This window comes from Quercus suber, unplaced genomic scaffold (assembly GCF_002906115.3).
Source record: "Quercus suber isolate HL8 unplaced genomic scaffold, Cork oak 2.0 scaffold_438, whole genome shotgun sequence".
Classification (NCBI taxonomy): Eukaryota; Viridiplantae; Streptophyta; class Magnoliopsida; order Fagales; family Fagaceae; genus Quercus; species Quercus suber.
In genome coordinates this window covers 535,673-607,761 of record NW_027069889.1, presented here as the reverse complement: position 1 = coordinate 607,761, position 72,089 = coordinate 535,673, and the positions used below count along the sequence as shown (strand labels likewise).

General features: G+C 37.7%; 2 protein-coding genes, 1 non-coding gene and 2 pseudogenes across 3 annotated transcripts; 3 read left to right on the top strand and 2 right to left on the bottom strand.

Moving 5' to 3' along the window:
- Window positions 1-20,461: 20,461 nt before the first annotated feature.
- LOC136062672 (uncharacterized) lies at window positions 20,462-21,595 on the top strand. The gene has a single exon (XM_065762013.1). The coding sequence runs from the start codon at window positions 20,462-20,464 to the stop codon at window positions 21,593-21,595; it is 1,134 nt and encodes a 377-aa protein (XP_065618085.1).
- A 14,629-nt stretch (window positions 21,596-36,224) lies between these two features.
- On the bottom strand, window positions 36,225-36,331 carry LOC111998320 (small nucleolar RNA R71). The gene has a single exon (XR_002881447.1). It is a non-coding gene; the product is annotated as a small nucleolar RNA R71 (small nucleolar RNA).
- A 628-nt stretch (window positions 36,332-36,959) lies between these two features.
- On the top strand, window positions 36,960-39,893 carry LOC136062671 (uncharacterized; annotated as a pseudogene).
- Window positions 39,894-50,092: 10,199 nt separating this feature from the next.
- LOC112017787 (protein LPA3) lies at window positions 50,093-63,083 on the top strand. The gene is given in 15 exon segments (XM_065762012.1): window positions 50,093-50,334; window positions 54,219-54,249; window positions 56,174-56,266; window positions 56,349-56,411; window positions 56,870-56,917; window positions 56,920-56,980; window positions 57,446-57,540; window positions 58,466-58,524; window positions 58,602-58,710; window positions 58,994-59,054; window positions 60,583-60,628; window positions 60,630-60,663; window positions 60,757-60,784; window positions 60,787-60,836; window positions 62,659-63,083. Coding segments are annotated over 15 exon segments (1,080 nt in total). The 3' UTR covers window positions 62,719-63,083.
- A 5,158-nt stretch (window positions 63,084-68,241) lies between these two features.
- Window positions 68,242-72,089, bottom strand: part of LOC112000182 (putative cyclic nucleotide-gated ion channel 7) — an 8,787-nt pseudogene continuing 4,939 nt past the window's right edge.

Here is a 72,089-nt window from a genome sequence, read left to right as displayed (position 1 = left end):
TGCATGGGCCAGCGCCCTAGACCTATTGGGCCTTGGGACCTGGCCAGGCTGCCTAATACGTCACCCCGCCCTCATTTGACTTGCGACCTCGACCCGGACACCTCTAGGCCCATTTTGGGACCAGGAGTTGAAAATAAGGCCGCGCAAGCATGAATACCCCAAGCAAACCCCTCCCGTTCATCTCTAACCTAGTCGGGAGCGATATTGCTCAGAGACACCCTGTGCTCGGGTGCCCGGTAGTGCCCTTGAGAGCATCGTCGCCAAACTGGCTTCTAGAGGTAGGAATCAGTTCCAATGCCACTACCACCTTTTTGACGGAATATCCACTTTGAGATGATGGAATTGGACCCTTATTCGCACTAGTAAGAGGTAGTAATCATAACACCTCCACTGACCTTAGCCTATAAATAGGAGAAGAGAATGAAGAAGAGGGGTTTTCAATTATATAGAGAGAGAGCACTGAGAAAAAGAAGAGCTATCAATCTAAGAGAGAAAGGGAGTAACTCTGTGAGGTAAAGAGAAAAGTTTGAGAAGACAGGAGTGTATTTGGGTCACTGCGCATAGGACCACCCCTGGTAGGAAATCCAAAGCCCACAATACAAATAGATTGTGAGCCCAAGTAGTGGTTGAGCCCAATAACCATATTTTGGGTACGCATAATTGATGCCATTTGTGGGAATCTCCTATGAAACTGTGGTTCTTTCAGGACGTGCATAAGAAAATGTCTAGGGGTCAATCAGGGAGTTATGCTGAAAGTGAGTCTAGGAGGTATTCACAGGGATTTACATGGCAGGAAAGAAGGTAGAAAAGAGGTGAAGATAGGGAGTATGAGGAGGAAGGGCAGTCTAGCCTCGGAGAAAGGTTGTTTCAAACGTACTGGACAATGTTCGGTGCTTCGGGGCGTAATCGTTTTGACAGAAGGAATGAAGAGCTTGAGCAAAGGGATGAGGAACTTGAGTGCCTATGAAGGTTGGTCAGGGATTTGGAGTTAGAAGCGAGAGGTAGGCATTGAGGAACGGGCCATGAGGAGAGGGGAGAAGGATCGGCCAGCGTGGGAGGTCACTATGGAGAAGGGTCCCATCAATCTGGATCTCATAAACACTAGGATTGTTCACGGGAATATGTAGACCGGGACTCGATTTCCCTAGAGGAGCGATAACCCCAAAATGCTGCCATGGACGCAATGAGTCGTGCATTACACCGAGTTGCCCGATCACTATTCTCAAGGAACATCAAAGGGGCCCTTATGCCGAGCAGATTTACACGACCACTATTCAATTCATATGATGGAAAGATGGACCCGATAGAACATGTAAGCCATTATATTCAAATGATGTCTTTGCACTCTTATAATGATGCACTGATGTGTAAGGTATTTCCTTCGAGTCTTGGTCCCATTGCTTTGAGGTGGTTCAATGGGTTGAGGAAAGGTTCAATCCACAGCTTTTTTAAATTGATTCAAGAATTTGGCGTTCGGTTCATGACCTATAGTCAAGTTCCACAGCTTGTGCATGCCTTGCTATCAATGAAAATGGGGGCCTAGGAAACCCTCCGTAGCTATGCTAACCGGTATTGGGAATTGTACAACAAGATTGGTGAAGGCAACGAGAAAATCACGGCGAGTACCTTTTGGATGGGATTGCCCGAGGATTCCGAGTTGTGAGACTAATTGACAAGGAGACCTCTCAAGGATATGAGGTAGTTAATGAGGCATATTGAAGAATATAAACGGTTAGAGGATGACCGGTTGTAGAGCAAAGGTAAGGCCCCGGTCATAAATTATCCTCGGCAAAATGGTTTTTAGGCAAGACCTTAGAAAGATTTGAGGGTCAAGGAGCCGAGAGCGCAAATGAGGGAGGTGAATGTGACATTCAAAGAGCCGGTGCATAGGATCGTAGATCGGATTAAGAATGAGCCATACTTTCGGTGGCCAAACAAGATGGGGGGAGACCCGTCCAAGAGAAATCAGAACCTGTATTGTACTTACCATAAAGATAAGGGGCATACCATGGAACAATGCAAGGTGTTAAAAGATCATCTAGAGTAATTGGTGAAAGTGGGATACTTGAAAGAATTCGTGGTCAATCCTAGGCATAAGAAAGCCGGGTAGGGTGCCCAGCCTCGTGGGAATCCTCTTCCATCCCCACTAGGAGTGATAGAAGTCATCCACGTAGCTTCAACAGGCACTCAAGTGTCCAACATAAGAGAGGTGCAGGCCGTGGTACCGGCGGAAAGTTGCACGGGTGATCAACCCTCCGAGAAGAAGTTAAGGTATACTCGGAAGCCCATCGCCTTTAATGACGATGATCTGGAGGGCACGATTCAACCACACGATGATGCCTTGGTGGTTACAGCCCAGATAAATGGTTTCGTAGTAAAGAGGGTAATGATAGATCAGGGGAGTGGAGCTAAGGTGATGTATCTTGACCTATATAGGGGGCTTGGCTTAAAGAAGGAAGATCTATCCAAGTACAATACGTCGTTGATGGGGTTTGATGGCCGGATTGTGATCCCAAAAGGGCAGATCTCGCTTCCTGTGAATATGGAAGGCAAGGAGGTAATGGTAACGTTCATAGTGGTCGCTTTGTTTTCTCCTTACACGGCGATCCTAGGAAGGCTATGGATTCATACAATAAGGGTAGTACTGTCCACCTTGCATGTGAAGATCAAATTCCGCACAGAGTGGGGTATTGCCATAGTGAGGGGAAGTCAGCAAGTGGCCAGACAATACTTGGATGTCGCAGTTGGCCAGGGAATAAAATAGAAGGAGTCAACTGAGGAGACTCCCTCGTAGCAATTATAAAAACCCCAAGTGGGAGCAGGGGCTAGTTGTGTGGTGGACTTGGTAAGAGTAAGGATATTGCCAAATGATGATAGGAGTTTTCTGATAGGAGCAAGTGTGGAGAATAAAGAGAGGGTAGAAATGCTGTTGTTTCTTGTGCAGAATGTGGACGTGTTCGCTTGAAGCCTGTATGAGGTGCTCGGGGTAGATCCCGAATTCATAGTTCACAAGCTCAACGTGGACCCTTTATACCCCCCCAAGAAGCAGAAGCCGAGGAGATCGGTTAGGGAGTAGGTTGAAGTTATGAAGCAAGAGGTTAAGAGACTAAAGGAAGCCAGGGCAATAAAGGAGATATTTTTTCAGGAGTGGCTTGCGAATACCGTGGTGGTAAAAAAGAAAAATGGTAAATGGAGGGTTTGTGTTGACTTCATCAACCTAAACCGAGCGTGTCTGAAGGACCCGTTTCCTATGCTGAAGATTGATCAGCTGGTAGATGCCACTTATGGATACCCGAGGATGAGCTTTCTGGATGCTTTTCAGGGTTATCATCAGATCGGCTTGGCTGCCAAGGATTAGGAGAAAATGACATTTATTTCACTTGACGCTAACTATCGTTATATTGTGATGCCATTTGGGTTGAAGAATGCTGGGGCCACATATTAAAGGATGATTACGAGAATGTTCCGGGATAAGATCGGGTGGACAGTCAAGGTGTACATTGATGATATGGTGGTAAAAAGCAAACAGAAGGCATAACATATTGAACATCTTAAGGGGGTATTCGAAGTACTTCGGCAACATTAGTTGCGCCTCAATGTGGACAAGTGTGCCTTTGGAGTGGGGGTTGGCAAGTTCCTAGGATACTTGACCACGAACTGAGGAATAGAAGTCAACCCCGACTAGATTGAAGCCGTGAAGTGCCTCAAGCCGCCGAGTAATCCGAAGGAAGTCCAAGTGTTGACCGGTATGTTAGCTGCCCTTATCTAATTCATTTCCAAGTTTGCCGTTCGCTGTCGTCCATTTTACCAACTCTTGAAGAAGTGGAGGGGATTCCAGTGGAATGAGGAGTGTGAAAAGGGCTTTTCAAGACTTGAAGGAATATTTTATGTAGGCACCTATGTTAATGGCCCCAGAGCTTGGGGAGGATTTATTCATGTACTCTCAGTGTTGGAACATGCTGTGAGTGCCGTGCTTCTAAGGGATTGAGAAGTGCAACAACCCGTGTATTATATAAGCAAGACCCTGGTTGACGTCGAGATAAGATACTTGCCCCTAGAGAAGTTGGTGTTAGCACTAGTGCACGCTATGAGGAAGCTCCCTCATAATTTTTAAGCTCACACTATCTATGTGTTGACCAAATATCCCTTACAGTCACTATTGAAGAGATCCGATTTCACGGGCCAAATAGCCAAATGGGGAATTCGGCTTGGCTTCTTTGATATCAGGTACCGGCCAAGGAGTTCGATGAAAGGCCAAATTCTTGCTGATTTTGTTGCAGATTTTTCCCCGAGAAAAGAGATGGAGGTAACTTGTCATGTAGATTGTTGCCCGTGGAAGGTATTCGTGGACGACGCTTTTAGTGCAATGGGGGCAGGGGCTGAGATTCTTATCATCACTCTAGAAGGGACAAGGTTGGAACATTCTTTCCGATTGGGATTTAGGGCCTCCAACAACGAAGCTGAGTATGAAGCCTTGCTCGCTGGATTGAGAGTTATTTTGGATATAGGTGTGCAGGAAGTTGAGGTCTACTCAGATTCCTGGTTGGTGGTTAGCCAAGTGCAGGGTAGTTTCGAAGCTCGAGATTCTTGAATGAAGGAATACTTACGAGTGGTAAGGCAGGTTATGAGTTAGTTTCTTGAGGCAAGAATGGTCTAAATGGCTCGGGGGCAGAATAGACACGTAGATTCTTTGGCCACATTGGCGTCGTCAATGATAGAAGAGGTACCTCGGATAATCAAAGTGGAGCTCGTAGCAGAACCAAGTATCAATATAGGAGTAATTGTTTTGCTGGTGGCAACGATTGAACCATGTTGGATGGTTCCGATCATCGACCTTTTAGTCGAGAATTGCATGCCTGCCGATGAGCAGAAAGCAGAGAAAGTACGCTGGACAGTTGCTCGGTATTGGTTATCAGCCAATCGTAGGCTATATCAAAGATCTTTTGATGGGCCCTACCTGTAATATTTACACCCCAGCAAGGTTGAAGGACTCTTGGTCGAGCCACATAAAGGAGTGTGCGGCAGTTATGTAGGGGGACGTTCATTAGCCCACCAAGCAATGACTCAAGAATTTGGGTGGCCCCGAATGCAAAAGGATGCTAACGAGTATGCACAGAAATGTGAGTAGTGTTAGAAGCACGCCCCTATGATCCACCAACCGGCAGGGAGCTTGAACCCCATTAGTAGCCTTTGGCCTTTAGCGCAGTGGGGGCTAGATATCGTTGGTCCATTCCCTCGGGCAACAGGAAATCGAAGGTTTGTTGTAGTAGTTGTGGATTACTTCACCAAATGGGCAAAGGCAGAGGCATTGGCGAACATCCAGGATGTGGACATTAAGAAGTTTGTATGGAGGAACATAGTGACAAGGTTTGGGGTACCAGAGTCCCTAGTATTAGACAACGGGTTGCAGTTTGACAGCAAAGCTTTCCGCGAGTTTTGTGGCAGTCTTAGCATCACAAATCGGTATTCTACCCCAGTATATCCTCAAAGCAACGGTCAAGCCAAGGCTACCAACAAGGCTATTATGAGCGAGTTGAAGAGGAGATTAGAAGGTGCTAAGGGTAGGTGGGCAGAAGAGTTGCCTAGTATTCTGTGGGCATATCGAACAAACCTAAGAAGGTCCATGGGAGAAACCCCGTTCTTCTTAACATATGGAGCAGAAGCAATCATACCAGCAGAAATAAACTTGTGTAGTGCCCGGGTTTCAGGATTTAACCCTACCAAGAATTCAAAGTCGATGCTGAAACAGTTGAACTTGTTGGAAGAATGCCAGGAATTGGCGACTATATGGCTGGTTGAATATCAGCAAAAACTTGCCCAGAGATACAATAGGGATGTGAGGAAAAGGGAGTTTGGAGCGGGAGATCTGGTACTTCGGAAGGTAGTAGGGAATACACGAGACATCAACGCAGGGAAGTTAGCACCAACATAGGAGGGACCATATAGAGTTACTGCCATTGCATGCACATGGACGTATTATTTGGAGGATTTAGATGAAAGATCTCTTCCCCAGCCATGGAATGCCCACAATTTGAAGAAATTTTACCACTAATTATCTATACGTGGGGGTACAGATTGAATGTAATGTTATATGTGCATATTGTTAATTAATACGAAAATGATGTTTATCCATGTAGGTGAATACGTGCTTATAATTCCATCGTTATTAACCCATTAGCTCTGGTAAATATACGCAAAGAGAATTTAGGCAAATTATTCCAAGAATAGAAACCTATTCCTGGTTCGATCTTCATCACCGGACAGGTGGAAACCTAATCTTAAGTTTTATTGAAGTACAGACACTTGTTCTCGGTTCGATTTTTATCACCGGACAGGTGGAAACCTAATCTCAAGTTTTATCTAAGGACAGAAACCTGTTCCAAGTTCGATCTTCATCACCGGACAGGTGGAAACCTAATCTCAAGTTTTATTTAAGGATAGAAACCTGTTCCCGGTTCGATCTTCATCACCGGACAGGTGGAAACCTAATCTCAAAGTTTATCTAAGAATAGAGACTTGTTACCAGATCGATCTTCATCACCGGACAGGTGAAAACCTAATCTCCAATTTTTATCTGAGGTCAAAAACCTGTCCCTGGTTCGATTTTCATCACCGGGTAGGTGGGATCCAAATTTCAAAATTTACTCTAAAGACAAACCTATCCTCAGTTCGATTTACATCACTGGACATATGGAAACTTAACCTCAAATCTTACCTTAGGAGAGAACCCCGTCCCCGGTTCAATCTTCATCATTGGAAAGGTAAAATCCTTATACTAAATTTCCCTAATGAAAAGTACAATACTCGGCTAATTTTGTACTTGGTAGGGCTCAATCACCTAGCATTCATTTCCATTAAATCAGGCAACATATGTCAAATACAGTTTTTATTGCCAATGAGCCAGATCCTTCCAGTAAACACAAAAACATGTGAGTAAAATAACCACAACAAAACATGGTGGAAAGAATGACTTGGTAATAACGAAGTAACCATTCATATCCGAGTATCTAATCAAATAAAGCAAACCATTATTTTGTCACCACAACTTGGTGACTATAAGAAAATAAAACTTAGAAAAATAAGAGGTAAATTATTGTTTTGTCACCATAACCTGGTGACTGTAGGTAAACCAGGCAAAAGTAAGGAACAAATAAAAGAACAATAAGTGACTCCGGGTATTAAGCTACAGGGTCAGTATGTTAGTGCAAGGCTGCGTCCTCGGATGGCTGCTTTATCACATCATCGGTTGGTTGAGTTAATGAAGGTGGATGAAGTTCAATGTTCCCGTCAGGCTGATCACCAGCACGAAGGTTGCTGGTGACTTCCAGGTCAACTAACTCTACATGGGAGTCAATTGCCCTCACTAACTCCCTCATGTTAGGAGTCTCTTCCTCGTCAATAGCGCCAGAAGGATTCTGTACAACGGGAGAGGGATCCGGGAAGGGGATCTGGTTGGGATTCCTTAATGGAGAGTCCTCAGGGACCCCCAAAGCTTGCAGGGTGGCCAACCACCCCTCCTCGAACCTGAGCTTCCGAGCTTCATGAACGACTGGCTCCATAGAGTTTTCCATGTCAGCAAAGCCTTTATTGTACCATTTGTTCTCATAAGCCTCCAAAGCTGCCTTCAGGTCGGCTAACTCTTCGGTTTGAGCAAGGTTCAGGCTCTCGGCCTCCACTAGTTAAAGCTCGGTCCCGCCCAACTTCATCTCCAGCTCTGTGGACCTCTTCTCCGACAACGCCCTAGCTTTCTCGGACGCAACAACCTTCTTTTCCTTTGTGGTAGCCTTCACTTTCTCCTTCGCGGTAGCTGTGGCGACATCCTTGAGAGCCCTCTCTCGTTCAGCGTCCTCGAAAAGCTTCTTCAGCCTCCCATCGAGAACGTGGGTCAGCTGCAGGGCCTGATAGAGCAATGATAATAAGTATGAAAGCAAAAGGAATGCGTATGCATTGAAACAAATAGGAAACAAAAGGATGAGAAATTACCGCTATGGTGTGCCACTGCAACCGCCTAGCCACAAACTCCTTGGTTGCGTCTGAGAAAACATGAACGTCCTTGGGCAATAAAAGGCCCTACACCAGACTTTGGGCAACCCGCCACCCTTCAGCCTGAGACTATGTCCTTACACTGGCGGATGCAGGTAAGGGTTTGTCCCCGAGCTTGAAGGTGGGTTGCTAGCTCACTTCTGACCGAGAGGAGGACGCCACATTTGTCCCAACCTGGGTAGGCGGCTCCCAGATAATGATTCCTCCAAACACTTGAAGGGGAGTTCTTGTGGGCGCATCCCCTAAGCCTGCGAGAGGTTGATCGGCCGTACATTGTCTCTTCCTAGAGCGACTGGGGGAAGGAGGAGGGGGAGTCGGGTCTCTAACCCTACGTTCTTGCTGTTGTGAGGTTGGCCGAGCACCGGGCATAAAGCGGCCAATGGTCGTTGTCTACCTAGTCACCATCTCGTCACCAAGGTCAGATTATGCTCCCAAGGAGTTGACTGATCCGGCCACTGCTGGCTCGACTACTTAAACGGGGGCTTTAGGTTCAACGCGTACGTGGACCCTACGGCTTTAGGACACAAGTTTAGTCGAGGCGTCCCTTACTGGTGCAAGTTCGTCCGAGGCTGTGTATCGTGGGCTGAGATCACGGGCCTCGCCTACGGTTAGTTGTGGGGGGAGGAAGTTGGCATGCCGAATGTCAATATACGATAACAATGGGCTATCCACTAATAAAGCCGGCCTAAACGGCTGCATCAAAATAACACAAAAGCTAGTTAACACCTTTTTGAGCAAGTCAATCACAAGCAAAACACAAGTAAAGAGTAAAGGATGTTCGGTACTGACCAACATCATGTTCCGAGAGTGGGCAAGGGAGCTCACCGGTAAGCCAGTTGCCCTCACCCGAACATATTCCCCTGTGGAATTTCAGTTAGAATCGGGAAGGCATGATATAAGCCTTACTTGTAGATACCTAGCTTTTAAATAGTAGTTAGACCTAATATTTCTACACAAACTGTATATGAAGTTTATGTCATAGTGGTCCAATTGTAACCCGTATATCTAGTTTAATCTACTGACGTAGCTAACTACCCAGTAAAAATTAGGAGGAAGTTGATTAGGACACAAGCTGTAAAACCTAAGGGTACTAAGTAAAAGAGGGTCCACGGGGAGCCTAACTCCTCCCTCTAAGATTGCCATTAAAGGAAAAAATGCAGTATTGGACCCAGAGCGACGATGTAGAGCGATATCGCCCTCATGGCAATATGCCACATACACATCTCCTAGGATGTTGAAAGCTTCCCTAAAGTTGGCTAAAGATGCCTGGGAGGACAGAATGTGAGAAAATCCCATTCTAATAATCTAAAATGAGGAAAAGAAATTGAAGAAAAGGAAAAAGAAGAGAGATAGAAACGAAAACTTACTAGAACTCTAGGAGGAAGTGCTCATGGATGAAAGATCTGAACACAGGAAGAGTATGCTCGACAGAGAGAAAATTTTAAGGAGTAAGAAAGCAAAAAGTGATTTGAGAACGCAAGTGGGACTATTTATAGGGATGGAAGCATTTAATGAAGGAGAAGGCGAGAAAATCTTTCTGGATCCTTATTGAACCCTCACACTTGTGGATTTAGTTCACGAACTGTCAGGTTATGATGACTGTCAAATGTGACAGCCTGGTGTGGTGCTCCAATTAAGAAAGCATTGATGGCTGTCTCGTTCGTTCAGTAGCCAACAGTTGGGCTTCCCGAGGAATCACAAGCGTCACTCAGATTGTCCTTAATTTGCTCCTAGTAGCTGGGCACAAATCAAAGGGGGGCTATTGTATGGGCCAGGGCCCCAGACCTATTGGACCTTGGGACCTGGCTAGGTGACCTAATACATCACCCCGCCCTCATTGGACCTACGACCTCGACTTGGACACCACAGGGCCCATTCTAGGCTTAGGAGCTGAAAATAAGGCCGCACAAGTACGAATACCCCAAGCAAAACCCTCCCGATCATCTCTATCCTGGTCGGGAGCTATATTGCTCGGAGATGCCCGGTAGTGCCCTTGAGAGCATCATTGCCGAGCTGGCTTCTAGAGGTGGGAATCAGTTCCAATGCCACTACCACCTTTCCGACAGAACATCCACTTTGAGATGATGGAATTTGACCCTCATTCGCACTAGTAAGAGGTAGCAATCATAACGCCTCCACTAACCTTAGCCTATAAATAGGAGAAGAGAATGAAGAAGAGGGGTTGGCAATTCTAGAGAGAGAGAGCACTGAGAAAAAGAAGAGCTATCAATCTAAGATAGAAAGGGAGTAACTTTGTGAGGTAAAGAGAAAATTTTGAGAAGATAGGAGTGTATTTGGGTCACCGAGCATAGGACCACCCTGGTAGGAAATCCAAAGCCCATAATACAAATAAATTGTGAGCCTAAGTAGAGGTTGAGCCCAATAACCATATTTTGGGTACGCACAACCTTTTATATTTTATTATTGTGATCAATCTAATTAATTATTTCAAGACTTCTAATTTTTTTTTTATAATTTAAAAAATTGATTTTAAATTGATTTTAAATCCTTACTCCATAGCAAAGAACAATCCACAATTTACCACTCTCATTTTGGTGTATGGCGTTGTCTAAGTGTACATATGTCTTGCGACAGTGTTTTTTTTTTTTTTTTTTTTTTTTTTTTTTAAATAAATAAAATGTCAGTACTAAGTTACTAACTACTACCTAAACTTGGGAGTTGGGACTGTATTTTCAAGAACGAAATTTAAGCACATCTGAAATTGCTTCACATCCAATGGTATCAGCCTTGCTAAAAAGGATTAATAGCCATGACAAGTCTAGAATTTATTTTTCTCCTAATGTAAGTGATGAGTCGAAGGAGGAAATAAGTGAAAGATTGGGTATAAGGGAGACCAATAACATAGGTAAATACCTTGGGTTTCCTCTTAAACACCGAGGGTTTCCTAGAAATCCATACAAGTTTATTGTAGAAAGGGTTATGAGCAAACTTGCTGGTTGGAAAGTGAAATTTCTTTCCTTTGCAGGCCGGGCTGTTTTAATTAAATCAGTCATGTCAGCCATCCCAAATCATATTATGCAAGGGGCTGTCCTACGAATTCATGTATGTGAGAAATTGGATAAGATCAGCCGAGAATTTTTATGGGGGTCAACAAATGAGAAAAAGAATGCACATGGTGGGTTGGAGTAAGATTGTAAAATCTAAAAAAGAAGGAGGATTGGGAATACAAGAAGCAAGAGCTAAGAACATAGCCTTGTTATCCAAATTGAATTGGAGGATGTATCATGAAAAAGATGCTTTGTGGGCGAAGGTCATCCTGAATAAATATTGCTCCCATTCAAGAATTAGATCGAGAGATCTTGAAAAACTCCCATCGTCTCCTAATTGGAAAGCCATTAGCTTGGGTTTCCCTATCTTCCAAAAAGGGATTTCTTAGGGGATTGGGAATGGATCCAGGGTAAAGGTGTGGAGGGACAATTGGGTTAATGGTGATTCTCTTAGGAGTATGATTGAAGGGCCTCTTAGGCAAGGAGAAGAAAACTTGACAGTTGCGGATTTGTGTTGTGGCCAAAATTGGAAATAGGAGCTGACTTCCTTTGATCTCCCTCAGCCCATTAAAGAAAGAATTAAAGCTATTCCAATTCAATTACATGGAAGTGGGAGAGATACAGTGTTGTGGAAATTCTCAAAGAATGGAAAGTTCACTGTTAGTTTAGCTTACCGATTGGCAAATCAAGGGGAGGAACCTGCTATGCCATTCCATGGACAATGGATCTGGAAATTAGATATTTTGCTGAGAATTACATGTTTCCTTTGGCTGTGTTTGCATGGTAGTGTTCCAGTGAAGGAAGTTCTTGCAGAAAGAGGCATAAACTGTGACAAGGTATGTCCTTTGTGTATAGTTTAGGATGAAACTATAGTCCATCTCCTCAGTGAATGTGCATTTGCCCATAATTTATGAAGGAATTTGGAGGTTCCTCCGTCTCTTGTTAATTCCTTTACTAATAATGTTGAAGTTTGGCTTAAACATAATTGTTTGAGTGAAGTAAGGCATAAACAAAATCAATTCCTTGGTGCTTTCTTTTTCTATTTGCTGTTTGGAATTTGTGGAAAAACAGGAATAAAGTTGTGTTTGAAAACTCTATTCCAAACACCATGCTTGATAAGGTGTGTCTCGGCCAAGCTAAGGACTATTTTTACTGTGTAAGTAAAGCCAAGCAAGTTACATCAAGGACTATTATTCCTATTAAATGGTACAAGCCTAATTCGGGTTGGTACAAGCTTAACACGGATGGAGCTTTGCTTGGGAACCCAGGTAGAGCTGGTGGTGGAGGACTAATTAGGAATAATGACGGGGTGTGGATTAGGGGGTACTCGAGATCTATTGGGTACACCACAAGTGTTATGGCTGAATTGTGGGCTTTGAGGGATGGGTTGTCTCTTACCATTCAGCTGGGAATTAGAAATTTAGAAGTGGAACTTGATGCCAAGGTAACTGTGGAGATGTTAAATAATGTTGATAGCTCTAATAAAAAATTTTCTCCATTGCTTCTTGACTGCAAATCACTCATGGAAAGCCTCTCACAGGTTCGGGTAGCTCATGTGTTTAGAGAGGCGAATAGGTGTGCTGACTATTTGGCCAAGAATGGGTGCTATATGAGGGAGGATTTTGTTATTTTTGATGTTTCCCCCCTTAATGAATTAGATAACTTGTACTTGATAGTAATGGTTTGTATTGTTATAGGCGGGTAGCCTCTACTTTGGCCTCTATGGCCAAGTTTGTAGCTTCAGTTCTTTTGTTGTTTAATATAATATAAAGGCCTTTAACCAAAAAAAAAAGAAAAAAAAAGAACGAAATTTAAAAATAAATGTAGGAAAAACATATATGAATTTTTTTTCTCTATGTGCTTGGGGCTTGGGAGTTACGACTTACCAGTACTTCAACTAAGATGTTCAGTAAAACATAAACAAGTTGTTAATGGAAAATTACTGAAATTTGTCCTAATCAATTAAGTACATATAGTTTAATGTTATAGTTATTGAACACAACCACACACGCCCCCCCCCCCCCCACAAAAGACACACACACACACACACAAAATGTAAGACAAACATTTGTAAACGTAAAAGCTTTAGTACACTAGACAAGAATTGAGATTGCATTGAATCCGTCTTGTCTAGTGTCATCACTTTTAACGGGTATCTTTAAATCCTCTTGTACTGTGCCATTATCTTAGTGGCACAGTTCACTAGAGCATCAGACTTAAACCAAACTCAAGCCCAGTCCAACAAACACCACAAATATATATATATATATGGAAATGCGATTACAAAAAACTATTAGAAGTAAAATTCTATGATCATACAAAATACCACAATTTTTTTTAAACTATCCGTGTGACAAATTATGAGTGGTAAAAAAAAAGTTATGGGCCTATATAAAAGTGATATATATGCAACTAATCACAGTTTGTCAGTGTAGGACAGTTGTGGCAAAAATTGTGAAGTTTACAAAAAAAAAAAAAAAAAAAAAAGCTAATAAAGTCTAGTAAGTTTAGTAGTAGTATTATGTATAGACATCTTAAATGCTTTGTCCCATGATAAAACAAAGGGCAGTCCCTACTTAATCCACTCTGACACTGAAAAAAAAAATGGAGAGATTCAACACATTTAAACCAAAACTAATACCACTTTTGTTAAAAATAAAAAACTTGTGTCTTGTACTTGAAATTCAGCATGTTTATTCACAGCATTTTGAAATTTTATCCCCTTTTTTTTTTGTTCATGGAATTTCAATTGTTTGTGGCTCTTATATTTTATACACAACAATAAAGTCGCAGTCTCACTATTTTCACAACAAATCCATCACAAAGTTAAGTAACAAATTGATACTAGTAGATAAAAAAATACGTCAATGGTACGTCGAGATGACAAATGGTTTAAACTTTGATTTTCTACTATGAACCCAAATTTAAACCATTTATATAATAGAGAAGAAAAAGGCCAAATTCTACATATGTTTTGAAAGCAATTAAAGTAGTGTATATACAACTTTACATGATTATCAAAATTGTCTTTAAATCTTGCCCCCACTTAAGTGAAATCTTGACTTCGCCACTACTTGCATTGATCCACCACTTGTTTGTTTACAACCATCCTTAAGAAACCATTTTCTAACTTTCGTTCTTAAGAAGCTGTGTTGAGAAACTGCCTAGATTATTATAAAAAAGAGAAAATTTAATCCAAATTAAATTTTCTAGTTTTCATATGTGGGCGTGTATATATATATATATATATTATTGTCTTTCTAGTTTTCATATGTTGGTAGTAGATAGTTCTGCTCCGTCGAGTTTCACCTCCGTGCAAAGTGCCTCACTGACCAAACCCTCGATGTTACCAGCAAAGACCTTTACAGCTCCGACCACACCGTCGTTCCTGTTGAGTTCTCCGATCCCAATGACCCTGGCGAGCAAAGGTACCCTTTTTAGCCCCAAAAATGCGAACTTTGTTTGTTTCTCTTTGAGTTTTTCAGGGTTTAGAGATTTAATGAAGACCCATTTGGTTGTTTAGTTGATTGGGTTTGAAATTTGTTTGTTTCGGATTTAGAGACTTGTGAAAATGGTTTTGGAATAAAGCCCCATTTGGTTGTTTAGTTGATGGGCCATATCCAAAAACTTAAAAAAAATAAACTGTACAAACAAGCATTTACAACCAAAACTCAAGTCACAGATTGTGTGTGTATGAGAGAGAGAGAGAGAGAGAGAGAGCATTGGCTTATATAAGAACACCACCTTAAATCTTCCAGGAGGCGTCCATGGCCAGTCTGTGAGAATTCCTGGTTTAGTAACTATAGAAAACTATCAAATACAAATACAAATACAAATACAAATACAAATACAAATATAGAACTTTCTCTTGCTGATGCATATATGTGCAATCAATCTTATGGTAGGTCTGTAACGTCTGTTATATATATACACTACTTTCATCGTGATACACTTAGGCTCACAGTTACTTGTCCAAGTCAGTACGGATATGATGCATGCCACGTAGACAACCGGACCTCTATACATATTAAAATACGTAGTGACCTGTACATGTGGATACTTATTCTGTACTGTTGAGTTTTGACTGTCCAATTAATCCAACTCAACAGAACCGTCCTTTCACCTCGATCTTTGATCTTCGAAGTTTGATCTTTTGATATTGATCAGCAACCACCGTTTACACGGTTCCCACTCCCTACCACCCTCGCTCATCCTCATTTATTCCTTATTTAAACGTGTGTGCATCATAAAGTGTCATCTCACGTGATTTTCACTTTCAAAATGTCTATTACTATAGCAATTTTTACAATTTTTGTAATAATTCATTCACGCAAGGAGTTGTGTAGTCATTTATTGGTGGTGAACAAAAAACTATGGGTCTACATAAATTCACAACTCGTTATGTATGAGGCACTAGACTTATTGTTCCACTTTGGGTTAGGCTTGGGTCTAGTGTCCACATGTTACCATCTGATTGTGTCCAGTACACAAGATACACTAGACCTAAACCAAGTCTTTCCACTCTAAAGGTCAATTTTCAAGTATATGGAAACATAATTACTTCAAGCAAATTAGTTGGAGGTTTGTGCCTCCATTTTGAGATAAACTACTCCATTCCATATTGGAAACTAGTTTAATAACACTCATATCAGTGGGTTTATAATATAAAATGTATAAAATTTACACATTTTTGCTTAAAAATGATCCACATTAGTGAGTGTATAATTAAGTAAATTTACAAATATGTTAAAGTACTGACAATATTCATTTTGTAATTATTTTTTAATATTTTTTTTATTTATGTATCCCAACGATAAAAGAATAGAATGGATGATAATTGTTGTATGTGAAAAAAAATTTAAAATCAAGAAAATTGATATATAATGAAATGTAATGTAAATAGATTATCTGATGTGGGGTGTTTTGAAAAATAGGTATGAAAAAAAAAAAAAAATTCTTATACTAAAATAGATCAGAATTTGGGCACAAGTTAATGCGAACTTAGATAATTTTGTCATTGAGATATATATTGTCTTTATTCTTAATGTGGACATTAAACATTAAAATAATAAAATGTTATTTACTATTTGATAAATAAATTTATATTCTACATATAATTTTAAAATTAGAAAATACTTGAAATTCTAACAAAAATTATGGTGAGATAGTTATTAATCTTTGACTATTTTGATATTTTGTAAGTAATGACAAGTATAACATTAATACGTAATCCAATAGTTGATTTGTCAAAATACTTATTTAATAAAAAAATTATGTAGTATTATAATAACACAAATAGGTACTTCATTTGTAACTTAAAAGTAACCCATAATATATATATATATATATATTACTTGTGTATTTTAATAAATTCATCATTAGATTAAATTTTACCCTTTTTTGTGTACCCCAAATTTGTTCAAAATATAAAATTAAAGGCTAAAATTATTTGAATAAGGAAAAATTAAAGGGGAAATGAGGAACAATAGAGTAGGGAAATGGGTGACTACTAGGTGGGTGGGTGTTGGTGTTGTTGACCGTGAGTATGCAGATCTATTAATTGTGTTGTGGGGTATTGGTGTAGAGTTTGGAAGTGTTTCTTCTTCTACTCCATGTGCATAATAAAGAAATTAAGGTAGGTGATAAGAGTGTAACATGAGTTGTTGTTGTCAATGTAAAAAGTCAAAACAATAATATTAGTGAAAGGAACAACGATTAATTTTTTTGTGGTACATACTACATATCATGGTCCATGGTTTTGAATCACAACGGTTGAGGGGCATATATTGTTGAATAGTTGTGGCAGGTGGTACTTTTGTAGTGGTGTATTCAATATTCGTTAGTTTGATGTGGTATTACATGTATCCGTCCTTTCACATGGGGTAGACCCTACATTTGTAGGACCCACTCCATGTGAAAGGCTAAATACATGATAAATTTTATTTCTCGGTTTAAAGCTGAGGTGGCTATGTGTTAAGTTAATGGGTATGGGGTTTTTGTGAGGTTGGGTTGTGTACTTGAGTTGTGGATGGTGCTTCAATAGGTGTTTTGAGGAATCTATTTTTTTTTTTATGTAACAATTGCAGCATCCCCTAATATACTAAATTTTATGTCCAAGTGAATGTTTATAGGCAAGCATGGACATATTTGTATGAACAAATATATTAATTTCAAGAGTCACAATCTTACTCAAATACCATTTTACTATTTATTCTTTATAAAAACAGTCCTACCTATGTGAGGCAAAATCATCCACTAAGCGGATTTATTGTGTGCATGAAGCACTGTGTTATGTTGTTATTGCCAATCACAACTATATGCTAACAATTAGTATATGCATTAGATGCGTATAGTGTCTCTCTCACAATGTGTGAATCCCACATATCTCAGATGTAGATAGATATTATATACAACGATTACAAAGTAGGTAAGGAGTTATGGAAGCTCCGGCTTTTGCAGATGTGAAAATGGCATCATTGTGCCTAGCTTGCAAGTGCACGTGAGTACTAACTATAAAAAAAAAATGGTTCCTACTCAAGAATTTTACAGTTCAAATCTTTTTATGTAACATACTTATCTAACCTTAACCAGTAATATAAAATATTATTTTATTTGTATATTTTTAATAATAAATAAATGGTTAAAATTACTTAAGAATGATTAAAAAAATATATAGTAAAATATATAATCCAATTTTATTTATATTTTTTAATAATAAATAAACAGTTAAGAATATATAAGAATGCATGATTAAAAAAAATTATACTGTAAAATATGTAATCTGAATTTTAAAACATCAGCTAGACTAAAATTCAGTTCCAAAACAGTATTGTTTTCATACTTAACCACAAAAGTGCAACGAAAATTAGAAGGACTAAATTGCCTACATTTAAAAAAAAAAAGTGATATTTCAAATTGACCAAATTAAAAACTAAAGGCTCAAATTGATAAATTTTAAACTTTAAGGGCCAAATTACAGTAGTTTATCCATTGAATCAAAGACAAATCATGAAATCATTCAAACTTAACTGAAAAAACAGTAAAAGAGCAAAATTTTTAATATATTTCCTTAGATTCATTAATTAAATTCAACTACATGATTGTATTAACTAATATAACAAAAATAATGTTGTTTTTTTCCATAATAATTACGTTCAATTATAATTGGCAGATCGTAAGGTATAACACTTAAAAAACTATACCTACATTTTATTGATAATAGTTTATTTTTTGAATAAATGGTAAATTATGCTGTATGACGTAAAATCAATTTAATTGCGGTTAAATTATGACTCAATACATAGTTTGTGGGCACTGAAGCAAATAAAATTATGGTTGCCATTCCACCACAGAAGTCAGGCACGTCAGCGATCATCTATGGAATTTTAATTAGGGATGGGTACAATTAGGTATTGTAACAAATTATTGGGTCAAAGAGTTAAAGAATTGTACATTTTTTCTCAGTTGTACCCAAAAAAAAAAAAAAAAAAATTTGGCAGCCAGTTTTAAATATTTGTAAGTTGATAAAGGATACTGCTGCCATTATATAGTTAGGGACCATGGCTTCCTATTGTCTCCATATATGTGGCTCTGCAGCTACAAATCTAGCCCAAATCACCTTTAACTAAAGGAAAACTTACAAGGGAAAAAGGAAAAGGAAATTAAGAGTGTGTTTGGTTGGAGTGGAAATTGAGAGGATGGAAAAAGGGAGAGAAAATGGACAAATGGTATGAGAGGTCTTTGGTAGAGGGAGGAAAATATGAGAGGTTTTGATAAAAGACACTGTCAAAATCAATTTATAAAATTCATTTTTTTTTGTAAAAGCCTTCTAAGAATAATGGAATAATGATTCTTAATTTGTGTTTTTCCCTTTGAGTTATGTTAAAAACACTTTCAAGTGTGATTATATATATGTAGGGTTTTCCAAGAAAGACTGTTAGTTCTAAGCAAGGTGAGACTTCTCATGATTTTCATCTTGCTAAAATATGTAACATGCAATTTAATGTAGAAGATGCATGCATATGATGTGCGCCCACTTAGTTATTAAGTTCAATAATTAGAATGTCCTTAAAACACGATTGGAAACCATCCATACGATTAGAAGGTATTGGGTACCTAACATCATTTCAATCTCATACGTACCTCAACTCCAAACTCAGGTCTAGGTATTTTAGACCTCTACACATAGGAGGAAAAGTGATTTTTTTCCCCCTGAAAGTAAGAGCCAACTTCTCTCTTCATCCTAACCCTAGAGTTACCAGAATATTTTTTGTTAAGTTCTAAGAATTTAGGATTTAAATGTATTAGAGCTTCAATGTGCAATGTTGGCAAATCATGATCAAAACTTAGAGTCTAGAATTAGGCTGCTCAAAGTGTGTTTATGTGTAAAGTTGGAATCGAGTGTACTGCAAGATTTATTATGTAAATCTGTAAGGCTTGATCGATCGAAAATTAGACTCGATTGATTGAAACTCGTGCAGATTGTTTTTCTGCAGAATTTTCCAACTCAGCCCAAGCTCGTATGACGTGTAGGGTTTTATGTTTTGCCTTAAATATAAAAGGAAAAACCCTAGCCATGTTTTAAAGTTGTTGTTTATGCTGTGTGTATAAATCTCTTGTGAGATCTAGAGGTGTTTGCCTTCATACATACTTAGGATTTCCAATCTCAGGATTGATGTCAAGAGCTTGGTGATCGCTTTAGTTGCTGCATAAAAAGCTTAAAGAAAACAAAAGTGGAAGTACTTGTGGTTGCTGTGAATCCAAGAAAGAAGTAGTTCATGGACTCGGAGTTGTCACATGGTCATGGTAGGAAGTTTCTTACCTGAGGTAGCAATAGGATGTTAGTGGTCTAAGTCGCTATTGTGTAAACTTCAATTCTTTTATAGTGGATTTGTTTTACCTTGAGGATAGCTAGGTTAAATCCTCCTCAGGTTTTTTACAGGTTTGGTTTTCCTGGGTTATCATATCGTTGTGTTATTTATTTTCCACACTATTTCAATGATATGATTTATCTGTGTTAACCTAGATCTGAATAATTTACCTAAGTTAACCATTTGGCTAAATAACTAGGTTAATCTGTTTATGTTTTAAGGGGTCTAAAATGTACAAATGGTATCAGAGCAGGTTAGCTCTAGTGTTTAGATCTTTTGATTTAAGAGTTGATCCTTGACTCCTGTTGTAATAGAACACGATCACTCTCTTGTGATCCCATCTCACTTTGATGTGAACAATTATGCCTACTAGAAAGTAAGGATGAAAGCATTCTTGAAATCTATTGGTGAGAGAGTTTGGAATTCCATTGAATACGGATGAGAGAAGCCCACTACTCTAGTGAGTGAGTGGCAAACTTCTCAGAAAGAAGTTGCCGCTTTTAATAGCAAAGCCATGAATGCTATTTTCAATGCATTTCTATGGAGGAATTCAAGAGAAACTCTAATGTTAGGGTTGCTCATACTGCTTGGAATATTCTCCAAACTGTGCATGAAGGCACAAAAACAGTTAAGATTAACAAACTACAGCAGTTAACTTCTAGATTTGAAAGCATTAGAATGTCTGATGATGAATGTTTTGATGAATTATATGCTAAATTGAATGATATTGTTAAATCTGCTTATAATTTGGGTGAAATCTATGATCAACCTAAAATTATTAAGAAGATACTTAGATATTTGACTGAGGACTTTATACCTAAAGTGACTGTCATCATTGAAAGTAAGGATGTGGACTCCATCCTTGTTGATGAACTTGTAGGATCTCTTCAGTCCTATGAGTTGGACCTACCTAAGACAAGCAAATCCAAATCAATGGCTCTTAAGTCTGTTGATGATGTTGATGTGAATGGATTTAATGACGATCTCTCTACTACAAAGATTGCTTACCTTGCCAAGAACTTTAGAAATTTTCTTAGGAATAATAACAGAAGGGCAAGAGGTAAAAAAAATATTGAACCTAGAAATTTTAGGAGAAATGAACCCACTAAGGTGAACAATAATGAAAAACCTAAAGAGAAAGTAGGTCAAACCTCTAATAATTCTGTGGGTCAACAATGTTTTGGTTGTCAAAGATATGGTCATGTGAAATTAAAATGTCCTACATTCTTGAGATCAAAGGGTAAGGCTATGACTGTAACTCTTAGTGATGATGAAGTTTCTGACAATGGGTCTGGTAGTGATGAGGATGAAAACTTCATTACTTTCACAGCTACTGTTGTAGTTGATGAAAATGTTGTTGTTGATGAGAACCTTTCTGATGGGGAACTCTCTGAGAATGCTAATTTGCAAGAAGCCTATAATAAGCTTTTTAAGGTTGCTGCAAAGGATGCTATGAATGTTGATTTAGGCTTACAGAAAATTGCTTCTCTTGAACTTGATAAGAAGAATTTGCTCTTAAAATTGTTTGATGCTAATGAATTGCTTGATAAGGTGAAGACTGAGAACCTGTTGTTGCTTGATAAAGTTAAGAATTTAGAACTTGAATTATCTATTGCTAGAGAACAAACAAATAGATCTGCTAGTTCTAAACTTGAACACATGTTGAGTATTTAGAAGTCTTCCTTAGACAAAACTGGTCTAGGTTTTGAAGAAAGTATCTTTGTGACTAAGAATCATTCCACAAACTTTGTTTTTTCTTCTAAGCCTTCCGTGAGTGAGATTGTTAAACTAGCAGAAGTTACTCCTCCTAGGAAGATTAGGGTTGATCTTCAAGAGTCTAAATCTAAGACTCCTAACCCTTCTAAGGACAAGTTGCATGATAGACTTGCATGGGTTTGTAACTTTTGTGGAAAATCTAGGCACATTCGTCCAAACTGTTTCAAGTTGCAAGCTGTTCAGCGAGTAAATAAGCCAAAAGTACCTGTGTCTCAAGCATATGATCCCATAGTACTTATTGTTGAATTGGTAAAGGTTTTAAACCTTTATTCCAATCCTGGAGTTGCTTAACATTCTAATATGAATAATAACTCCAATACTAGAGTTACATCTAAAAAGTTTTGGATGCAAAAGGCTCAATCTAATTGAGTCTTTTTGACATGGTCCTTGTGCTTCATCTCTCTATTCTTTGTGACCATTCCTCTTTGTTTTGTTTTGTTTTTGTTTTTGTTTTTGTTTTTTTTTTGTTTTTTTTTTTTGTTTTTTTTTTCTAGGATTTGTATTGCATAACATTCATGCATTTCATGCTAGGTTGTTTTTGTTATTCTTTTAAAAAATTTTTTTGTTTTTTTTTTCTAGGATTTGTATTGCATAACATTCATGCATTTCATGCTAGGTTGTTTTTGTTATTCTTTTAAAAAAAAAAAAAAAAAAAATTGAAGGAGAAGGGAAGAAAAATGTGTTTTGCATTAATTTTTCTTGGATTTGAAATCAAGGTTGGCTATATTATCTTTACATAACATTTTTATGTACTTTTTTTAGCTTGGATGAACTTATTTTATTGCACTTTACTAGTTTGAGCTTTGTAGTGCATGTTGTGTGGGAGTTGTTTATAGTTTTTGATCACATGATCTTGATCTTGAAGTCACATGCCTTTGATTATTGGACTTGAACTTAATGAGAAAGACATAAATAACCATCACACCACTGTTTACTAGCTAATCATGAACACTTTAGTGCATATCATAAGATTTTGTGCTCGAGAAAGTGTAGCACATGCACAGAAAGAACATAAGATGTAGCCTCGAATTAAATGCTAAAATTGGTGTGTACATTATCTTGGCTATTTTAATAAGTTTCAATCAAATAAAATTAGTGTGTACATTATGAGGCAAATCAAGAAACTTACATGATTGCAAGCTATTATTCAAGGAGATGTGGGAGTTATATGATGTAACTCTTTAGGTAATAGTCTCTTTCAAATTATGTGATGAATTTTGTAGAAATTGTGATTGATTACTATTCACATATCATCTCATATGTATCTCAAGCTTTTGCTAGTTGCACACACTACACAAGTTGCTCTTTGCTAAACTTAGTACATGTTATTGTGTGTGATCTTGTTGTGGCCATCCAAGATTAAAAATTCTTTGATTTTGATGCAAAATATGTTTAAAGTTTGAGATTTAAGGATATATTGTTTGAAAATCTTGTTTTTGGGAGATTAGGGTTAAATACTTGTGTTTTTGAAAAACTTTTAATCTCATACTTATGCATTTCATTCATGAAATATTGTGCTTTGAGGAGTTTCTGCATAAAATCGCTCTGTTTTTCAAAATTTAATTTTTTTCCGGATTTTCGATCGATCGAACCTGTTGCTCGACCGATCGAACCTATTGCTTGACCGATCGAAATTGCGATCAAAATTTGGTTTGAATCTGCATGGCTCAATCGATACTCAATTGCTGTTGGATCGATCAAATCTATTTTTCGATCAATCGAAAATCGTTTAGAGAGTTTTTTAAAACATGAGTTTTTCATGTGTTCTTCATTATTCAAAAATTTTCAAAAGCTCTTTCTCTCTCTCTCTTCGACCGATCTAGATTCAAATTACAAATTTTTTGTTGATTTCCCTCAATTTCTCTTAAAGGTTTTTGTCATCTAGCACCGGTATGACTCTTTTACCCTTTCTTTTTTGATTTAATTTCATTTTTCATACATTTAAGGGCAAATTTCGAACCTATGGGATTTTGGGTTTTTGGTGTTTTCATTGGTTTCGTTCAAAATTGGTCAATAGGTTTTTGTTGTGGGATGATATTAACATGATATTTGTGGTTCAATTTGATCAATTTGATGAATTGGGAAAAATTGAAATTTCTGGGGCTTGAAACTACTCGATTTGGAGATTTTGTTCAATTAAGCATAATTTGATGAAATTGGCTTGTGTTATTGCTTCATTTTATCATTATATATTGTTATCTAACTTGTGTAATGATAAATTGGTCAATTTTTAGGATTTTTGAAAGTGGGTTTTCAAAATTTGGGGTTTTTGATATAAACTCTATGTTCAAGCCAATTTTGTGATTTTTAAAGTATAATTGCACTATTCTCATTGCATTAAAGCATGCATCAGTTGTTAATATTGTTCATGCATCATATAGATTGTTATTTTCTATATTGTTTTCGCTCTAACTGTGTCTGATGTAGCGTGCCCTTGGTGGTTTTTTTTTTTGTCTCTTTTTTGTCTATCCTTTCTGATCTTTAGCATCATGATTAGGAAGACTAGAGCCCATAGGACATCTACCTTTTCTTCTACTCCATCCTTTGATAGTGAGATGTTCTGTAGTGAGAAAAACCAAGCGACGTATGAGAAATTGAACATTCTTAGAAATGTGTGGGCTAAGAGAAAGGTAGTTTTAGATGAGCTTGACTCGGAGATTAGGAGAAACTTTAAGCGTAGGGACTGGTTGCCTTTGCTAGATGTAGACCATCTTGCTCCAGCTACCTTGATCAGAGAGTTCTACTTGAACCTCTCTGTCTACCCAAATAATTCCAATACTCAGTTCGTGAAGAGTTGGATAACGGGTGAAGAGTATGTCATTACTCCTACGGTAGTGACCTCTGCTCTTGGAGTGCCTAAGGTCTAGCATCCCGTCTATCCTTATGATGAGTCTCCTCTACTTGATGACATTATATCATATCTTACTAGATCTTCTATCCAGTGGGGTTCTGATCCTCAGATCACCTCTCACGAGTTGACCGAGATTCATTATCTATTGTTCCAGATTTCTTGCCATTCTATCTGACCCATCTCTTATTTGCACACTATTCCTATCAAGAGATGTGCATTTTTGTATGCTATTGTCACAGATGCTCCTATGAGTTTTCCTCATCTTTTCATTTGATCTTTGGTTAAAGTTCATAGGAGTAGTTCTTCTGCTCATGCTTTGTTTTTCTCAGTTTTTATTCATTGGATTTTGTTGCATCTAGGTTTAGATGAGTTTCCTGCTTCTGAGCCTGTACATATTATAGCTCCCATAGGTGCCACCTTCCTTAGGTAGAGGGTTGCTCAGATGCGAGCTAGCTCTAAATGCCCTAGAGTTGATCCATTTTCGGGTATTGCACCCTCCTCCGCCTCCTCATCCTCCTCCTCCTTCAAGTGATCCGGTTGCTGATGCATTTGTTGATTCGACTGCTGCTGTTGCTCCTCCACCTTCTACTTTGGATGATTCTAGCATTTGTCGTATGTTGGACACTGTCATGACTGTTCAGGCAGCTCATGGTCAGCTTTTGGTGGACGTTCTCACAGAGCTTCAGGCTTTGCATGCAAAGTTGGCGAGTTTTAGATAGTTACCTCTGCCACCTCCTTTTGATGACGAGTCTTGATTGTCTTTTGGCAATTCGTCACAAAAAGGGGGAATACATATGGATGCAGATAGGGGGAGATTTTTTTTTTTTTTTTTGTTTGGTTTTGGAGCTTTGGATCTTTAGATTGTATCTAGGTGCTTCATGTTGTACTTTTTTTTTTTTTTGGCTCATGATGTATTTATTTTGATGTCACTATTTTTTTATGAGTTGTATATGATAGGGGGAGACATTATTGTTTTATTTCTGTTTCTTGTTTCACATTATGCTACATTGATTATTGATTTATATTTATGAGGTTATTCATGATATATGTCTTTTATTTTGTGTTATGTGAAATCAATAATTTATTCTGTTTTACTTGTATTTTCCACACATGCGTTTATGTGTTTGTTAAGTGTTACAGGAATATACAGGTTGATTCAGTCGTGTTGCTGTCTACACTTGCAACTGATAGATAGTAGTTAGGTTGAATTATTTTTGTTGGACAATTTTTATTGTAATGGGCTGTCTTTGTAACTTTAAGCATTTTCTTTTATTACGTGTTTTTTCATGGATTGCCAAAGGGAGAGTTTGTTAGGTTCTAAGGATTTATGATCTAAATGTATTAGAATTTCAATGTGTAATGTTGGCAAACCATGATCAAAACTTAGAGTTTAGAATTAGGCTGTTCAAAGTGTGTTTATGTGTAAAGTTGGAATCGAGAATATTGTAAGATTTATTATGTAAATCTGTAAGGCTCGATTAATCGAAAATTAGACTCAATCGATCGAAACTCGTGTAGATTGTTTTTCTACAGAATTTTCCAACTCAGTCCAAGCCCGTATAATGTGTAGGGTTTTATGTTTTGCCTTAAGTATAAAAGGAAAAACCCTAGCCACGTTTTGAAGTTGTTGTTTATGTTGTGTGTATGAATTTCTTGTGAGATCTAGAGGTGTTTGTCTTCATACATACTTAGGGTTTCCAATCTCAAGATTGATGTCGAGAGCTTGGTGATCGCTTTAGTTGCTGCATAAAGAGTTTAAAGAAAACACAAGTGGGAGTACTTGTGGTTGCTGTGAATCCAAGAAAGAAGTAGTCCATGGACTCGGAGCTGTCACGTGGTCGTGGTAGTAAGTTTCCTACTCAAGATAGCAATAAGATGTTAGTGGTCTAAGTTGCTATTGTGTAAACTTCAATTCTTTCATAGTGGATCTGTTTTACCTTGAGAATAGCTTGGTTAAATCTTCCCCAAGTTTTTTACCGATTTCGTTTTCCTAGATTATCATATCGTTGTGTTATTTATTTCTGATGTGCATGAAATATATACAATAAAGTACTCACATATCTACATATTTAGCTTTATTTTTATATTATTTTGTTATTGACTATATAATATCTTTGTGTTGCAGGTAACAAGGGCTTTACATGCAAAGTGGGGCTAGGCCAATTAAATTCAAGTCCAATTGAAGCAAGAACTCAAAGGAAATTTGCACAAAATCCAAGTCCAATTCAGATTAGGATTCCAGCCTGCACATCAGTTAGTATTTTTGGCATAATTTTCGGTTCAGATATCCAGTCGAGATGATTCAAGTTGGGCTGGAAAGTTAACTTAAAGGGCTACAACTTTGTAGTTACCAAAAGTCCAAATTCTGAATTTAAATGGGCCAAAATCGTCGGTTAAATAAAGCCTAAAAATCTGGGATTTTCTCCAAACAGGAATTCAACTTGTAATAGGATTCCTTGACCTATTTAAAGGCTCTTTAGGGTAAAAAGGAGAGAAACCTGAGAGGAAAAGGAGGTGCTGCGTAGAAGAATTTGCTTTTGGGGGTCTTTCAAAAGAGGAGTATCTGAGGACAAAGGCGAGAGTTTCATGTTGATCAACCAATTCGGATGAAAGATATAAGTTTTATTTGTTTTCTTTTCAATTTTATTATGAACTAAATTTTATTTTTTAGAGCATTGATGTAGTCTAGCAATGAACACACAATTTATTTTCTGAGTTATTTTATTTTTAATATTTCCATGATTCAGTGTTTAATTCTTATTCTTAATGCTTACTATTTTTTACAAATTATAGTTTGATCAATTGAATTACAATGAGACCGAGAGCTGATTTGTTATTTTAGTTCTAGAATTAAACACCATTAGTTGAGTGAAAGTAGAGATGCTTTACCGCGACTAGTGTGATTTTTCAGAAAATTCAAAGTACGTAATGAGTCTCCAATTAATTAAATTCACATAGAGATATAGAATTGTTAGTTGAAGATATTTTTGATATTATTTGAGAGAAGATATTGAATACTTAAGGAATTTTTAATCATCAACGGGAGATTATTAGAATTTAATAATTAGGAAGGATAAATTGTATTGGATTTGTTAGGTGAAATCAACTGCTCTAGATCCATTCTTATCATATTTTTACACTGTTAGAGTTTTATGCTTTGTTAATTCTTTTTATTCATAGATTTATTTTTATTAAATAGTTTAATTTAATTTAGATAGTAGAACATTCTATTTGTTTTCGAATTTCCAAATAGTAATTAATTTAGTGAATTTCGATATTCAATAACATAGTTAATCCTTGTGGGTTCGACATTCATTTTCTAAAAACACTTTACCACTTGTTACGATTCTGTGTGCTTGCAGATTATTTTACGCGAACAAGTTTTTGGCGCCGTTGCCGGGAATTAACTATTTGTTATTGATATTGATACTAGCTAAATATTTACTACTTTGGATTTTATTTTATTTATTCAAAAAAAAAAATTTAATTAGGTGCATCTGAGTTTGTTTTCTTTCTTTTCAGGAATTAAAAGTGCATGCTCCGATCTAAACTATCAGAGCATACACTTTTTGATCTTGAAATTGAAAGAACCTTACGTCAGCTTAAGAAAGAAAAGAAGAAAGAGGCCAACACATCTCTATCTAAGATGGCCGATCAAGAGCAAAAGGCGTTAAGAGATTATGCTATGCCCTAGGTAAATGGAGCTACATCGAGCATAAGGAGGCCAGCCATACAAGCCAATAATTTTGAGATCAAGCTGGCCATCATTCAGATGATACAGCAGACTATTTAGTTTGGTGGGCTGTCACAAGAGGATCCTAATGTCCACATTGCAAATTTCTTGGAAATTTGTGATACTTTTAAACATAACGGAGTGACAGATGATGCGATTCGACTAAGGCTTTTTCCCTTCTCATTTAGGGATTGATAGGCCACAAACTGAATGACCCCTTGTGATTAAACCAATTAATTAATTAGCCAAGTTATTAATTAATCAATTTATCATGCAATTGCGTGGAAGCACAAACAAATCACCAAATAACTAAATATGCAGTGGAAATTAAATGACACGGTGATTTGTTTACGAATGGGGAAAAACCTCGCGGTAAAAACTCCACTGGGTGATTTTCAGGTCACTACTCCCGAAACTCTACTATTATCAAATCAAGCGATTACAAGTAAAGGAATCCCAAGTTCCTTACCAACCTACAGTTGAACCCTTACCCCAATACCCAATTGGACTTGATCTGTAGTGAAAATTTCCACCTTTGATGCACGGCTCCCAAGTACGTGACTAACCAATGCGCGGATCCCAGTACTCTACTTCAAAACACCAACTAAGAAGGAGAGGTTGGCTACAAAGTTCTTCAGTTCATCCTATACGATGAAGATCAGGAAAATGTTTGGTCACAAAACCCTTTGGTGCAAGTACACAGTAACTTCTTCAGAGAAGATGAACTTGGTCAAGAATTTTGTCTTTGATCACAATTTGCTTGAACAGAGATTGCTCAATGCTTTTGCAACTTGTGTACTATTTGACGACTCTTAAAACAATCCTCTTATATGTTTAGGGTTTGGAGAAAAGAAGGCCCAAAAGCATATTCACGGATCCCAAGGAAATCAGATCAGAAAATCTGAGTTTATAAATCTCGACAGATAGCAGGTGTCGAGATAGCTATCGAGTAGGTGTCGAGCTTTAATGAATTTGCACTTTAGCTTGCTTTTTCTTGGACAGACTTGATGACTTCAACACTTGACCTTGAAACCTTATTTCTTGAAGTCTTAAAAACACCTAGAACTACCCAATTATAAGTAGGGTGCATTTTGTCAAAGGATTTAGCTAATTTACATAAATAAGTGACATATGTTCTTAACAAGTGAAAACACATATGTCCTAACAATCTCCCCCTTTGGCAATCCATGACAAATCACAACAACCAAATGAACATATGAGAGAAGTTATAAATCACTCAACTCATATTCACTTGTTGAATACAATAAAATCTATCCTAACGCAAACTCTTGAAAAATTTTGCAAGAAGAGAGTTTATGGCAAGTAGACTTTGACAACTTGTATTTCTGAAACATTTTAAACAAAACTCATCAAGGCATCTTGTGTAAAATAGAAATAATAGATTGCATACAAGTATAAAGAACATATGTGTAAAGATAGAGAAGAAACAACACATGAAGAGAGAGGTGAAAGAAACATACATCCACATATAGAGAAAATAAGTACAATGTATGTAAAACTAGTCAAAAGACCTCATATACAAGATCAATGTATCTATAAAGAATAGAAAAGAAAAGATACATCAAAACCTCACTACATTCCTCAAAAATATCAACACTCCCCCTATCAAAAATGTCCTATACTAAATTTTTCCCTAAGATGACTACTCTCATAACCCAAAAATACTCTCCCTTTTTGTCACAAGTGACAAAGGGTAGAGTGTCATGTAGACATCTCATCAATAGAGCTAGCATCTCCATCATCATCATCCTCAGAGTCTGAAGCCCCTGGAGAAGGTGGTGAAAAGTAGCCTCTGGAGCAAAACCACCCATGGTCGCCTGCAATCGTGCAATACGACCAACACGAACATTCACCTGATACAACTCAAAGGAGAGTGTATCGAGGTGAGCATCCATGCATTGCAGCTGCGCCATGATGTCTCCAAGAGATACATCGCTCGAAGAGGAAGAAGGAGCAGATGTAGGTGGAGCAGATCTGGATGGAGCTAAACAGGAGGGAGGAGTGGAATCCGTCTGTCATGACCTAAATTGAGCCTCACTACATTTTACGGTAACGGCATCTATGGCACAAATGTGTGTGAATTGGTCAGATACTGGAAAGGGAATAGAAAAATGGAGTAAGATCCTTGTGATAGCAGAAGGAAAGAAGAGCTTATCATGAGATGTCGAATCAAGATGAACATCTATGATAGAAAGAATAAAGTGAGAAGGAAAATCTATAGTAAGATGCTCTAAAAGAGATATCAAAAATCGAGCACGAGGCTCTGTGATGAAGTTGTAGTGAGAAAGTGGATGGAGTACAAACATCATCACCATGTTTAGGAATCTAGGACCTTTAGCAAAAGGTCTACATGATGTGTACTGATGCTCAACCCAATCAGCAGGGCACTGACAGAAAGTAGAAATGAGTTCATCTTTGGACATAGTCCTCAGACGCTCACAGGAAGGATAGTTAGGAAACTCTATCCTAGGAACCCTAAGCACATCCACAACGAGCTGCGGTGTGATAGGGATGCGCGTACCTCGAACACGAGCAGAAAAGAGAGGTATTGAACGATCTATCCTGTGCATGTTGGAGTAAAACTCCTGAATCAGCATGAGAGGACAAGTGACCAGGACGTCACACAGTGATTCCCATCCCCTACTGTGAATGACAGAGGGAAAGTCAGTGTCGGCGAAGTCCGCCAAAATAACTTGGCATTCCGAATAAGCACCTCATCGAGAAAAGTTCTTCGAAAATGCCTTGTGGGCATCTCCATCACGAAACCAAAGGTTAAGAGGAGTAGAATTAGAGGAAGAGGAAGCTCCAGAACGTAGAGGGTTCCAAGCTGGAGTGGATTTACGTTTGGGTGCCATAGACACTACTAATGTAAAAGAATGAGAAAGAGATAGAGAGAGAGACAATCAGAAAAGACCCAACACAGTTCACATATATCAAATATATTGAACAAGAAGTATGTATGCATGGGAATGCATGAACATGTGACATGCAAATTGAAGAACATCATGGGCTTAACCCAATCCAATCCCACCAGCACACAAACATGGAGCACACATCTAAATGCATGTAAATATCATTCTAATGCACATGAAATGCAATGTATGACATTTTGAAAACATCTAAGTGAAAACGCAACCCAAAATTTCAAGAAAAACTCATTAATTTTGAAAAACCCTAAAAATTTCCAAAAATCTCAAAACCTAAGTTTCAAAACATGAAATGCATGAGAAAGGAAGGGAAATAAGATCTTACCAAGTGATTGAAACCAAGGGAAGACCGAAAATCATGTGGGTTTGAAGATTTGAGAGAGAAAAGTGTGTTTGGGAGAGGAACCGCCTCGAACAAATTGAGAGAGATCGAGTGAAATGAGAGAAAATCGCGACAGGAGCTTAAATAGACACCTTAGTAAATCTCGACAGCTGAGGTGTCGAGAGGTATCAATGGTGCTGTCGAGGAGGTGTCGAGGAAATGGCTGTCGACAGCTAAAGGTATCGAGAGGTGTCGAGGAATAAGAACCAGTTTCAAAGAACAGAAGCTCGATCAATCGACCAGGTATCGAGGAGGTATCGAAGAGATAGGAACTTTCTCGATTGATCCATCAGGTGTCGAAGAGTTGTTGAGATTGCAATAAGAAAAAGGTTTGAGAAGCTCGACAGATAAGCAAGTGTCGAGGAGGTGTCGAGCTAGCAAATAAAAGCAATTTTTCAAGAATTGAAAGAACACAGCCATGAATGCAATCCAAAAAACACCTTAACCAGTGATCCAGTCAGTATATAAAGCTCTCAAAATCATCTCTCAACAAAGAATTAAGCACATGGATCCTCAAAAACACACACACACACACACTAAACAAGTCTAACCAATTTTATTTTTCAAAAACAAGTCAAGACAGTTTAGTGAGCATACATCAGCACATGTAAACACTTGTGATGGCCAAATCACATTGTACCTGCACATGTATTAAAAGTAGCAAAGAATGTTGCGTGTTGTGTATGAAAAACATCGCAAGATTGTATATGTGTATACATGTTATGACGATCTGAGATATGAGAAAATAACTTTAACTTACACACAATCATAACTGTTTGATGGGGATTATCACCTTCGAGGTACATCTTATAACTCCCACATCTCCTAGAATACACGCTTGCAACCATATTTAAAGCATTCTTGATCTTTTTGCCTTTTATTTTCTTTGCATATTTTTATTTTTATTTTTAGCATATCATATATGGGCATAAAAAGAGAGAAAAGAAATACCCAAGATGTTAAGCATTTGACATCGCACTTTTGCTATGCCGAAGCATACGAATGTCTTTGACACTGCAATTTTGCTGTGCCGAAGTATTCAAATGTCTTTGACACTGCACTTTTGCTATGCAGAAGTATACATGTGTCATATTATGATTGGCGGGCAACAGTGGTGGGATGGTTATTTATGCCTTTCTCTTAGGATTTTCTAGTCCTACCCGTCAAAAAGAGTGATACGAGTGTTAAGTTTAAGATATAACTTAATCTTACTCATCACAAATAAGAGCCACAAAGCTCACTTGCTTAGTTGTGCATAGAGATGCTCATCTAAGCTACAAGAGATATAATGTTTAGACAACTCTGTTTCATTGGCCATCCAAGGTACACAAGTACCAAAGTACACATAACACACACTGTTTTTGTATTTTTCAATTTTTTAATTTTTTAATTTATTTTTTATTTTTATATTAAAAACAAAATAAACAAAACTGAAAGTAAACACACAAAAACATGTTAAACAAAGCAAAACATAAAACTAGATTGACTCAACAAATATACAAAACACATAAGTAATGCAACAAACAAGAAAAACAAGAAGGGAAAAGAAAGTGATGAAATCACTTAGAGTCCTTTTTCTTTCACACCTTGGAAGAACCTTTCCTTTGATTGAACCCTTGAACCGGTGGTGAGGGAGAAGAATTGAAACCGTTCAAGTTCGAAAGGAACATGAGGGCTTTCAGAAGATCTCCAAGAGAAGCAAGAGAGGATTGAAGCTGATTTTGGCTTCCAGATGCTATCATGCCGTTGCTCTGTTGAGTGGCTAGCCACTTATAGCAATTTGGTCTAGTATGACCGGCAGCTCCACAATGATGACAGAGATGCTGCTTCTTTTGTTTAGGCTTTTGAGAGTTAGTCTTCTTAGCCCTAGGGTTTTTAACATCTTTCTTATCTTGCTTAGGGGGTGCTCCTAAGATAGATTTACCCTTGTCTAAGTTCTCACTAGCTAATTTAGTTTTAACATCAGTGTTCTCAATTTCAGTGTCATTAGCAAGAGAAACAAAAATAGTATTACTAGTAGAAGCAATATTAGAGAAAGAAAGGCCATACCCTAAGCCTGTTCGATCCGAAGCAATTTTCTAATTGCTAAGCATCTCATCAAGCTTTGCACTTGAAGTTCTCTTCAATTGAGCTCTGACTTGAGACAGCTCTACTTCAAGCTTCTTGGTCTTTTCAGCCAAAAAGTTGTTCTCAAACCTCAGTGCTCCAATAGTTTGATTCGCCTCATCAAACTTTGTGGACAACTCTTCACGATCAAGTTCCATATCACTGAGCTTCTTAGTGGCCAGCCTATACAATTTCTCATGCTTCTCAGAAAGCTTGTAAAGCTTCTCATAGGCTGAATGGATATCATCTTGATCATCCATTTTCTCAAATTTGGACTCCACCAGTTTTTCTTCTTCATCCACTTCTTCAACAATCCCTTCAGTAGGATTGACTATGGCAGTGAAGGCATTTAAGATTCCGTCATCCTCATTGTCGAAATCATCTTCGGGCTCAGTGTCACTCAAAGTTGCAGCAAGTGCCTTACTCTTCCCAATTCTCTTGAGATATGTCGGGCATTCATGCTTCATGTGACCGAATCCATGACATCCAAAACACTTTGGTCTTGCAGGAACAGTGTACTGACTGCCATCCTTAGCATCCTTCTTCCCTTTGTCTTGACTCTTAAACTGAGAAAAACTAGATTGTCTGCGGTCCTTGTCGAAGTTCCTCCCATTGGCATTCTTCATAAACTTCTTGAATTGCCTTGTAATGTAGGACTTCATCTTGGAATCTTCATCATCGGAAGACTCATCTGTATCACTGCTCTTTGCCTTCAAGGCCATGCTCTTGCTTTTACCCGTTTTGCCAATCCTAGATAGTCCTAGCTCGTAGGTCTGCAAGTTTCTAACTAGCTCAGTCAAAGGAATTTTGTCAATATCCTTTGATTTTTCTATTGCCGTAATCTTGGCATGGAATCTCTCAGGTAAAGATCTGAGCACCTTCCTTACAACCTTAGGTTCAGGGATGGTTTCCCCAAGATTGAAGGCTGAGTTCACTATGTCCTTGAGCTTGGCATAAAACTCATCAAACGACTCATCCTCCTCCATCTTAATTTCTTCAAAGCTTGTAGTGAGCCTCTGAAACTTTGAATCTTTGACAGCCTTTGTTCCTTCATAGGTTGTTTGGAGGATGGTCCAAGCCTCCTTAGCAGTTTCAGTTGAGGATATCTTCTTGAACTCCTCATTGGTGACTGCGTTAAATAGGGCATTTAACGCTCTGTTGTTGAAGTTAGTCGCCTTGATCTTTGCATCATCCCAATCGGCCGGTTCTTCTTTTGGCTTAGTCTAGCCAATCTCTACAACTTGCTACACCTTCTCATCTAAAGACTGCAAGAAAGCTCTCATGCGTACTTTCCAGTATGCATAATTAGTGCCATCAAATAAAGGAGGTATGATTAATGACTGTCCTCTATCCATGACAAACAGGAGTCAATGGATTAACATAGTAAAGATTAAACCTAATCAGAGTGTGCCTGCTCTGATACCATTTGATAAGCCACAAACTAAATGACCCCTTGTGATTAAACCAATTAATTAATTAGCCAAGTTATTAATTAATTAATTTATCATGCAATTGCGTGGAAGTACAAACAAAGCACTAAATAACTAAATATGCAGCGGAAATTAAATGACACGTTAATTTGTTTACGAATAGGGAAAAATTCAGGTCACCACTCCCGGTGATTTTCAGGTCACCACTCCCGAAACTCCACTATTATCAAATCAAGCGGTTACAAGTAAAGGAATCCTAAGTACCTTACCAACCTACAGTTGAACCCTTACTCCAATACCCAATTTGACTTGATCTGTAGTGACAATTATCACCTTTGATGCATGACTCCCAAGTACGTGACTAACCAATGCGCGAATCCCAATACGCGACTTCAAAACACCAACTAAGAAGGAGAGGTTGGCTGTAAAGTTCTTCAGTTCATCCTACACGATGAAGATCAGGAAGATGCTTGGTCACAAAACCCTTTGATGCAACTACACAGCAACTTCTTTAAAGAAGATAAATTAGGTCAAGAACTTCGTCTTTGATCACAATTTGCTTTAACAGAGATTGCTCAATGCTTTTGCAACTTGTGTACTATTTGACGGCTCTTAAAACAATCATTTTATATGTTTAGGGTTTGGAGAAAAGAAGGTACAAAAGCATATTCATGGATCCTAAGGAAATCAGATCAGAAAATTTAAGTTTATAAATCTCGACAAATAGCAAGTGTTGAGGTAGCTATTGAGCAGGTGTCGAGCTTTAATGAATTTGCACTTCAGCTTGCTTTTTCTTGGACAGACTTGATGACTTCAACACTTGACCTTGAAACCTTGTTTCTTGAAGTATTAAAAACACCTAGAACTACCCAATTACAAGTAGAGTGCGTTTTGTCAAAGGATTTAGCCAATTTACATAAATAAGTGACATATGTTCTTAACAAGTGAAAACACATATGTCCTAATAGGGATAAAGCAAAAGTTTGGTTGAATTCTTTGCGACCTGGCATCATTACTACATGGGAGGAGTTGGCACAAAAATTTTTAGCAAAATATTTCCCTCCCGCAAAGAGAGCAAAGCTAAGGAATGATATCACCACGTTCGTCCAATTTGAGGGTGAATCAGTATATGAAGCATGGGAGAGGTACAAAGATTTATTGCGAAGGTGTCTTCATCATGACCTTCCAACATGGCTTCAAGTGCAAACATTCTACAATGGTCTAGGAGTTACAAACAGGTCTATGGCTGATGCAGTAGTTGGTGGAGCTTTAATGAGTAAAACTCATGAGGCAGCCTATGAACTTCTGGAAGAATTGGCATCCAACAACTATCAATGGCCTATAGAAAGAGCAATGCCAAGAAAGGCAGTTGGAGTTTTAGAACTTGATTCTATTACCTCATTGGCGGCACAAATGGCAACTTTGTCTCAATAACTAGGTAAAATGAATGTTAATGCTATTCAAACTAATGTTGTTTGTGATCATTGTTCAGGAAATCACTCAAGTGCTGACTGCCAAGTGGGAAATCCTTTTGCCCAATCGAGTTATGGACAAGCAAATTACGTGTCAAATTTTCAACGTCAAAATAATCCGTACTCGAACATGTACAATCCTGGATGGAGGAATCACCCCAACTTCTCATGGAGCAATAACCAAGGGCAAGCTAAACCACCTCAGCAATTTCCACAACAAGAGAAGAAGCCAACACTTGAGGACATGTTCATGCAGTACTTGCAGAAGACAGATGTGGCAATCTAAAACAACTCAGCTTCAATCCATAATCTTGAGCTGCAGATCGGTCAGCTCTCAAGCATGCTCACAGAGAGGACTGCAGGAACTTTGCCAAGCAACACTGTCACCAATCTGAAAGAACATGTAAAGGCAATATCATTGAGAAGTGGACAAACATATGAGGAGCCAAAAGTAACAAATGCCAAACAAGATGAAGCTGTAGATAATGAGGAGTCAAAGATGAAGGAAGCCGAGTCAGAGATGAAAGAAGTGGAGCAAGCTGAGAAAACTAAGGAGGATGAAAGAGCTTCAAAATCCAAAAAATCTAGGGAAGTTACTTTTGAGACTTATTCTCCTTCAATTTATGATCCACCAATTCCTTTTCCACAAAGATTAAGAAAAAACAATGTGGATGATCAGTTTTCTAAATTTCTAAGTATATTTAAGCAATTGCATATTAATATTCCTCTCATTGAAGCTTTGGAACAAATGCCTAAATATGCTAAATTTTTGAAGGATATTATATCAAAGAAGCGGAAACTAGAGGAGCATGAAACAGTAATGCTGACAGAGGAGAGTAGTGCAATCTTACAAAAGAAGCTGCCACCTAAGTTGAAAGATCCGGGGAGTTTCACTATCCCTTGCACTATAGGAAAATCTTTTTTTGATAGAGTTTTACGTGATTTAGGGGCAAGTATTAATCTAATGCCTTTCTCTGTTTTTAGGAAATTGGGTCTTGGAGAAGTAAAGTCGGCCACTATCTCTTTACAATTGGCGGATAGATCTATTTAATATCCAAGAGGAGTCATTGAGGACGTATTAGTAAAAGTTGACAAGTTCATCTTCCCGGCTAACTTCATTGTCCTTGATATGGATGAGGATGAGGAGATCCCTTTGATATTGGGTCGACCTTTCCTTGTGACAAGGAGAACCTTAATTGATGTCCAGCAAGGAAAACTTGTTTTGAGGGTCGGAGATGATGAGGTCACTTTTGATGTATTTAAGTCTATGGAATTCCCTTCCGAGACACATTCTTGTTTTCAAATAAGTGACCGAGACATGATCATGGCCGATGAGACTTGTGCAATTGATTTTCAAAAGTTACCACTTGAGGTATGTCTTACTCGCTCTACACCTGTTAAATTCAATGATGAAGAGGTTAAAGAGTGTGAAAGATATTTGGAGGCTACACCACTCTTTCCTCCTTCAATGCAACCAAAAGTGGAAGACTTAAAATCATGTCAGCCAACATCTCCACCAAAGGAACCACCTAAACTTGAGCTCAAACCGCTTCCATCAAATTTAAGGTATGCTTTCTTAGGCCAAGACTCTACTTTTCCAGTTATTATTAACAGTTCTTTGAGTGATGTAGAGGAGGAAAAGTTGCTGAGAATCTTGCGGGAACACAAAATGGCTTTGGGTTGGACCATCTCTGACATCAAAGGAATTAGTCCTTCAATTTGTACACACAAGATTTTTAATGGAGGATAAATATAAGCCGATTGTCCAACCCCAGAGAAGATTGAATCCATAAATGAAAGAAGTGGTGCATAAAGAAGTGCCAAAGCTATTAGATGCTGGAATTATTTATCCTATCTCGGACAATGCATGAGTAAGTCTAGTACAAGTCGTCCCAAAGAAAGGTGGAATAACTGTGATAAAAAATGATAATGATGAACTTATACCAACAAGGACGGTCATGAGATGGCGAATATGCATAGATTACAAAAGGCTTAATGATGCAACTCGGAAAGATCATTTTCCTTTACCTTTCATTGATCAAATGCTAGAAAGACTTGCAGGGCATGCTTACTACTGTTTTCTGGATGAATACTCTGGTTATAATCAAATAGCCATCGCACTTGAAGATCAAGAGAAGACCACTTTTACTTGTCCATATGGAACATTTGCATATAGGCGGATGCCTTTTGGCCTTTGCAATGCGCCAGTCACATTTCAAAGATGCATGATGTCCATCTTCTCAGACATGGTGGAAAATTTTTTAGAAGTCTTCATGGATGACTTCTCTGTCTTTGGATATTCTTTTGATAATTGTTTGTCTAACTTATCTTCAGTTTTGCAGAGATGCGAGGAGACAAATTTAGTATTGAACTGGGAAAAATGCCACTTCATGGTAGAGGAGGGGATAATGCTAGGCCACCGAATTTCCTCTAAGGGAATTGAAGTTGACAGAGCAAAAATGGAAGTGATCGAAAAACTCCCACCACCAGCCAATGTGAAGGGCGTGAGAAGTTTCTTGGGACATGCCGGATTCTACTGACGGTTTATTAAGGATTTTTCCCAAATTACTAAACCTCTTTGCAATTTGTTGATTAAAGACACTCGATTTGAATTTTCTGATGAATGCTTGCATGCTTTTGAAAGACTAAAAAAGAAATTAATTTTAGCACCTATAATTGTGTCATCGGATTGGAATTTACCATTTGAATTAATGTGTGATGCCAGTGATTATGCTATAGGGGCTGTTTTAGGGCAGAGAAAAGATAAAAATTTTCATGTTATTTATTATGCAAGTAGGACCTTAACAGAAGCCCAACTGAATTATGCCTCTACTGAAAAAGAATTATTAGCAGTTGTTTTTTCTTTTGACAAATAGGTTCGAAGGTGATTGTCTACACCGATCACTTTGCTTTGAAGTACTTGCTTGCAAAGAAGGATGCTAAACCAAGATTGCTTCGATGGATTTTGCTTTTACAAGAATTCGATTTGGAGATTAAGGACAAGAAGGGTATTGAAAATTTGGTGGCGGATCACTTGTCTCGGATGGAGCTTAAAGGTATGGATGATGAGCAGCAAGTTCAAATAAAAGAAGCATTCCCGGATGAGCATTTGATGGCTATACAGGTTATTCCATGGTACGCTGTTAAGTTCTTGGTGAATCAAGAACTATTAAGGATGAAAATGGTTACTTCAAGGGTAACTAACCTCCAGAAACAGAGAAAATGGAGAGAGAGAAGATTAGAGAGGAAACAAGGAGAAGAAAGAAGCAACTGAATGATTTTACTTACCCTTTACAAATGTTAGTTACAGAGTTATATACCCCAAATCATCCCATGCGTTCCCTCAGAACTAACAACCCAAACAACTAACTCTACTAACCGATTTGCCAGCTCATATGCCAGCTCATCAACTAACAACTAACATATCATACAATATAATCCCCACATCCATACATCAATGTATATACCACCATCAACATGCTCGGGTTCCTAACAACTACCCTCCCCATCAAAACAGCTTGCCCTCAAGATGGGGAAATTGTTGCTAAAGTGTCAAAATATCCTCCCACGTGGCATCATCAGATGAACAGCCATGCCACTGGACCAACAACTGAGTGATAGTCCTCCTGCGCAACTGAAGAGTCCTAGTCTGCAGAATGGCCACAGGTTCAGGTGCCAGAACTCCTTCAGAAGTGATAGAAGGTAAACTAGGAAGAGGGGCAGAATTGTGGCCTAATTTAGCCTTTAAACATGAAACATGGAATACTGGGTGAATGCAAGAACTAGAAGGGAGATCCAACCTATAAGCAACTGGTCCAACCTTCTATATGATCTTAAAAGGACCAAAGAACCGAGGAGATAGTTTATGGGAGGCCCTATAAGCTACAGATTGCTGCTTGTAAGGCTGAAGTCTTAAGTACACCCATTCCCCAATCTGAAATTTCCTCTTAGTTCTATGCAAATCACTCTGTTGTTTCATCCTTGCTTGAGCATCAACCAAATTCTGCTTGAGCAGGGACAAAATTTGCTGTCTTGATTGAAGCAAAGAGTCAACAGCAGCTACTTGAGTAGTGCCTGGAATATAATCCAGCAGTCTAGGTGGAGCAATGCCATAGAGAGCCTCAAAAGGAGTAAGCTTAGTTGCAGTGTGGTAATTTGTATTAAACCAAAATTCCGCCAAATGCAGCCAATCATACCACTCTGAAGGTCTGTCAGCAGAGAATGATTGAAGATAATGCTCTAAACTTTTGTTTACAACCTCAGTCTGCCCATCAGTCTGTGGATGGTAAGCAGTAGACATTGCAAGCTGAACACCCTGAAGCCTCATCAATTCTGCCCAAAATTTAGCAGTGAACACTGGATCTCAATCAGAAACTAAGGAAGTAGGCATCCCATGAAGCTTAAAAATATGCTGAGCAAACAAGTGAGCAACCTTAGCTGTAGAATAGGGATGAGAGAGAGCAATGAAATGCACATACTTGGTAAGCCTATCAACAACCACCATAATGACATCCATTCTTTGAGATCGAGGTAAACCATCGATAAAATCCGTACTCACAGCTAACCAAGGCTTGTCAGGAATGGGCAATGGCTGTAATAGTCCAGCTGGATGGCAGGTCTCAGACTTCATTTGTTGACATACATCACATTCCTTAATATGGAGCTTCAAATCAGCTTTCATCCCATGCCAGAAAAAATCTTGCTTTAGCCTATGGTAAGACTTGAGAAAACCAGCATGTCCACCCAAAGGACTGTCATGTACCAAATGAAGAACCTTGGGCTTCAAAGCATAAGTAGGCCATAGAAATACTCTACCCTTGTATAGGAGTAGACCATTATGCAAAGAAAAAGACTTAGGACAATTGGTCTCAGTCTGCAACTGCTTAAGAATCTGTTGAACTTCACAGGAGGAACTATAGCTAGCCTTTAAGTCATAATTCCAAGTAGGACAAGGAAAGGAAATCAAACACAGAGAAGCTGGATGAGAACCTTGGTCCTCCTTACCCCTCACATCAACATCCACCTTCCTAGAAAGGCCATCAGCAACTCTATTTTCACACCCCTTTTTGTACTCCACAACAAACAAGTAACCCAAGAGCTTAGCCAACCATTTTTGCTGAGCTGGGGTAGCAATCCTTTGCTCCAAAATATACTTCAAGCTCTGCTGGTTAGTCTTGATGACAAAGGGTCTACCCAACAAGTAGGGTCTCCATCTATGTACAACAGTAACCAAAGCTAAAAGTTCCTTTTCATACGTTGATAAGTGCAAGGCCTTTCCCTTCAAAACCTGGCTGTGAAAGGCAATTGGCCTGTGGTCTTGCATTAAAACAGCCCCTAATCCAACACCAGAAGCATCACATTCTATAGTAAAGGGCTTGGAGAAATCTGGTAAAGCTAGAACAGGTGGCTGGCATACTGCTACCTTAAGAGCCTGAAAAGCTTCCTCAGCTTGCAAGGACCACACAAAGGCCTTCTTTTTTAATAAGGCAGTTAAAGGGGCAGCTATTTGGCCATACTGATGTATGAATTTCCGATAATAACCAGTGAGACCAAGGAATCCACACAAAGCCTTAACTGTGGTTGGAGAAGGCCAATCTTTCATAGCAGAAAGCTTCTTAGGATCAGCACTTACACCTTGACCAGATATAATGTGACCCAGATATTCGACCTCAGGAACGCCAAAAACACATTTGCTTCGCTTGGCATACAAATGATGCTGCAACAGTAAACTGAGAACTAATCGAAGATGTAGTTCCAAGCTTTTACTGAAAACTAAAATGTCATCAAAGAAGACCAACACAAACTTCCTTAAGTAAGGTCTAAAAACAGCATTCATTAGAGCTTGGAATGTAGAGGGTGCATTGGTTAAACCAAATGGCATAACAAGAAATTCATAATGACCCTCATGTGTCCGAAATGCAGTTTTAGCAATATCCTCCTCTTTCATGCGAATTTGATGATAACCAGACCTTAAATCAAGCTTCGAAAAAATGCAAGAACCTGCTAACTCATCAAGTAATTCATCAACAATAGGAATTGGAAACTTATCTTTGATTGTGACTTGATTAAGAGCTCTGTAGTCAATACACATGCGCCAAGAACCATCAGCCTTCCTTACTAACAACACTGGAGAAGAAAAAGGGCTCTGGCTGTGTCTAATAAACCCCACCTCCAACAATTCATTAACAATCTTCTCAATGTCATTCTTCTGAAAATGAGGATACCTATAAGGCTTTTGACACACGGGTTCAGTGCCATCCTTCAAAAGAATCTGATGTTCAAATCCTCTGCAAGGAGGCAGACCAGTAGGTGTCTCAAAAACAGCAGTAAATTCAGTCAAGAGAGTTTCAATTTCTGGAATACAATGTGAGGCAGAAGGGCAGGTAACAGCTGGGGATGAAATTTGCAACAAAAGTCCTTTCTTCACAGGTGGTTTAAAGAATTGAGTGCCTTCATGAATGGTCAACCCAGTGGGCTGCAACCCAACTAATTTCACCCTGGAATTGCAGTGGGAAAACTCCATAGACATCTCCAAAAAATCCCATTGAATAAGACCAAGGGTCCTCAGCCATTGAGTACCTAAAACTAGTTCACAATCTCCCAAAGCTAATGCATTCAGATCCACTGCAAATACCTGACCTTGCATAGCAACTTTAACATTAGAACAAACACCCTGTGTCCGAATGGAAGCACCATTGGCAACCTTCACTTTAAAAGTCCTTTCTTCACAGGTGGTTTAAAGAATTGAGTGCCTTCATGAATGGTCAACCCAGTGGGCTGCAACCCAACTAATTTCACCCTGGAATTGCAGTGGGAAAACTCCATAGACATCTCCAAAAAATCCCATTGAATAAGACCAAGGGTCCTCAGCCATTGAGTACCTAAAACTAGTTCACAATCTCCCAAAGCTAATGCATTCAGATCCACTGCAAATACCTGACCTTGCATAGCAACTTTAACATTAGAACAAACACCCTGTGTCCGAATGGAAGCACCATTGGCAACCTTCACTTTAAAAGAGATAGAAGGGTCTAAGGGTAAATGTAAAACAGAGATCATAGCAGCATCAACAAAATTGTGTGTACTCCCAGTATCAATCAAAATCACAAGACAATGACCATTAATTTTCCCTCGAATCCTCATAGTGCTAGGTGAGGGACTGCCCAAGAGAGCATAAAGTGTAATCTCAGCCTCCCTTACTTTAGGTTCAGACCTACTGTCAACAAACGTACCCTCATCTAATTGTACTAAGGTAGCTTCAGAATCATCAAGTTCTACTAATTGATCATTAGAACTAGAATCTTGGAAAGGATAAAGTCCTTCCAATAAGAAAAGCTTAGCAGACTTACAGTGATGTCCAGGCTGAAACTTCTCATCACAGTTGAAGCAAAGTCCTTTCCTTCTTCTTTCCTCCATTTGAGTAGGTGACAATCTTTGTAAAGGAAACTTCAATCTGGATTCCATCTTCCCTTCAGGTCTGGGCCCCAAAATTGAAGGCTTAGCAGAATCAAAAGAAAATCTTTGACTCCTACGACTGCTGTTAAGGTATTCTTCTTGGATTTTTGCTAACCCAAAAGCTTCATTGAGGTTCTTAGGATGAAGCATCATCACTGGTAGTCTGACTTCATCCTTGAGACCACTAAGGAAACAACTCAATTTGTGACTATCTGATAACCCCTTAATCCGGTTAGACAAAGCCTTAAATTGTCCTTTATAAGCTACAACATTTGAAGTTTGTCTCAACTTTGTGAGTGATTCCATAGGATCTTCATAGGCAGTACTTCCAAACCTTGTTAACAGAGCTTCTACAAATCCTTCCCAAGTCGCAAACACCCCATTCTCATCACTGTCCTGAAACTAGATTAGAGCATCACTATCCATGTGGAAAGAAGCCATTAACAATTTCTCATTAAACGGAGTTTGATAGAAACTAAAATACTGGTTGGCTTTGTACACCCAAGAAGCAGGGTCATCACCCTTAAACCGAGGAAAATCCAATCTCACACTCTTCGACATATGTGAAATGGGCAAAGGAACAGCTTGGGCATTTGGAGAAGGAGATGAAGACATAGTTTGTTGCTGTCTCTGTTCTTCAGCTTCCGTGAGTTTTTGCAGAGCCATACTGATAGCATTCAGTTGTTAAGTGTTGGCATTCAATTGTTGGGTGTTAGCGTTCAATTGTTTGTTAATCTCTTGTAAAGAATGGCCATGGTGATCTGTGGTGGTTTTAAGGAGAGATAATGATTCATTGATATAGGCAGAGGATCTCGTTTCTGCCATGGAAGCTGGTGGGTAAGAGCTCTGATACCAAATGTTAAGTTCTTGGTGAATCAAGAACTATTAAGGATGAAAATGGTTACTTCGAGGGTAACTAACCTCCAGAAACAGAGAAAATGGAGAGAGAAAAGATTAGAGAGGAAACAAGGAGAAGAAAGAAGCAACTGAATGATTTTTCTTGCCTTTTACAAATGTTAGTTACAGAGTTATATACCCCAAATCATCTCATGCGTTCCCTCAGAACTAACAACCCAAACAACTAACTCTACTAACTGATTTGCTAGCTCATATGCCAGCTCATCAACTAACAACTAACATATCATACAATATAATCCCCACATCCATACATCAATGTATATACCACCATCAACGTGCTCGGGTTCCTAACAGGTGGGCTACGAGGAAGTGTACCCGTCAAGTCACAAAGATCATGATGGTCCAAGTGGAGAGAGAAGTCCATCTACCTCTTCTCCATCCTCAAGAGATGAGGATCCAGAGATGGATGACCCAGAAGATTCCAGTGATAGTCTAGATGACGCTGAGCTCCCAATTCAGTCCATCGTGGGTCTAGATGGACTTAGGGAGTTCATCATGCTACCCCTGTGGACGGTGAATGACTTTAATTCCACAATCAAAGAGCCACATTTCAAGACACTTAGGGCTAAATACCAAATACTAGATAACATCTCCATCTGTCTACCATACGACTCAGAGAAGTATTACTATGAAGGAGTGAAGGGTGTCGGGGTGTATGAGTAAATGCTAAAGGCTGGGCTCAAGTTTTGCTTGAGTTCCTTTCATTGTGAGCTACTCAAACACCTAGGTCTAGCTGTCAACTAGATATCCCCAAATGCCTGGAGGGTCTTCCTTGGCATGAAGGTCCTGTACGGGGCTATGACTGATGGTGCAAAAAGGCTGACGGTGTGGGAATTCCTCCATTGCTACCGTCTAGATGAAATAAAAAAGTCAAGAGGCATGTATAGTTTTGTGCCTAGGAGTCTGTTGTTGAGGCTTGTATATGAGACCCCAGACTCAAATAGGAACTGGAAGAACTGGTACTTCTTCCTTGAGGGGATGAGTGGATGTGCCGTCCAGGGGACACAGAGCACATGCCCGTCGATACTAACTGGGGTATATTGTCTCATCTGGTATGCACCCATCCACAAGTCCACTGTCTTTTTAATTCTTCAAAGTTCTTTAACCGTCCTCTTTTTCCAGTTCGGGAGCGTCCACAAGTTACACTTGAGTAGTGGAGCTTTTTGGAAAGAATTTTTGCCGAAACAACACTTGAGGAGAGGACTTGGGCCAAATTGATCACACTAGATACCATTTACTGGTATTGTGACGGACCGGAGCCTACCCCTGCAGCTCATCGTTACGATGCCCAAGTGTGTCAACGTAAGTCCATCAGTCATACTTCTTTTGTATTCCTTTATTTGGAACTAAGTATGCCCGTCCTTTTTCGCAGAAATGGACGCTGTTAAGAGCAGGGCCATGATTAAGGCATAGGCAGCCAAGAACAAGGAGGAGGGAGATCAAATCCCTAAGGGGACGGATCCAAACATCCCATCTACCAAAAGGAAGGTGCCACCGAAGCAGGACCGTGCACCAAAAAAGCCAAAGGTTGTATTGGAGCCCGTCGTGGGGCTAGAGGCTAAGGGTGCAAAGATGGTTACCCCTATAAAACATGGAGCAGGAAAAGGCTACATGAAGGGTCCGTCCACCACACAGGATAAGCCACCCGTCCTCCTCTGAGAGGACTCCAAATATGCCTTAGAGAGGCTTTCATCCCTCATAACACCTGAAGATTATGAGAACCTAAGCAACTACTCGATTGAGGCGATGAGGGAGACTAGGCTTTTTAGTATCGCTCAAGTAATTTTGCCCGTCCACTTTTCATCCTTCCTCACCTCTTAATTAGTTCGAAACTAATTCTTCCTTTCCATTTTTCAGGCCATGATAATGAAGGGGCTAATGGGACGGTGTCTAAATCATGAGACGGCACTAAACCGTATACGTGTGAAGGCGACATTGATGGAGGAAGAGTTGAACGAGCTGAAGGCCTAGAAGGTAGTCTAGGAAAAGAAACTCGTTATGGCGGAGAAAGCTAGGGATGAGTTTTATAAGTGGACAGAGGAACTGAAGAAGGTCTTAGAAGACAAGGAGAATGAGATTCGTCTTGCAAAGGAAGTTGCTATACGAGAGTACCGTGACTCCGACTCCTTCCTAACGGAGCTAGGAGTCTCTTATGGTAACGGTTTTGACGACGCCATCCGTCAAGTGAAGGCTTTATATCCCGACTTGGATGTGTCCACTATCAACATTAATGTCCAGGAGCAAACGTCAGTTCAACTCATCCATTCTGAGAATACGATCAAACTTTTTGCTGAGAATGCCCCCGTCAACAATGCCAATGGTGACAGAATTATTGTTGAAAGCCAAGTTGAACCAAAAGATGATCAGGATCGTCGCCCTGAGAAATTATTGGTTAAGGGTAATGATGAAACTCCCGCTCCAGTTGTGTAGTTTTGTTTTTGTTTTGTTTTGTTTTTTTTTAATGGTTTTTGAGAACATTAAATGTTTATCTTAACCGTTATCTTAAACTTCTCCCCTTCATGGGTTTCAGCTTAATTACTTTGTCTATTTTATTTTTCATGAATGGATCTGTTTAATTTACAACTATGAATGACTCTGTCCACATCGAGGATCTATAATGTTGATTTCGTCGTATAATCAACCCCATCCTTTATGTGATTTTGGTTATCATGCTTTTAATGAAACTGTATTATAACGTTAATTCAATGATTTGTTAAATCCGTCCACTTAGTGGTCTTTGAACCTGTCTACTATGAGTTGATCGTCGACACAAGAGGCCATTTTATGGAATTTTGAAAATAAGTCTATATGAATATTAGACCCGTCCTCTTTGAGGGCGTGTAATTCACCCATGCTATGTGGACCCGTCATTTTTGGGACTTTGTGTTTAATTTTTGTAAAACTTAACAATTGTCATCCTCTGGGATGAGTCCTTCCACCAGTTCTCTTGAACCAGCTTGCTTAGTGAACCATCCTTTCGAGGACTAATATTAACCCAACTTTACGTTGGATCCGTTCACTATGTGAACTACTTATCATCTCTCAGTTCGTCTACTTTACGGACTATCCACTTAATCAATATATCCGTCCACTTTATGGACTAAATTTTATTGAATAATGAATCCGTCCATATTATGGACTTATTCAATTTGTCTTATTTAACAATAGGTCCGTCCACTTATGGAACTTATTCATCCTTCTGAGATGAGTCGTCCGTTTTATGGACTTAATAAATTATCCGTCCCAATGGGATGACCCATCCATTTTATGGACTTTACAAATTATCCATCCTTCAGGGATAATCCGTCCACTTTATGGACTAAAAATTATCCATCCTTCAGGGATGAACTGTCCACTTTATGGACTTAATAAAATATCCGTCCCAATGGGATGAACCGTCCATTTTATGGACTTTACAAATTATCCATCCATCAGGGATGAACCGTCCACTTTATGGACTTAATAAACTTTTGTAGAAAAATACATCAATCATATCTGAATATTCCTCTTATTATAATGGTAGTTCATGCGTAGAAATTGTTCTTTAAGAATAAAAAGGAACTTGCCATTGGGCTTTAAAAGGTTAACTATAAAACTAGAAAGAAATAAATTGGCAATGAGGAGGTTGCTACTCGTCTACTAGTAGTACCTTTTCAGGTGCTCCGTATTCCATGGGTGATGTAGCTTTTGTCCGTCCAGTGTTTCCAGATGGTAGGTCCCTTTCCTATACCACGACGCATTTTTTATGGTCCTTCCCAGTTAGGTCCTAGCATTTCTTGGGAGGCATCTCTTGTTGTGCCCATTTCCTTCCTTAGGACAAGATCTCCTACCTGGAAGTCCCGGTGTTTGACCTTGGAGTTATAGTGCTTGGACATGAGATTCTGGTAATGTGCTAATCTTTGCTCGGCTGTTGCTCGCACTTTGTCCACTGGGTCCAGCTGCAAGCACATGGTTTCATTGTGCTTGCTTTCATCATGGTTTTCCACCCTATAGCTTGTAAGACCTACTTCCGCCGGGATGACCGCCTCGCTCTTGTATGCTAGCCGAAATGGGGTTTCTCCTATAGGTGTTTGTACCATTGTCTTGTATACCCATAAAACACTTGGCAGCTCCTCTTCCCATATACCCTTTGCCCTCTCGAGCTGAGTGTCTTCTCGGGCCAACAACGCATCTTCTGCGTTCATGTACTTGGTTGCCCTGTATAGCACATCCGACATAGTTTTGGGGTCGTTCTTGTATAAGGAAAACAAGAACTTACCATTTCACAGTTCGTTTGTAAAGGCAGCCATGAGTATCTTATCGTCCGCTTCGTCAATCGAAAGAGACTCCTTGTTAAAGCGGGTTATGTAAGACCTCAGCGTCTCTTCTTCTCGTTGCTTGATGTTCATCAGGCATGTGGTGGACTTCTTGTACCTGTGTCCTTCGATGAAGTGTGAGGTGAACTGGGTGCTTAACTCGTTGAAGGTGCTTATTGAGTTGGGCATCAGCCTGCTAAACTAGATCCTTGCGGGGCCCTTCAGTGTGGTGGGGAAGGCCCTACACATGATTTCGTTCAGTACCCCCTAAAGGTGTATCAAGGCCTTGAAAGATTCCAAGTGATCTAGCAGATCCTTGTTTCCGTCGTAGTTTTCAACCTGTGGCATGCGAAACTTTGGTGGAAGGGAGAAAGAAGTAATGAGTGTTGTGAATGATGAATCCCTTCGGTGGACCAAGTCATCGAGGTTGCTCGATACTCGCCCCTTGAGGGTGTTCATCATAAAATCCATCTGTTCTCTCATCATCTGCATCTCTGCCACAATGTGGGGTGGAGCCATATCAATGATTGATGGATGGCTCATGTCCTGCCTTTCCAGTTTGCTTGGGGCATTACTCCCTTTCTGTCCCTTTTGGTCTCTTCGTTTAGCATTAGTACCTTCTTGGTCCTACTCTTGGGTGTTGTGTCCTGCGTTCTTCTGACACAGCTGCTCCTCTAGGTCTCAATTTTTTTTGGTGAGGCGTTCCACTACTGCAGTAAGGGTTTGGACCTACCTTTCTAGGGTAGTGAGTTGCAGCTCATCTTCTTGGACGTTGGTGGTGGTTGCCATCGAGCGAGTAAGTACCATGCAACTCTTTGTCCAGGAAGCATTTTTATGGCTTACAAGTTACTGTCTTCCCCACAAGCAGCGCCAACTGATGATGCTGAGAAAATCACCAGTGAGCTACACAGTCCTCGCACACTCGAAACAATCCCTGCACAATCAAAAAGAGAAAACCCTAGGAGAAACCGGTGTGATACCGGCCAAAGACTCTCCGAAGGTTAAGTCAGGAAAACCTTTCTACAACTCTAGAGTGCCAGAGCTGGGGTGAATTATGCGTACCTGTTTTCTGAGGGCCTATGGGTTTTTATAGTAGTGTAGAATCGAACTCCCTTACTTGCGTAACAAGTCTTTTCCTTATAGGGAAGATCCTTATTAATACCCACATATTCCTTAATTCTCCTTGTGTTAGAATTCTATTCGTGTTGGGACTTTATAAACTAAGGTTAACTGTGTGTCGCAAGTATTTTCTACTTAGGGTTTCTTGGAGACCACATAAAGATAAGTTGGATAATACATGGTTGTTTGATCCGTCCACCCTATGTCTGTTCATACATGATCTGTCATCTCAAATTTCTCCTCTTCAGAAACAAAAATTGAAAATTTATTTTTTGTGACTTTGAGAAACCAATTGGCACAAGCTAAAGGAAAAAAAGATTACTTCAAGAAAGTGGGTGAATTTGAAATTAAATTTAAAAGCTACACGTAACTAACTGTAATCAACCTATTGTAAAAGCATGTAAATTAAACATTTTTCTTTGATTGTGAGCTTCATTTATAGAAATTAAGTGTTTTTGGATATGAATTTTTCGAACAATAAGAGGTATGAAAGAGTATCAGGGCATTACTTAGGACATGAATTTGAGCTAGTAAGGAAAATTGTCTCACTGCTTAGTTTCTTAGAATTAAATTTTGCATAGGGTGGACCTTGTAGGGAACTAACACGAAATTCCCAACCTGTGAGAAACAAAAAATAGAGAAAACACACGCCAAAGAAAAAAATCACACGCACAATGCAGTATTTATATGGTTCGGCAATTTTCCTATGTCTACAAAATTGCAGGGATTTCACTATTATCAGGGAAAAATACAAAGTGTAGCCGTACGGTTTTTCTCTCTCTCAAAAAACTACCACAAAAAAACCCTAATCACCAAAACTGTGTTTTCTATATCTTGTTGGTCCAAGCCTCCGCTCCATAGACTAAGCTTAAAAAAATCTCCCATTAAAAACCATGCAACATTATTCGGGTCGTCAATCGGATCAAACACATCTAGGCTCCACAAAAGCCCAACACTTCAGGATAGCTTCACTCTCTTGGAGATCAATTTCCCATAACTTCTCTTATATTTCAACTCTGTCTCTCTTACTTCATTCAAAATTTTCTATTCAAATTGTTTTTATCTTCAGGTCTTGAAATTTTATTTATTTATTTGTTTATTTTAGTTTATCTTGGACATGAATTTCTATAAATACCCATTTCATAATTTGCAATATTGAGAACGTTATTTGTGTTTTGTTAGACCACATACTCATGACATTTAGGTTTTTTATTTATTGGTTTTCTTTGTGTTTCTTATTTTTGTTATTTACGTTTATATAAATTGTATCCTTCAAGTTTTAATGTCGTTTGGTTAATGTTGGAATATATATATATATATATTGGTAGAAAAGGAAATAACATTAAAACTAAACAGCAAACAAGGTTCAGGACAAAGCCTGTGTGAGAGTGCTTTTTTCTTAGCACACAGGCCCAAGTAGAAACAAGGATCCTAGGCCCTTTACTTGTTGTTTAGTGGATTGGGTTGGTTCACCGCGACTAAATAGGGGCTGATTACGAACCAAGTTGTGCGCAAGTCACATAAATCTCCTCAAGACACAAATGCAATTCCTCCTAAGCAATAAAATACTATTATAAGTGTTTTAGTGTCATAAAATGACCATTTACTCTTACGAAATAAGTAAAATAAGTATTCATAATATTCACAATGAGAAGGAGATTGAAATAGAGTATTTAAGGCTTATCTTTTATTGTGTGAACATTTAAAAGAATTCCTTCACTTGGTACCCTAGGCGTACTGTCGTGGTACCCCGGACGTACTAGGCCTGTAATCCCAGAATGCTGATTCTCTGAACTATATGATCTTTCTCTATGCTTATTATGCAATAGAGTTTTGTCATTTCCCTTTACCTCTATAAGTCCTGCATAAGAACACACTGTACAATAGACATATCTTCAAATAATTGTTAGTTTCTTAGATTAGGATATACATTTTAATACATATACATATATATAAATGAATTTCATGAGAATGATTCAGCCACGAGGATCCTAGCCCCAATTCTCATAGACTTAGTGCTTTTGCACAAGACTTGTGGGATTTGAAACTCAAGTCCAAGTGGCTTTGCTTAGGCATTGCCTTCCAAGATAGTTAGGTGAGGAGGATTTTTGTGGGAGAGAGTAATATCTGATGTGTGCATGTTTTGGCATATATTTCTTTGGAGGTTAAGTGATATTTTGAATGATCTCCAGGATATGGGACAAATTCCTCCACCTTGGCTCTCTTATTTTGTTTGTTTCTTTCTCTTCCTTGCTAGGCTTTTAAAACTCTAAGAATATATGTTTTGAACCTCTGAACTCTTCCCCAAAATCCCCGTTTTTCTCTCCTCTGAATCCCCCCCCCCCTTTTTCTGCTATGCCTTAGTGTTCTTTTTATAGCAAACCTGGTCTGGTATCTGGATGAGGACGTCCCAGGTCTGCTGGGTAAAATCATGTCCTCTGGAACCTGAAAAGGTGCATTAGGTAGAGGTTTAGCATATTTAGGCAATTATAACTCAAAATGGGCATTTGGCTTTAGCTATAAATGAAATATTCCCTCTTGGAAAGTCAAAGGAATGGGTGGGCTGCTCAGTGTATTGTGACAGCTTTGTTGAAAATGACAATTGAGAGAAAATCATGGAGGGGTGTCATGCACATGGGGGAACTGAGTTTTCCATTGGTTCATGCATTTCAAGAAAATATATGAACCAAGCGAAACCTTTGGGATCCTCCTTTCACCAAAAATCACTCTCCTACCAACCAAACCATTCCTCCCTTACTATCCACTCAGGATCCCACGGGCATGGACCATGGGTTACAAAGATAATACCTAGTTTTTGCTGGATTTTTAATGGCTTTTTTGCTGGAAATTTGAACATACATCTTGGTTTTGATGTTGATTCTTCTTGTTGTATATCCTCTAGCCTGACCAAGTCTAGGTCCTTTTTCTTCTTTTTATTATTATTATTTCTTTCTTTTTCTTTTTTTCTTTTTCTTTTTTTGGGAATTTTGGGCCTTCATGGTCCTTCCTAACTTCATTAATTGGGCCTTCTTTTGTTAAGATCCATGGTCTTTCCTTACTATTCATGGAATGGACTTTCTTGTGAAATTTTGGTCCTCAACAGCCTGTTAAAGAACAAACCACAACAATCAACCTCCAAAATAGAAATAAGGTCCACTGGTGGACTGGAAAAACAGCAAAGTCTATATCAAAAGAGGGTCCTGATCTAGCTAGGAAGTCCACGCATCTGTTTGCTTCTCTGTATATGTGTTTAAAACTCGATTGTGGAATCTGGATAATCAATTGCCTGCAATCATTCATAAGAGAAGAGATAATAGTGTTAGAATTAGCTTGATGGGAGAAGGCATCTACTATAGCTTTAGCATCCATTTCAATACTAATTGCTTGAACATGAAATTGCAAACATAGCAGCAACCCATCCCGAAGAGCCCATAATTTAGCCAACAAACTACTAGCCACTCCAATTTTCCTTGCAAACCCAACCACCTAACTCCCATTTCCATCTCTAATTAGGCCTCCAGCTCCAGCTAGACCAGGATTTCCAAGGGATGAGCCATCGGTGTTAAGTTTCATCCATCCATTCCTGGGCTTTTCCCATCGGATATTCTTCAAAATTAAACGTTTGGCAACCAAGGGACTACAAGCACAGTGAAGAAATTCAAAGGCTCGGGCAAGGATATCATTAGTAATATATATATATATATATACTTATGCTTTCCAGCTTATTGTACAGGTTTTCTGACCATTATCTATGCTAACATTTGATTTATTTTATTTGCTCTTATTTTTCTTGGACTTGGTTGTGTGGACAGGCCCTTGCCTAGCAACTTTTCTTCCTATAAGGTACATCCTCATTCTAATGCATCTCACTTTGGTACAACATGTTTTTCAGGTTTCTTTTTTTCTTTTTTTCTTTTTCTTTTAACAATTAAGGAAGTTTGATAAAGTGTAAAAAAAAGCTCTACTTTTTTTTTTTTTTGATAAGTAATAAAGATATATATTCAAGAACACTACCTTATGCAGAAAAACATAAGGCAGAGAGAAAATTATAGAGAGAAAAGATAAAGAAGAAAGAAGAAGAAAAAAAAAGGAAAAAAAAAAGAGAAAAAGAAATTATACTAATTACAAAGGAGAGAGCTAAGGAACATAGTGAGAGAATCACTAGTGGTGAGTCCCTAAGCCCTAAACCAGTCAAACAGAGAGCCACTGAAAGAAGCCAATAGCTGGTCATCCGAACTTTCCATGTCTTCAAACGTCCTCCAATTTCAATCCCTCCAAAGACACCACATTAAGCACGATAGAGCTTGTACGTTTTTACACCCCTTAAACACAAACAGATTAACCTAGTTATTTAGCCAAGTGATTAACTTAGGTAAATTATTCAAATCTAGTTTAACACAAGAAAATCATATCATGTAAATAATGTAGAAAATAAAGAACACAACGATATGATAATCTAGGAAAACCAAACTGGAGAAAACCTAGGGAGGATTTATCCTAGCTATCCTCAAGGTAAAACAGATCTACTATGAAAGAATTGAAGTTTTACAATAGCGACTTAGACCACTAACATCTTATTGCTACCTCGAGTAGAAAACTTACTACCACGACCATGTGACAACTCCGAGTCCACAAACTGCTTCTTTTTTAGATTCACAGCAACCACAAGTACTCCCACTTATGTTTTTCTTTAAGCTCTTTATGCAGCAATTGAAGCGATCACCAAGCTCTCGACATCAATCTTGATCTTGATAACCTTAAGTATGTATGAAGGCAAACACCTCTAGATCTCACAAGAGATTCACACACATAGCATAAACAACAACTTCAAAATGTGGCTAGGGTTTTTCCTTTTATACTTAAAACAAAACATAAAATCCTACACGTCATATGGGCTTGGGCTGAGTTGGAAAATTTTGCAAAAAAACAATCTGCACGAGTTTTGATCGATCAAGTCTAATTTTTGATTGATCGAGCCTTGCAGAAAGTGAATAGTAATTTTTTGCAATTATTCGATTCCAACTTCACAATAAACATACTTTGAGCAGCCTAATTCTAGACTCTAAATTTTGATCATGATTTGCCAACATTACACATTGAAGTTCTAATACATTTTAGATCCTAAATCCTTAGAACCTAACAGAGCTAAATTCCAAATGCTAGACGAATGCTTTCCAGGCCAATTCTACCAACCAGAGAGAGTATCCACAGCCGATCTTGACAAGACCTAAGAAATCCCAAAAGATCTAGACACCAAACTCCACAACCGAAAAGCCTTACCACAATGAAGTAGCAAATGATCCACCGTCTCCCTATTACAATGGCACATAATACACTAGTCAACAAAATCCATCCCTCTACCCCTTAAATTGTCACTTGTAAGGATATTATCCCATACAACAATCCACACAAAGAAAAAAACACGCCGAGGAGCCTTAACCTTCCAAACACCTTTCTCTACTTTAAAAAGGTGCAGTTTGAAGTCACTTTACTGAAAATATGTTTTCTTAAACTATTTGTGAATTGCTCTCTTGTTTTTTCGTAGAGATTACTTCTAAATTTTTGTTTTTATTTCAGTATCTCAATGTTGGGAGAATCAATTGTATTAAAAAAAAAAAATTCAAAATTATTCTATATAATAGGCCACTATTAATGTTATTCTTTGATGAAATCTTATTATTAGACACAATATGTCTTGTGAATAAATTAAACAAATTAATCTGAATACGTAATACATGATTTTCGCAAATTCCTAAATATGTAAAAGGGATCTTCAGATGAGTTCATTGATGCCATCATTCAACTAGCCTTGGCTGTCGTGAAGAAGCTTCAAGAAAGAAAGGAAACTAGAGCTTGCATTGTAAGAAAGGGACTTCATTTCATAGGGCATGTATATCTTTGAATTGGTTAAAAAAATGTTGACATTTTGTTTCTGATTTTAGGTGTTTCCTGATAAGCCAGAAAAGCGGAGGGCCTCTCAGCTTTTCAAAGCAGCTCTTGACTCGGTAAAGAAATAACTCATAATGAAGTTACCAGTTCTTTTGCTATGCTGCTGTATTTTGGCAGGATCAATTGTTCTTTAGGGCTGTTTTTTATAGTTAAAAATTGGTGCTAACTCCATCACGAAGGTGCTCACTAGTCTTGCCTTAGCCTGGGGTCTGGATATGGGTTTGGTGATCAAGAAAGTCTACCAAAAAATTATAACAAAAGAAGAAATTTGATTCACAAATAGTGATACATATATTTAAATTTTTAACATAAGAAAGTAACAAACATATAACCAAGAAAAGTAAAAATTTAATACATATTACCAATTTAGTTATAAGTTAAATATTCATTTAGGAAGTGATTATTTTTCTTAATTTGGTTAGTTAGACAGTACAATTTATTATAAGTTTTATCTATATTTTAAATTCCCTGGAAACTTATTTAATTTTAATATATTTATTCTTTCTTGCTTCAGATTGATGCTATAACCATAGGTTCCCTGGATGACATCCCTGGTGGTCCTGTCACTCTGTCAGCACATTCTTCAGATCTATAAGGAACACACTTGATTTTTATTTTGAAGATTTTTTTTTTTTGAGAAGAAAAATTTTATTTTGAAGATGACAATGAAGGTTGGTTCTGTACAATCAAATGATGTAAAGAATTCAATGGGCCCAATTATTTTGAAAGGTTTTTACTAATGGACTGCTTCTGAACCCTTTCTACCATTAATGCTATACCATAAAAGAAAACTTGGAACTTATGCTTACATGAGTTTGTCTCTTTTGAAAATATATTAATCAATATCTGCAAAACAACGGGATATCAAGAAAAAGGAAATTTAAGTTCTGATTTGAAAAGATACGATTAGCTATAATCTTCAAAACTCTTTGCTGTTATACCTTTAGCATTAGTCTTGTTAATTTAATAAGATGCAATTTGTTGTTTTGAGTCCTATGCATCATATGTAATATTTTTATGAGGCCATGTTAATTGCATTGTTTGTACATCACGCGTATGAATAGGTTAGCTTTCCATCTGGCATCTCTTACAAATGCAGGTCGTTGGCAGTCCAATGAGCCTCCATCACTGTATATATTTATTAATTGTAGCACACGAGAACTTGCAACCATTGAGAAGTATGTGGTATGGCATCTTTACTCATGGAAATTTTCTCACCGAATTTTGAATCTTTGGCATGCAAACTTGATTTCAATATCACTTTATGGATACACATAACTGGATCCTAGCATCAAGGGAAAAGGGAAAAAAAAAAAAAAAAATCATAAGCGTACCTCTATCCACCTGTCCATAACATCTCTATTCATTTTGGTCTTTTACTTGATCCTTGTATTAACTATACCATCACAACTTGATTCATACTCTGTTGATTTTGTGTACATGACAGCTTCTAAATATATTTTTTTCATAAACCTTATATCTAATGTCATTTGTCATATTCTTTTAAAGAGTTAGATTAGTAATCGGTAATTTAACCAAAAAAAAAAAAAAGTTTAGTAACTAGTAACTTCTGTATATGTCTTTAATGAGTTAAACGCTATACATTATTGGACATTGACAATGACTGTAAAATTTGAAGAACTTCGTAAAAAACATAATTACACAGATACATGTTTTCATGTCAATTGAGGTGTAAATATATGTTTGAACAGGTTTACTTCTGTAACATAAATCTGCCGACCTATTTCAAGATTATTTTTAATAGAATTTACAAGAATAAACTAAAGTTTAGTATATTCCAGTCACCTTCCCTTCTTCTCTTCTCTTTCCCCATCTTCCATTCCAAACATAGGGTAATGATTCCATGCTGACTTTTACAGTGCTAATCTGCGGGAGTGACACAATGATTGGGTATTTTTCACCATAACATAGAGATTTAGTACACTGAATTACTATCTGCACTTTGACTGTAGTCTGACAGCATCATATTGTCACCAAGTTTAGGAGTAATGCTTTAGAAATTTGATCATAACCATTTAGACATTATTCATTTTGCAAAAGCATTTGGAGCTGCGGTTTCTGTTCCTTTCCCCTCTATTTTGATGTGCAGGCAAAATTTGCTCAATCAACTCCTACGCTTCTATTCAGTCTGGAACTTGACACATTGCGGTATATTGTGCCTTCTTGAGCTTTAATGGTCACTAATTCTGTTATTACTGAATTCAAGTTTCATTGTTAAATGAAAGCTGTAACTTGCAGTGCTGACTTGGGCTTCTGGATTTCAACAAAGATTTGCATTACCGATTTCTCTCTCAATTTATGCTAATATCATGTCTTACATATGAATACTGCAATGTCAGTTCATTTGTTAATATGAAATGCATGAATGTAATTATCGTCATGGCAGTGCTGACATTGAGGCGCTCTCTTCGTGATGCGAGTATTCCAACTAGAATACGATTTGCATCTATCCGATTTCTCTACGTCAGATTCATTCTCATCTAGTCTTCAATTCATTCCAGTGTTCTACATTGAATCAGAGAGTACTCAAAAGTACGTCTTCTTTTGTCAACCTTCTATATTCATTAATTGTTTTTTAATCTAAGTTTTATGTAAACATTTGATTCTTAATTTGAAGACAGTAGCAGTAGCACCTTACATTGTGAATTACAATGGACCGCTGTTTCGCCAATACCCTGGTATTTAAATTTTCCCCTTGAGAATTAAAACTAGCCATTAATATTATGTACTGTTTCAGTACTTCACTTCTGCCTTCTAGGTTCCATGACTGTTTTTGTGTCAATTGGAGCTTATGTCTAACAGCATCTAATGTTGAATGAGTTCTTGATGAGAACAAAATGAAAAGAAAGCTGCGGAAAAGATGTCTATAAAAGAAATTTTTGTGAACTCAGAGTTCCTTTGACATTTTCAGTAGTTTGGGAGAAAAATAATATTCTTGTGATGCTGATCCACTCTTGCATTTCTTGAGAACTACATTTTCACTTTGTGCTAAGCAGGGGTAGTACATATGTCTGATATATTAGTTTTTTATTTGATTGCTAAGAAGACCGCGCCATCATGTTGGTGTAGCATTAAGTCACATGGTTATGTGTGAATGGTGGTGAGAAAAAAGGTTGAAGCTAAGAACAAGAACTTCATAGAATCCACTAGGAAGTACTTTATGATAATCATATTCTTTTGCATGGGTAGTCCCAAGACAAGATAGAGGAGGGAGGTTATAGTCGGTTGTCAGTTATGTAATTTTTTTTTTCGTATCTTATGAATATAAATCCTTATAGATCCTATTGGTATAAGAGTTAGGGCGAGGGATTCCCTAATAAAGGATACATGTAGCTGACCTCTGTTAGTTGAGATTATGGCTTAATTAAGCCGATTATGATTATAAATTAGTGGATGACTTAAGAAATCTATTCTGATTTGCTTAAATCTCTTAGTCTTGGATCTTTGTAAATTTAATCAATTAACCTAAAAATATCAAAACCAAAATATAAATATCCTAAAAATCAGATCCAATGAGATTATCCCATGGTTCTAAATGCCATTGCTTGGTTGGGTAAGTTGTGCTGCATGGCTCCCTACACCATTGGATCACTCAACCAAACAATAACAAAGCCTTTGTCCAAAGCTATAGGGGTTGACTATGGATCCTCAACAGACCAATTGGGGTCACCACATATATTCTTCTCCACCATTCTATCTCCTCCAAAATCATATCTGTCACCTCCTATTGACATATTCCTTTATTACTACTTCTATGTGTTATTTTAAGTTTACCTCTATCTCTTTTTGTTCACTTGACATGAATTAAATCAGTCTTCCTCATTGGGCATTAATTGTTCTCCTTTGTATATACTAAACCATCTCAAGTGACTCTCTCTCATCTTTTTCTTGATAGGAGGCACCTAAATGGGGTTAAAAGAAAGCTACTTTGAAAATTAAAAACAAATAGATTGTTCTTTTTCAGCTTAATCAAACAGAAACTGCACTCTAAGACTCAATTCAATCATAGAGTCAAGGATGCAGTCTAATTCCGTAACACCAATCATCCAGCATGTTAAGTCCCCACCACAGCTTACTGGTGATTGTTAAGCCCTATTTACTGCACCTGCTCATTTTTTCTGAAAAAGTCCTTTGTTTTTTTACAATCCACTTGTCCCTGATCAGCATATGGTGCTGAGCCCCTTATACTTTTTAGAATTGGTGCAGGGCCTTGGCAGGTAATGCTTAAACAAGCGGATGGTTCTTATGCCTCATAGCTGAGAGTGTACACGTTTCACGCTGGGTGAAGTATATATTTCTTTTAAACCTTACGCCCCAGTTCTTCTTTTGGTTGTTATAAACTTGAATATGCTTTTGGACTAATTATTTGGTGTGCTCTAGACCAAAGAAGAACTGTTGAGAGTGCTGGGACTCAAGAGGAAGAAGGAAGCTCACTAGAATTTCTTCGCAGAGGCTACAAGGTTCCTCTCATTATCTTTTCTTCCTTTCTATAATATCTTCATCAGTCAGGTTTTTCTAGTTGTGCTACGAAGTATGGATTTAATTATTATGATTTGGTAGCCCTTTCTTTTCACAGAATGACTTAGATGTGATACCCGTTCTGCTATCCAATCAAGTTACTATATTCTAATCTGCTATAATCCAAGTGTAGGATAAAACAAATTATAGGTAATATAGTGTAAAAACCACTCGTCCATCCATAATGTGCAATCATTCGGTTTGCTCTGTCATACTCTACCTTCATCATCCTTCTGTGTCTCTTTGAAAGCTTGTCGACCTAATCACTAAATTGTTTTTGTGTTCTGATATGTGCATTGTCATGCATCTTGTTCTTCACAATCATATACTCATTGAATTTTTTTTTTTTTTTTTGCTTTAGCATTATTTTATAACAATTTCATTAGTTCTACATTTCTTAAACTATTTGGGAAAATACATCTCGAGTTTGTTAGTTGGCACCGCTGGTGTGGAGAATTCCATAAAGAAAAATTTGGGTTTTGCTGAGTGTCAAGTGCGGCGGCCCTGGAGCCGCACCCGTGCATTCTAGAAATTTGGGTTTTTGCTAGGTTTGGATTCTTTCTTCTTCTTCTTCTTCTTCTTCTTGTGGGTTCCTCTTTAGATCTTCTGTGGGTTTGGGGATTTCATGGTGAAAAACTAGGTGGGTCTAGTTTGATTTAGGTTAATTTTGTGGAATTGAAAGGTGGGTCAGTGATGATTTTGGGGTTTTGTGTGTAATCGTTGGTGGGTTTGGTGGATTCTTATTCTTCTTCTTCTTCTTCTTCCTGTGGGTTTTTGCTTCTTCTGGTTCTTCTTCTTTTCCTTCTTCTGTTTCTGGTTTTTCCTCTCCTACACTTTATGAAACTTGAGCCTCTCAAGTTCCACGTGGATTACTTGTCCACATTAGCTTCACTTAACTTGAGCCTTATAGGCTCGATATGCTAGATTCCTAAATAGTTTTAAAGAGGTGTGCTTACTAACAAAATAGTTTCCTCAAATCATGCTATGTTGCAAATATCCCCTACTTATCTGTCCAGGATTGAGATGTTGCACTTGAATATCTTCTATGCCAAATGGCCTTAGCTTCTAAGTTATCAAATGTGATTGGGTGTAAATGAATTTACCAGACATAACTGAATTAAAGTAAAGTTATTGATGCAGGGAGTGTGAAGACATTTATAATTTGTTTTTGTATTATTTAATTTTAGAAGTCAATTGTATTTTCATTATTGATCCATTGGATTTTATTTCAATCTTATTAGCTTATTAGGCTATTAGTATTTTATTAATTTCCTAGAATTAAGGTTATTTTTGTAATTCAATAATTGGGCTTTGACTCAAGTTAATTAGGGTTAGAATTTAGTCCTAGTAGTCTATGCAAGGGTGCTATTGTATTCCTATGAAGACAAGTTTATGATGAATAAAATTTCTATGGGAATTTTTCCAATGTCTGGGTGCTGATTTTAGGGGACTCTAGTTGTTGATTCTTAGTTTTTCTATCCCTGGTTGGTGCTAACATCAAGCAACCTTAAGTACTGATCCTAAGCTTATTTTATTTTTCCTTTCTTATTGATTCTCAATCCCTTTGAGAATTTTGGTTGCATTAGTTATGGACTTAAGGTATTTGACTCTAGGAAAAACTGACCAAAATTTAGAGGATGTAATTTATAATTGAGCCAAAATTTAAATTTGGAGAATTTGTAGCGAAATGAACTTGTAACATATACAATTGCAGTGAAAAATGGTGACTAGAAAATATCTTAGTTATATGTTCTAATGTTATAGGCTGCCACTTGGTGGGAAGAAGAAGTTGAAATGGAAGCGTCTTCCGCATGGCGCAGTTAAGCAGCATAAACAGTTGCAGAAATTTATTGAAAGAGATAGTTGTTGAAGTGCCAACGGATCAGGGGCACACAATCTTATTGAAGTTCCAACGGATCAGTGGCACACAATCTCACAATTATAAGCTTCTGCTTCTTTTCTTCCCATTCCACCAACACCACCACCCCCCCCTTCCCCCTTTTTCTTTAAAGTTAGTTCTCACTGTATTGTATATATTTTTTTAATATGATTTCTTTTTTTTGGGGGGAGGGTGGTGTTCAACTCTTGTAGATCTGGAAGAAATCTAATTTTTTGTATCTTGTTTGATTGAGATAGACTTTCCAAGAGCAAAGTATAAAGAAAGAAATAAAAAATTAAATTTCAAATCATGTTTTTCATTTTATGAGATTTGATTTGGATAAGTTCCTCGACTTACTGATATTATTGTACTACTGGGTTCAAACTTGAAATCTTTCTTATCATAAGCTTTCTTGACATTTTCCAGGTTTATTCCTCCTTTTTTTTTTTTTTTTTTTTTTTTTTTTTTTTTTAAACTTTAAGAATGAGGTTACATAATCACCACATCTAAACTTATTATTAGTTTTTGTAATTAATTAATAATTTGAGGAAAATTACGAAAAAATACTGAATTTTGGAAAGTTATTCTAATCAGTTCTCGTACTTATAAAACATTAAAATAACATTTTTACAGATGTTTAGGCCGTCATTTTAAATTTTTTTAGTTGTTTAATATTCTTGATAAGAGATTAACAATTATCGAAAATTAGAAAAATATGGTTTGCTACACTTTATGTTCCTATACATAGAGAGCACAACATTATTTTTGTTTTTTTTTTTTAATTTCAGATTTTGGATAAAAGTATATAATTTTCTATAATTTTTATTTTAATTGAGAAATGGTTAAAAATAATGGTAAATTAATTTTTTTTTGGGAGAAAATTATGAACCGCTGCACACACTAATCTGTTCCTATGCACAAAGATCATGAAAAGCACATTTTCTCCGTTTTTTGTTGCATTGTAGAATTTTCTAAAACTGTTCAATTCTATTTTAACAGTCATATATCCTTCTTTACCTTTACGGTTTTTTAGGGAACAGATAAGCTTTTGAGCAAGATGTTTTCAGTTACTCATACTCTTCTACCCGTTAGAAAAGTAGTTTGCACGAGTGAACTACTTTTGGTTGTGAAATATGATGTTATAGAATAACAATTCTATTTATTCGTTTTGGTTATGAAATATGAAAAATATATATATATATATATATATTTTTTTTTGAGATAGATGAAAAAGTAACTTAAGATTAGTATTTACGAAATATCTTATTTATATTATTATTACCTAAAAAAGAAATAAACAGCTATGGAAAGAGAATTTTTTTTGTTGGATATATTTCAAAAAAAATTTATTTTTGTGATTATGCTAACAATAATAATATACGTACCTAATCATAAATAAAAAAACAAACAAATTTAATAGGCAAAAATAATAAATAAATTTTGTATATAAGAAGAAATCGGTATAATAATTAAATGACTTACAAACTAGATGCAAGAAGAATGAATGATGCAAAAATGATCAAGTTATAAACTAGTTTTTTGTTGTTTATTTTATGCATTATTTGTGGGTCCCACATGACTTTTTGTCTCAACTTTATTTTAAACTAATTGCTAACCCGTGCGATGCAGCAAATAAAGCTAATGATTAGTGGTGACTTCACTTACTTTTGGTAACTCCATTAAAATTGACTCATTTTCCAATCACACACCAGAGGTATACCCTCCTCCACAGCACTTGAGCTCTCGAACCTGTATGCTTTAGGCATGCGTGAGTGTTGCTGCGATGGGTGGTCGAACCGCCGCGAGGCATCGACAATATTTATTATTTTTTACTATAAATATGAATGTATCTAACAATCACTTGAGCAACTGATTATTATAAATTCAATCTCTTATGGTTTTAATCTCTTTTTATTTTTATTTTTTAAATAAATTTTCTAGATACCTTTTCTCTATTTTGGATATTAGGGAGAGAGTTTAGATTATTATTATTATTATTATTATTTGAATCTTGTTTAATTGGGTTTTGGGTCCTAAAAGTTTTATTTCATTTTATTTTCCTTGATTTATAAATTTTTAGATAGGTAAAAAATTTTATTTATATATATTGCTACGGTGAGAAGGTCTTGAACTCTTGATTTTAGAAAAGTTTGTTTTCATGAACAATTGTCAATTTCTAATTATTTTTGATGTTAGGCACAAAATTTTGTAAGTAAAATGTTGTTTAGGATGGATATTTTCTCCATATCTTTTTCCCTTCAAAATTTTGTAAGATTAGGCAATGACTTATAACTGAGCTAAACATTGCCAGACATGTTAGTGATTATTTAGTGTGGATGGAGGATGTTTCTTCACACTTTTATGATGTTCTTCTTGCCAAGTAGGGATAATTTTTGAATGAAAGTTTTGTATTGTTTCTTAAAAAAGAAAAGAAAAAGAAGGTTCTTAAGAAAGTTTTTCCTTATTACATATATACGCTATAATAATAATTCAAAAAAAAAAAAAATCTCTATCATCAAGATGAAAAAGGCAAAACAAATTTTCTTAAGATTTTTTTTTTTTAATTTTTTATAAGAAGATGGTAACCTTTATTAAGATGAAGACAACAACATTACATCATGAGTCACAACAGATTGAACTATATAAGTAGTTTCCTCTATCCAAGTTACATAACCAACAACATGCCTAGCATATTGTGCCAATAAATGAGCAGGGCGATTGCCCTGACAAAGAACATGTGATACCCTTGCCTTCTAGAAGTCTTGCAGTTTCAGTCTAATCCCCTCAATTAGAGTGCTTATTGCTGATGGTGGTTCACTACATCTAGTTACTGCATCACAAACAATTTTGGAGTCACTCTAAAAAATAACATCCCGAACACTCACATCCTAGGCAAATAAAATGCTCTCCTCTAGTGCCTTTGCCTCAAGCCTCCAGTGACCCCAGAGGTACCAAAAGTGCCTTGCTAAGAGCTATTTCGACTTGTCCATCATGGTCTCGAATGATAGCTCCTACTCCAATAGAACTGGTGCTTTCAAAGATTACAACATCACTATTTATTTTGTACCACAGGTCACTTGGGGGCTCCCATCTTACCTCTTCTTTTAGACTGGTCTGGGATAGCTTTAGATTTGCAGTTTGGAACTCATCCAGTATGTATCGTGCCTTCTGCAGAATAGCTAGACCTTGTAGTCTTGCCTTACCAAGTCTGACTTCATTACGGTTGAACCATAAACACCAAGCCACCATAATGACAAGCTCTAGCAAGTCATCCCCTACTCTTTGCCCAAACTTCAAGTGCCATAAAAAATCCACAAATTCTGGAAAATTGGCCCCACATACTTCAAAGGGAATACTAGAAAGCTTCCAAATATCTTGCGCTTTTTCACAATCCCATAGTACATGCTCGCTACTTTCAGCCCCCAAACCACATGCCCCATAAGTAGGATTATCAATCACTTTCCGATGACATAAGTTGGCTTTTGTTGGTATGGTATTTATACTCGCACACCATGCAAAGGACTTAACTTTCTTTGGAACTTTGAGCCTCCATATGGTTTTCCAAAACAGTTTATTTTTCTGGTTGTATGATGCTTCCCTAGAATTCCCATCGTGCACCATCTCCAAGGCTAATTTGTAAGCACTATGCACCGTGAAGTTCCCTTTTGGGGTAAATGCTCAGACCATTCGATCACAAGGAAGTCGAATGCTAAGGGGAATGCTTAGAATTGCAGAGGCATCTGTTAGGGAGAAAAATTGTTGAACCATATCAGCTCTCCAAGCCCGTGTATGTGGGTTAATGAGTAGGGAAACCTTTGCATCATGTGGGACATTGGGCGGGTTGGATGTGAGTTTGAAAGTAGATGGTTTAGTAAGCCATTTATCCCTCCAAATATGTAGTGATTGTCCATTCCCCACCTACCATCGATGCCCTTTCTAAACAATTTTCTGGGCTACCAAGATACTATGCCAAGTGAAAGAGGAATGGTTGCCTAATTCAGCCGAAAGGAAATCCCATCAGGAAAGTATCGTGCCTTGAAGACTTTATGGACCAGTGAGGTAGTGTTAGTTTGCAATCTCCAGCCTTGTTTTGCCTAAAGGGAAAGGTTGAAGGCTTTAAGATCGCGAAAACCCAAACCACCCTCTTCCTTTGGTAGACACATCTTGTCCTAGCTCAACTAGGCCATTTCGTTTTTCTCATTTGTTTACCCCCACCAAAATTTACGTACGATACTAGTCATCTCATCACAAAGATCATTAGAGAGTTTAAAGACACTCATAGTATATTTTGGCATCGCTTGTGCCACAGTCTTGATCAAGATCTCTTTTCCTGCATTGGATAACAACTTCTCTTTCCAACATGAAAGTTTATTATCCAACCTCTCAATTAATTGTTGGAACATGTTACACTTATTTTTTCCTACTAGTGATGAAAGCCTAAGGTACTTCTCATGTTGCTTAATGTTCTCCACCCCAAATCTATGCTTGATCTCATCTTGCAAATTTTGTGGTGTGTTATGACTGAAGAAGAGAGAAGTCTTTTCTCGGTTCAGTTGTTGGCCTAAAGCTTTCTCATATTTTTCCAAGATACCAATCAAGTTAGAACTTTCTTCACCCGTGGTTTTACAAAAAATTATACAGTCATCAGCAAAGAACAAGCGTGAGATTGATGGTCCTCTGGCACATGCAGCAATTCCCTTTATAGTTCCAAGTTTCACTGATTTTCTTATAAGGGCTAAAAGACCTCTTGCACAAAACAAGAAAAGATAAGGGGAGAGGGGATCCCTTTGGCGTAATCCCCTAGTAGGAGTAATGACACCTCGGGGTTGGCCATTAATTTTGATTGAATAAGTGACAGAGCGAACACACCTCATCATTATGTCAACCTACTGTGTATGAAAGCCCATCTTGATCATTATTTTTTCTAGACAATCCTATTCGACCCTATCATAAGCCTTACTCATGTCTAATTTAAGGGCCATCTCCCCCACATTTCCATTCTTTTTCTGGCTTATATGGTGCATTGTTTCAAAGGCAATGAGAAAATTATTTGTGATAAGATGCTAAGACATAAAAGCACTTTGGTTCTCACTAATAATATGTGGTAGAAATTTTTTTAATCTATTAGCAAGGACCTTAGAAGCAATCCTACAATAACATTGCTAAGGCTAATAGGTCTGTATTGGGTAATCTTCGTTGGATTTTTCACTTTGGGAATGAGAATAACATGAGTTTCATTAAATTTTGGGGGATGATCCCATGATTCAGGAAATCCAAAACAGTACGTGTAACACAATTTCCAACTAAAGAACAATTCTTAAGAATTGATTCTCAATAAATTATTGCACCTTGAAAAAATATATATGTATTCACAACTTTTTTGTATGATATTTAGATAGTAAACATATATTCCTTTTGTCCCAAAGTTAACCTTGGTGATGTCGCCTTAAAATTAAAGAACTGGAAACTTCTATTCAAGAATATGAAGAATCCCTGTTGAAACTTTCAACTAACTCGTGTAGAGCAGCTTTTTGATGTCACAAATTTCTTGCATTCAAATTTTGAGATACTTTTTACAAAACAAATAAACTAAACACATGCAAGTCATGGCAAAGACCAGGTGTTGGTCCTATCCTTCTAGCCATGTTTTGCTATGAGTCTCTTTATATGGAATAAAGCCTTTTATAAGTAGTCGAACCTTTGCCAGGAAAGGACCATTGAGTCTAATGGGTCATCAAGAAGAAGAAGAGAGTTAATGGTCTGCCACTCAGACCATACAGAGACCTGCACCAATCCGCCTTTCAGGAAACAAATTTCACTCTTTGTCATCACCTAGAATAAGTTGAACAATACTGTTTTGCAACCGGGAATGAGCAATATCCGTAGTATACAGCAAGAGCTAGCAACATCAGCTCCTTGGTTTTCAAAATCTCAAAATAAACAAACTAATTCTCTGAATCATAATTTGTGAAATCAGGTTCCGGGGGCTTCTGCAGTTTCACCAAGCCTCTAGCACTTGGGTTCCGAAGCCTATGACCACGAAGGGCATTAGCTGCAAATCGGGATGCTAAGATAGTTGCATCAAGCCTAGATGTACTATCACTTCGCGAAACTAATGCCCTTACATCATCATATTCTTTACCATAATGTAATGCTTTCTCTTCTTCTTCTTCTTCTTCTTCTTCTTCTGCCTCTTCTTGACGATGACGTTCTGCAGCTCTCCTCTTGAGATTCCGTCGCCAAGCAGCCTGGATAAAGCAGGCAGCCCAGGTCCTCCACTGCTGTGAGTAGAAACGGAAGGTGTGCTGAACCTGCCTGCTATGAAGGCGCCTAAACTGACTGCTATGAAGGCAACAAACTTCAACTCCTCTGCTTCCAAGGCAAAGGCTTCCACCTCAGTTAAAGCCTTCACTGTCCGAGTTGATGATGGTAAGTTGGAACCAGCTTTAGGGTCCAGTGCCCAAGTTAGAAGCTCCTCTCCACAGAAGTCCCCTTCTTTCAGTAGACCTCGGTTGAAAAATCCACTCCTTCCACCTTCTGTAGTGACACTCTCCAGGCGCCCACGAATGATAAAGAGCATCTCATCCACCGGGTCGCCTTTCCGAACAATGTAGGTTCTCTCTGTGTATAAACTGGGCTTCAATCGCTCACAGATGGCATCAAGTAACCGCTCATCCATATTGGCAAACAAAGGAACCTGTCTACACCATCATATAGAATTCACACTCTTTGAATAAACATCAGCAAGATAGGACACTGGCAGGATACAAGACTGATGTTAAAAGTGCTATTGAGATTAAATGGCAAAGGAATTTTTTATTTAAAAAATGAACAGAATGCTCTATAGGCTTAAGACAAATGAAAGAATGCTAGATATCCTATTGGTGATTCAAGTTATAACATAATTACTTCTATATACTTACCCTTCTCACCAAATTCAAACAAAGATGTCGTTTGATATCCCTCCTGAGATCTTTTGGTAAACTCTGGACCAAGCTCTCTTCATCTACTCCTCGTGCTTCTAACCACTTATACTGGTCATAGCGTCTAACTCTTTCCCTCAGATCCTGTGGCAGTAAGAGATGATGCATCCACTGTTCAGAATCACGCCTTTTGATTCTCATCTCTTCAACACGAACTGTAAGAGACTGGAAGTATGTCTATTGCAATCACAGGATACCTTAAAGGTCAGCGTTATTGTAAAATATTTGTACTTCCTTAAAAACATAAGATCTGCATACAAAATTTAAACTGTTTCCACAATTATATTCATAGTTCCACTTTCCTTTAAAAAGAAAACTTTAAAATGCATATGCTTCGTCCATTTGTGCCAACAACTAGTTGTCAAGCATTGTTATTCTCAAAAAATGAGATATAGGAGCAATTCCAATTACTATTTTGCTTTAATTATCAGAAAAAGAATATCCAAATATGTTTCAGCACTTATATGTAATAATACTGACTAACATGAGCGTCCTCATGCGCATCCCAAAAATGATTATCTGAAGAAGTGGTTATTAAGTGTAGTATTAAACTCACCTGCATATTTCCAATCAGAAGTGCAAAGAGTAGGAGCCCAGAAATTGCTATTAGTATGGAAAACAGAACCTCTCCAGGATAGGTACTGGTTTCAAGCCCTTGACCAAGTGTACTGTAGAAATTGAAATAGCAATGAGCTTTAATAACGGAGATGTTGGGAGCTAATAAACTCAGAAATTAGCATTTTTTACTTTACTAAACTTAATAATTATGACAATGATAATTATTGCATGATGCAGCAATCTACCACATATCATTGCATATTTGAAAATTATGTAATTGTATTAACAAGTGATCATGCCTGCACAATTTTTTTTCCCATTTTTCCTACCGTACAAATCCAATATAGAGATTTTGGTTATCCATAAGGGCCAATAATTTTGGCTAGCTGCATTCACTGATCTTTAAAAGAATTCCTTTACCTCTGAGTCACAAACATGTTAAAATATTGGGAACAAGAGTAACTTAAGACAAATTGGAAATTCCTTATGAACTATCTAGTAAATATCATTTTGAAATATCCACGATAAGCTCTATAAAAGGACTTACTGAGAGACAATGTCTAAAAATACTGCATAACTAATAAAGCCAAAGTTGAGTTTAAATACTAACTTCTTCAATTCTAGAGAACGTAGAATTTATCAGTGCCTTTCATAAAAATCTTAAGCCTTCTGACTTTGGCTAGCTTGTGAACCTATTAAGCTAGTGCTCGACTAGATGGCTGACCAAGAAAATTTATCTAATGGATCTGCACATGGATGTACTATCCTTATCATGAAGCTACCAATTAAAAAAGTATCTCAATAATATATATATATATATATATATAAATAGATGCCTAAGCCCAAAAGAAAAAGAAAAAAAAGTAGAAAAAGGAAAATCATTTTAAATTATTTATTTATCTATTTTTTGATGGGTAAGTTACACATGCAAATATTGTATCATTTGTGACAGAGCTAAGTGACTAAATAGCATTTAGCCTATCAAGAATAGACAAGCAAGTATTGTGCACACATACCTACTAGCAAAAAGTAAGATACCTCAAATTTTGCAGGCCCCACCATAAACAGTGGCAAAATTTATAGAAAAAAAGTCCTAGATGCAACAATGCCAGATGATATAGCATTTGTGTAAATTCCATAATTGAATTGTGAATCTTCATCACCAATAGAGCAGCGACTACCAAGAACACCCTTGCTGATCTTTTCCCAATTACTGTAATCTTCCATATGCTTATTCCCACAGTACAAGTAATTTATGTCACATTTTCCACTATCCTTACAGGCTTGCCGCCAGCAAGTGTCATTTCGCTCAACAGAAGATAAGTACCAAAAAGCCCTGTTATGGTGGGGCCTACTAGCACTAAGATACCTACTAGCACTAAGGCTGCAAAATGGTACAATTATGCTGAAGGAAAACCATAAATAGCATAGGACCAGTCTTCAAATAGTCATTTTACTAATATGCAAAACTGCAAATCTTATATATAATCATATAATTTCATGAAAAAAAAAAAAAAAATTGGCCAAGAATCCAGAGCCAAATATGACCAGTTATGCATGCAGGATGTAAATCTTATATATCATATAATTTCAATTTTAAAGATGCCAAAAAAAAAAAAAAAAGTGCCACGAAGCTAATCATGTAGGCATATATCTGTAGCATTTCAACTAAGGGTCACTGGTAGTAGAAATGACAAAAAGTTCTGATTCTTGCTAATAAAATACCTAATTACCTGTAGAAGTCCAGTAAAATATAGTATGTTGGCCTATTCCAA

Excerpts from the sequence above, each read along its gene's own strand:
- LOC136062672 (XM_065762013.1), top strand. The coding sequence starts at position 20,462 with ATGGAGGAATTCAAGAGAAACTCTAATGTTAGGGTTGCTCATACTGCT.